General features: G+C 44.6%; 1 protein-coding gene across 1 annotated transcript; it reads right to left on the reverse strand.

Moving 5' to 3' along the window:
• Positions 1-11,691: 11,691 nt before the first annotated feature.
• LOC142074895 (NAD kinase 2, mitochondrial-like) lies at positions 11,692-52,141 on the reverse strand. Its single transcript, XM_075135857.1, is given in 13 exon segments — positions 11,692-14,505; positions 16,794-16,917; positions 17,387-17,440; positions 17,524-17,579; positions 19,792-19,887; positions 22,306-22,384; positions 23,392-23,528; positions 25,906-25,989; positions 34,707-34,788; positions 36,309-36,397; positions 36,755-36,843; positions 51,523-51,937; positions 51,939-52,141. Coding segments are annotated over 13 exon segments (1,524 nt in total). The 5' UTR covers positions 52,019-52,141; the 3' UTR covers positions 11,692-14,366.
• Positions 52,142-72,089: the final 19,948 nt, after the last annotated feature.

The following is a 72,089-nucleotide window of genomic DNA, read 5'->3' on the forward strand; positions in this document are numbered from 1 at the left end:
AGCTCTTTAGAGGATGGCAGTCTGTATAGTGCACAGCGAGTAGCAGATGGCAAACCTGATCTGGGCTAGGAATGCTAGTGGCAACCTAGGACCATTGCTTTTATGACAGTACAGTATGCATTGGCTTCACCACTGTGTGTTCTCCAGTGATATTCTGGGGGAGGGAGAAAGCTTCTAATTTCTTTTAACTGTTTGTTTTTTCATTTACATAGAGATTGCCAGCTAAAGGCTCTAGTTGTGCTGGTTTCTGTGTCTTTGTCCTCTGGTTACATCTACAACACCTGCACAAAAAACAAATACTTTGTCCCAGCCCCGAATAGTGATAAGCTATAGGTAATCAAGCATGTAAAGAGAATTAAGGTCACAAGATGGCCAATGCTTATATAAAACTATAAAGTATTTTATGCTAATTAGGATTAATTGGACATCTGACCAATACTAATAATGGATAGTCAAAGGCCTTTTTTCCTCTCAATGTGAACATCTGTTCAGTAGGAACAGATTCAGGTCACCAACCAGAAGCAAGATGAAAAGACAGTGTCTCCCATTGGCAGTCCCCCGAGAGAACCATTTTACTTCCTAAGATATTATTGAATCATTCTGGTTGGAAGTGGCCTTGAGAAGTCTTCCCTTAATGGCGTTATACTACTTGTCCTCATTACTGTGAGATACAGCTGGAGGTTCCAGTCCTGCCAATGACCAGTATCAGTGTCAATATTAGGCTTTCAATTATACAGCAAGGAAGGTATAGTCCTTTGGAAAAGTTAACAGTGTGGATAGTACTTGCTGACTAGCTAATCTGTGTATATTCCTTTGCTTTTGTGTGCACCTGTTATTGGTTGCCACTGAAACACAGCTTAGTTATTTGCTTGTGGGTTTTTTTTCTGCCTTTTATTATTATAGCAGCTATCCATCTTAATCCTCTCGGGAAGGATGTCAATCTTAAGGAAACGATCAATGCTAAGATGTGGCGATTACGGGCATGGACTCTGTCTGAGAGGGAACGAAGACGAAGACGAAGACCTTTATTATACAGCACAAGCGCCTTTTATACCTCACATTATGGCACGTATGCACTTCAAAGAAACCCCTAGTACATCCCCTAAGCAAAGGTCATCTCTAACTCGTGATCGACACTCTTCCGCTAATTTCCTTATCTTTTGTCACGCCCTCAGAACCGCGAACTGCCACGTCTTACCTCCCTTTTTCCCACGGCTTCTTTCACTTCCCATCTTCCCACGGCTTCTTGTTTACCAACGCTATGATACTGCTTGTACTCTCAGACATTGATTGTCCACACTAAGAGAAAGAGGTTGTGAGAGGAACAGGACTATCAAAACAGGAAACTGAAGAACCTTTTCTGTAGCAGCATGTGCTGTCATGATGATAGCCTTCCAATTTTGTCCAATACTTGCTTATAGATACACAGTTTACATGATGACTGGGCAAATGTGAAACAATCAAGAAGCCAAGGGCTGGCTACTTACCAAAACGTCATAACAAATTGGAGATCAGTAATACCTAGGGGCTTGTGTCCTCTGAGCCACATCCTGAAACTTCATCTGGGGCAATTCCCTCCACCTGTTCTAAATATTAAAGTCCAGGGAAGCAAAAGAGGAGGAACCAGTTTGTTTTCACTCTCTGTGTGAGAGAGAGAGAACAGCAAGAAGCAATTTATTCAACTGGTTTCCTGAATTATCAATACAGAGAACTAGTTTCAATTAAATAGGTGCTTTTTAAAAGTAGGAAGGGGAATTGTGCTGGTTTTGGCTAGGATAGAGTTAATTTTCTTCATAGTAGCTTGTATGAGGCTATGTTTTGGATTTGTGCTGAAAACAGTGTTGATAATGCAAGGATGTTTTAGTTACTGCTGAGCAGTGCTTACACAGAGTCAAGGCCTTTTCTGCTTCTCACCCCACCCCACCAGCGAGTAGGCTCGGGGTGCACAAGAAGTTGGGAGGGGACACAGCTGGGACAGCTGACCCCAACTGACCAAAGGGATATTTCATACCATATGACGTCATGCTCACCATATAAAGCTGGGGAAAGAAGAAGGAAGGGGGGACGTTTGGAGTGATGGCGTTTGTCTTCCCAAGTAACCGTTATGCATGATGGAGCCCTGCTTTCCTGGAGATGGCTGAACACCTGCCTGCCGATGGGAAGTAGTGAATGAATTCCTTGTTTTGCTTTGCTTGCGAGTGTCGTGGTTTAAACCCAGCCAGCAAAAATAAACGCCACGCAGCCGCTCGATCACCCCCCCCCGGTGGGATGGGGGAGAGAATTGGGAGGGCACAAGTAGGAAAGCTCCCGGGTTGAGATAAAAACAGTTTAATAATTGAAATAAAACTAAGTAGAACAGTAATAATAACAATGAGAACAACAACAATAACAGAATACACAAAGCAGGCAATGCACAACACAACCGCTCACCGACCGCCGACCACATGTCACGAACGGGGGGCGAGCCCCCCCCCCACACCTGGTTTTTATACTGAGCATGATGTCACATGGTATAGAATACCCCATTGGCCAGCTGGGTCCACCACCCCGGCTGTGCTCCCCCCTCCCAGTGCAAGCATCACCCAGCAACAGCCAAAGCATCAATGGGCCATCAACGCTCCTTTCACACCGAACCCAAAACACAGCACACCCCCCAAGCTACTGGAAAGAAAGTTAACCCTGTCCCAGCTGGAACCAGGACAATATCCACCCCTTATTCTATACCATCTACATCATGCCCAGGTCTCACATTTTCCCATACATTCCAATTAGTCACCGCTACTTTTCCCTGCCTTTTGATATATACACACACAGAGATATCATTCCCTTAGTCCATGGGCCATCCCTCTAAAACGTCCGTTGAGTTCATTTAGTCCATGACTTCGGGTTCCACCTGTCATAACAGTCTTGCAGGGCAGGAGAGATGGTGTGTGGTGTTGGACTGTTGCATGCGGAGACCAGTTCTGGGCGCTCGTCCGGTTCTATCATCATTGCACCTTGCTCAGTTTCATCGGCGTTCATCCTACATTAATCTGGGTGATTCTTACTGTAATACTGTTACTATGGCATATGGTAACTATAAAAGTGATGACATACAGTACTATGTAATAACTAACATCATACAATTCAGTTCATTGGCTATTTTCACCCAAAATTAAATCCCCCTGAGGTACACACCGGACTTCCCCATCCTTTCTCATCACCCACCAAGTGCACCCAGGTCCCTGAGCAAAAGCAATCCCACGGATGGGTTTTCCCTTGCCAGAAGCAGGAGCAACCCAGACCGTCTTCCCCAGCATATTTCTCATATGCACGACAGGGACTTTATCCCCCTCTACAGTACGTAAGGGTTTGGATTGGGCAGGGCCAGCTCGAGTGACAGATCCCCTAGTGTTGACTAACCAGGTGGCCTTTGCTAAATGTGTGTCCCAATGCTTGAATGTCCCACCACCCATTGCCCTCAGTGTTGTCTTTAACAGCCCGTTGTATCGTTCAATTTTTCCGGAGGCTGGTGCATGGTAGGGGATGTGATAGACCCACTCAATGCCGTGCTCTTTGGCCCAGGTGTCTATGAGGGCGTTTCGGAAGTGAGTCCCGTTGTCTGACTCAATTCTTTCTGGGGTGCCATGTCGCCATAGGACTTGCTTTTCAAGGCCCAGGATGGTGTTCCGGGAGGTGGCATGGGGCACAGGATATGTTTCTAGCTATCCTGTGGTTACTTCCACCATGGTGAGCACATAGCGCTTGCCCTGTCGGGTTTGTGGGAGCGTGATATAATCAATCTGCCAAGCCTCCCCATATTTATACTTCAACCATCGTGCTCCATACCAAAGAGGCCTTACTCGCTTGGCTTGTTTGATTGCAGCGCATGTTTCACATTCGTGGATAACCTGTGCAATAGTGTCCATGGTTAAGTCCACCCCTCGATCACGAGCCCATCTATATGTTGCATCTCTCCCTTGGTGGCCTGAAGTGTCATGGGCCCACCGAGCTATAAATAATTCACCTTTATGTTGCCAGTCCAGATCTACCTGAGCTACTTCGATCTTAGCAGCCTGATCCACCTGCTGGTTGTTTTGGTGCTCTTCACTGGCCCGACTCTTGGGTACGTGAGCATCTACGTGACGTACTTTTACAGTCAGGTTCTCTACCCGGGCAGCAATATCTTGCCACAACGCGGCAGCCCAGATGGGTTTACCTCTGCGCTGCCAGTTGTTCTGCTTCCACTGCTGCAACCATCCCCACAGGGCATTTGCCACCATCCATGAGTCAGTATAGAGATAAAGTACTGGCCATTTTTCTCGTTCAGCAATGTCCAAGGCCAGCTGGATGGCTTTCACCTCTGCAAACTGACTCGATTCACCTTCTCCTTCAGCAGTTTCTGCAACTTGGCGTATAGGACTCCATACCGCAGCCTTCCATCTCCGATGTTTTCCCACAAGGCGACAGGACCCATCAGTGAACAGGGCATATTGCTTCTCGTTTTCTGGTAGTTTATTATACAGTGGGGCCTCTTCAGCACGCATCACCTCCTCCTCTGGGGATATTCCAAAATCTTTGCCTTCTGGCCAGTTCGTGATCACCTCCAAGATTCCTGGGCGACTGGGGTTTCCTATTCGGGCCCGTTGTGTGATCAGTGTGACCCACTTACTCCACGTAGCATCGGTTGCATGATGTGTAGAGGGGACCCTCCCTTTGAACATCCAGCCCAGCACCGGCAGTCGGGGTGCCAGGAGGAGCTGCGCTTCAGTGCCAACCACTTCCGAAGCAGCTCGAATCCCTTCATATGCTGCCAATATCTCCTTCTCAGTTGGAGTGTAGCGGGCCTCGGATCCTCTGTATCCCCGACTCCAGAACCCTAAGGGTCGACCTCGAGTCTCCCCTGGTGCTTTCTGCCAGAGGCTCCAGGTAGGGCCATTCTCCCCGGATGCGGTGTAGAGCACATTCTTCACATCTTGTCCTGCCCGGACTGGCCCAAGGGCTACTGCCTGAACTATCTCCTGTTTAATTTGCTCAAATGCTTGTTGTTGCTCAGGGCCCCATCTGAAATCGTTCTTCTTCCTGGTCACGTGATAGAGAGGGCTTACGATCTGACTGTAATTTGGAATATGCATTCTCCAAAAGCCCACAACGCCTAAGAAAGCTTGCGTTTCCTTTTTGTTAGTTGGTGGAGACATGGCTGTTATTTTGTTGATCACATCTGTTGGGATCTGATGACGTCCATCTTGCCATTTTATTCCTAAAAACTGGATCTCCTGTGCAGGTCCCTTGACCTTACTTCGTTTTATTGCAAAGCCGGCCTTCAGAAGGATTTGGACTATTCTCTCCCCTTTCTTGAAAACTTCCTCTGCTGTGTTGCCCCACACGATGATGTCATCAATGTATTGCAGGTGGTCTGGAGCCTCACCCTGTTCCAGTGCGGTGTGGATCAGTCCATGGCAAATGGTAGGGCTGTGTTTCCACCCCTGGGGCAGTCGGTTCCAGGTGTACTGGACGCCCCTCCAAGTGAAAGCAAACTGTGGCCTGCACTCTGCTGCCAAAGGGATGGAGAAGAATGCATTAGCGATATCAATGGTGGCGTACCACTTGGCTGCCTTTGACTCCAGTTCGTATTGAAGTTCCAGCATGTCCAGCACAGCAGCACTCAGTGGTGGCGTCACTTCGTTCAGGCCACGGTAGTCTACTGTTAGTCTCCACTCTCCATTGGACTTTCGCACTGGCCATATGGGACTGTTAAAGGGTGAGCGAGTCTTACTGATCACTCCTTGGCTCTCCAGTCGACGAATCAGCTCATGGATGGGGATCAGGGAGTCTCGGTTGGTGCGGTATTGCCGCCGGTGCACTGTTGTGGTAGCGATCGGCACCTGTTGTTCTTGGACCTTTAACAACCCCACAACAGAAGGATCCTCTGAGAGACCTGGCAAGGTGGACAGCTGTTTAATTTCCTCCGTCTCCAGGGCAGCTATACCAAAAGCCCACCGGTACCCTTTTGGGTCCTTGAAATACCCTCTCCTGAGGTAGTCTATGCCAAGGATGCACGGAGCTTCTGGGCCAGTCACAATGGGGTGCTTCTGCCACTCATTCCCGGTTAGACTTACTTCCGCCTCCAACACAGTTAACTCTTGGGATCCCCCTGTCACTCCAGAAATACAAATGGGTTCTGCCCCTTTATAGCCTGATGGCATCAGGGTACACTGTGCACCGGTGTCAACGAGAGCCTTATATTCTTGTGGATCTGATGTGCCAGGCCATCGAATCCACACAGTCCAGTAAACCCGGTTGTCCCTTTCCTCCACCTGGCTGGAGGCAGGGCCCCTCTAGTCCTGGTCATCATATTCGCTATCTACTTCTTGTAAGTATGAGTCAGAAGTCCCTTTGTTAAGGTCGGAAGTGGAATCAGCCCTTCTACTCTGTCTGGGGAACTCACTGGAGACTGGAGCAGCAGTTTTCCTGGAAGAACCCCCTTTTGTGGTTGTTTTCCCTTGCAACTCATGTACCCGTGCCTGTAGGACTGAGGTAGGTTTTCCATCCCACTTCCTCATGTCCTCTCCGTGGTCACGCAGGTAAAACCACAGGGTGCCCCGGGGTGTGTACCCACGATGTCTCCTCTCTTGAGCAGAGGGACGTTTGCTCCTAATGGCTGAGACGCTGGCCCGTGCAGGTGGGGAGCAGGACATATCCTCTTTGAGTTGCTGGACCTCCTGAGACAGTTTCTCCACAGCAGAGACACAGGCTCGTAGGGAGGAAGAGAGACTTTCTTCATATTGCCAGAGTTGGCCAGCCAGTTCATCCACTGTTTGTTCCTCTCCATCTCTCCAGGTCATTATTGCCAATGAGTTTGCATGTGACGCTGGTGCGCTCCGTACAAACTTCCGCCACATGGGTCGGGTGCATTTGACCTCATCTGGGTCTTTGGATAACTGCTCGTTGTTCAGGTCATCATAAATCACTTCCAGCACAGCTAATTCCCTCATGAACTAGATACCTCTCTCCATGGTGGTCCACTTGCCTGGGTGGCATATAACATCTTCCTTGAAGGGATACCTTTCCTTCACACCTGACAGGAGTCGCCTCCAGAGGCTGAGGACTTGTGCCCCTTGTCCAATTGCTTTGTCAATGCCCCCTTCCCTAGAAAGGGATCCCAGCTGCTTGGCTTCCCTACCCTCTAATTCCAGGCTACTGGCCCCGTTATCCCAGCATCGGAGCAGCCAGGTGACAATGTGCTCGCCTGGAAAACGGGCTGAAGTCTTTTCGCATATCTCGCAGCTCACCCAGAGATAGGGATCAGGTGGTCACCATCTCATTTACGGGTTCTGCCTCCTCCTCCTCCTGTTCTCGTGATGGCCCTGGTTCATCTTCATCCCTTACTAGACGAGCTGATTTTCTTGCGCATTTTCTTTTTTGTATAGGGGCGACTGATACCGGCATGGGTTGGTTCTCTGTCGCAGAGGGCGGAGTAGCTGCCGTGCCTGCCCTGGGGGGTGAGGGAGCCGCTGTGCTTGCCGTGGGGGGTGGGGTATCCACAGGGCCTGTTGCTTTGTCATCAGCTGCAGAGACGTTTCCTTCCCCCTGGGGGTTCTGAGTGGTGTTAAACAGGGCTCGGTAGGCGTGGGCCAGGCCCCAGCACATTGTAGTAATTTGCGTCTCCCTGGAATGGCCAGGGTGACAGCATACTTCTTCCAAATATTCTACTAATTTTTCAGGGTTCTTCACTTGTTCAGGGGTAAAGTTCCAGAACACTGGGGGTGCCCATCGCCCTAGGCATTTGCCCATGCTATCCCACTCGCCCTGCCACTCATAACTATCCAGCCTTGGGGCAGATCTCTGGATGACATTCTTAAATTGCTTACTAACCTTGGAGAAAACCGCAACAATATTCCCAAGGAGTACCAAGAGATGTATCTTATCTACCCAGGGATGTTCAAGGTACTGGCAAGTTATTTTAACAAAGGAGATGAAGGTAGTGAGGGTGCCATTCTCTATTTCCTCCATAAAAAATCTCTCAGAGGAAAAGGTATAATTGCTAATGGTCTCCATGAGGTGGTACCCGAAATGCAGAAACGGCTTCATTACGAATCCCAAATACCAAATAACCCCCAATGCCAGTGTTTTAGTAACAAATCTCCCAGGCAAAACATCATTAATCACGGCAGAGCACAACAGACTACAAAACCCAACTCCAATCTTTAACAGGTACAGTAAAAACAAGAGCATGGTGCAGAACAAACGAATATGTTACCAGATATAAATTCCTTAATATGCTCTAAATAATCTGTCGTTATCTCAACCCTTCGTGCCCCACGTTGGGCGCCAAAAAGGACTGTCGTGGTTTAACCCCAGCCAGCAAAAATAAACGCCACGCAGCCGCTCGATCACCCCCCCCGGTGGGATGGGGGAGAGAATTGGGAGGGCACAAGTAGGAAAGCTCCCGGGTTGAGATAAAAATAGTTTAATAATTGAAATAAAACTAAGTAGAACAGTAATAATAACAATGAGAACAACAACAATAACAGAATACACAAAGCAGGCAATGCACAACACAACCGCTCACCGACCGCCGACTGCATGTCACGAACGGGGGGCGAGCCCCCCCCCCCCACACCTGGTTTTTATACTGAGCATGATGTCACATGGTATAGAATACCCCATTGGCCAGCTGGGTCCACCACCCCGGCTGTGCTCCCCCCTCCCAGTGCAAGCATCACCCAGCAACAGCCAAAGCATCAATGGGCCATCAACGCTCCTTTCACACCGAACCCAAAACACAGCACACCCCCCAAGCTACTGGGAAGAAAGTTAACCCTGTCCCAGCTGGAACCAGGACAGCGAGCATGGCTTTTACTTTCCCTTTTAAACTGTCTTTATCTCAACCCAAGAGTTTTCTCACTTTTACCCTTCTGATTCTCTCCCCCATCCCACCAGGGGGGAGTGAGCGAGCAGCTGTGTGCTGCTTAGTTGCTGGCTAGGGTTAAACAACGACAGGAATTTAGCATAAGTAGTTACTCACCTTACTTCTAAAAATTTAGTAGAAATGCAGTTATCTAGTTAGGGTACAGACCAGAAAAAAAAAATGTTTTCAGGTTAATGATTAATTTCTTATTGCTGTCTTTCTGGAGAACTTGGTGAAATTCCAATATTAAAGACTCTTCAAGTATTTGATATAGTGACTGATAGCTCCCTACAGCTCCTCAAGGTGACACTTCCTGACACAAAGACCAATTGTTCACATTTTACAACTATCGCAAGGCCAACTGTTGGCAGTAAAAAGAACCATGAGATTCGGGGCATCAAATGCAAATTAACACTGAGAAATCCTAGTGGCTTATGATCATATATAATGCACTGGATGCAATAGATACACTATATGTAGTGAAGCTCCTTAAGAAGTAGAGTACTGAAGCACCTTTAATTGTAGTATTCTTTTTATAAAAAGCATTCTAACTTGGTTTTATGCCTTAATGTAGTTTCATAAATGTTTTTACAGTTTTTTTTTTACTTAAAGCCTTTAGAAATCTGATGATCTGTGAGCTATTGTAGAAATTTCTTTTAAGTGTGTGTCGTGGTTTAACCCCAGCCAGCAAATAAACCCCACGCAGCCGCTCGCTCACCCCCCTCCTCCAGTGGGATGGGGAAGAGAATCGGGAGGGCACAAGTAGGAAAGCTCCCGGGTTGAGATAAAAACAGTTTAATAATTGAAATAAAACGAAGTAGAAAAGTAGAACAGTAATAATACAATGAGAACAAAAACAATAACAGAATATACAAAGCAGGCGATGCACAATGCAACTGCTCACCGACCGCTGACCGCGTGTCACAAACGGGGGCAAGCCCCCACACACACCTGGTTTTTATACTGAGCATGATGTCACATGGTATAGAATACCCCATTGGCCAGCTGGGTCCACCACCCCGGCTGTGCTCCCCCGCCCCCCCCAAACCCCACCCCCTCCCCGGCCCACCCCCCCACCCCCCAGCCCCCTCCACGGTGCAAGCACCACCCAGCAACAACCAAAGCATCAATGGGCCATCAACACTCCTCTCATACCAAACCCAAAACACAGCACACCCCACCAGCCACTGGGAAGAAAGTTAACTCTGTCCCAGCTGGAACCAGGACAATATCCATGCCCTATTCTATACCATCTACATCATGCCCAGGTCTCACATTTTCCAATACATTCCAACTAGTCATCACCACTTTTCCTGCCTGTTGATATATACACACACAGAGATATCATTCCCTAAGTCCATGGGCCATCCCTCTAAAATGTCCATTGAGTTCATTTAGTCCATGACTTTGGGCTCCATCTGTCATAACAGTCTTTCAGGGCAGGAGAGATGGTGTGTGGTGTTGGACTGTTGCATGCTGAGGCCAGTTCTGGGCGCTCGTCCGGTTCTATCATCGTTGCACTTTGCTCGGTTTCATCGGAGTTCATTCTACATTACTCTGGGTGATTCTTACTATACAATACTGTTAATATGGCATATAGTAACCATAGAAGTGAAGACATACAGTATTATGTAGTAATTAACATCATACAATCCAGTTCATTGGCTATTTTCACCCAAAATTAAATCCTCTTGAGGCACACACCGGACTTCCCCATCCTTTCGCATTCCAGAGATGGAAAGCTGCTGTATGGAGTCCTATACGCCAAGTTGCATAAACTGCTGAAGGAGAAGGTGAATCGAGCCAGTTTGCAGAGGTGAAAGCCATCCAGCTGGCCTTGGATATTGCTGAATGAGAAAAATGGCCAGTACTTTATCTCTATACTGACTCATGGATGGTGGCAAATGTATTGGAAAATGTGAGACCTGGGCATTATGTAGATGGTATAGAATAGGGCGTGGATATTGTCCTGGATCCAGCTGGGACAGAGTTAACTTTCTTCCCAGTAGCTTGGGGGGGGTGCTGTGTTTTGGGTTTGGTATGAGAGGAGCGTTGATGGCCCATTGATGCTTTGGTTGTTGCTGGGTGGTGCTTGCACTGGGGAGGGGGGAGCATGAACCAGGGCCATTGTCGTGGTTTAACCCCAGCCAGCAAAAATAAATGCCACGCAGCCGCTCGATCACCCCCCACCTCCGGTGGGATGGGGGAGAGAATCGGGAGGCCAGAAGTAGGAAAGCTCCCGGGTTGAGATAAAAATAGTTTAATAATTGAAATAAAACAAAGTAGAACAGTAATAATAACAATGAGAACAACAACAATAACAGAATATACAAAGCAGGCGATGCACAATGCAACTGCTCACTGACCGCCGACCGCATGTCACGAACGGGGGGCGAGCCCCCCCCCCCCCCCGGTTTTTATACTGAGCATGATGTCACATGGTATAGAATACCCCATTGGCCAGCTGGGTCCACCACCCTGGCTGTGCTCCCCGCGGTGCAAGCACCACCCAGCAACAACCAAAGGTGCAGCACTGACCTTTTCCTAACTGAAAAACTTAGTTGGTAGCTCCAAGCAATCCATACCAAAAACTGCCACATAGATAAGTTTCTGTATTTTACCTATGGAAAGAAAGCATGAAGGCTTAGAAACCATTATTTAAAACAAACTGCATAGTAAGCAAGAGGAAGCTGAGCACATGAAACATTTTTGAAAGTTGAAATAAGGCACAAGACAGCTTCATGTATCGATTAAGTTTTTAATTTTTATTACATAATGTATAAACACCACTTTTTTAAAAAAAAAAAAAGCAAAGAATGACAGGTCTAGTTTAGCAGAACACAGAATTGTAGACTGGCACTAAATGAAGAGACCATGGATTTGATTCAGCAGGTAGAAGAGATAGAGAGTTCAGTGCCAGTCCAGGCAGATTAAAATCAGTGTTAAACCAGTGCTCAGTCCTGTCACAGAACACTGTCTATCAGGTAAGCTGTCTGTACTGCAATCCTTTGTAATAAAAGGATCCTTACAAAGGATTCTACAGTTCTTTAATTAAAAAAAGGTAGCTGCTTACTGTTTATCATCCTAGTTATTTAAATCAAGCATTCACCAGTAAATACTTCAACAGAAGTGCAGTTAAATACAGACACAAAACCAGTAGAGGCCACTCATGAGTAGGTCAGGTTTCCATTTTCCTAAGTAACAGGAATTTAACTGTGAAATCTCTTACTAAGCCCTAAACCAGATCATACTTTGGGTCTCTAGGGCTTGATAATATTGCCTTTTAGTCTCAGCATTCAGAATAAGGAATGACAGGCATCTTTAAGAGGTATGCACCCTGATCAGACTAATCAGTCTCCATTAAAACATTACAGCACACAAATGCATCAAAATAAGTAGGGGACAGAGTTTCTGCCATAAATTTGTCTATGCAGGTATTCAAGGACACTTTCAATACCTAAACCTCTGATCCAACACAGTGGTAAAGTCCTAGGAAGTCATAAATTAGTGTTACTGGCATTGGTGGGGTGGTTTGGTTTTTTTTTAAATCTTAACAATATATTGACTAGTGTACTAGACAGAGGCACATAAGCCATCCTTAACTGGTTATAGATGGATTAGGAATAACTGAAACACCCTAGTCTCTGTGCAGCCAACTTTCTAAAGAAAGATTAGTCTTTTGCATCTTTACCTTTAGACCAGTTTTGCAGATTATTTTAGACATTAAGAGCTTTATTCTGATAGTTCCTAAACTTACCAAGTTTTGAAAGAATATTTGGCTACTTTGATTTTCCCCTTCTGGTCTGCAATCCAGATGACTCGAGCAGATACTGTAAATAACTCAATCTGCAGCACACTTAAAAGGTGAAATGTACACAAACAGTGATAGCTTATTCAAAAAGCTCCATCAGTATCACATTTTCCTAGAATTGAATGGTCTGGTCAAATCCATTTCCTCCAAATTCTGTTTCAGAGTGAATACAAAAACTAAAGTAGTAAGTAGTAGTAGAAGCAAAAAAACCCTTTATATGCTTCTTCTACCTATAAAGATCAGTTTACATTTTGTAATTGGCAATAAATACAGATTGGCCACACTGGAAAACATTCCCATTAGACCTGAGAACATTTATTACAGAAGTCTCTTCACTCAAAAGTAGTTTGAAAACTCACTTTTGGAAATAGATCTGTAGTAGACAAGACAAAACCCATTTGTTTCAAGTCATGTAGCAGAAGAGTTCCTGCTGTAGTATTCATTTTGTCAAATTCTGCCTTCTCATCTATGCATTAATCAGCACAAACTTTCAAAGGCAGTCAAAGTTCACATTTTCTCTAAAACGTTATCTAAAAAGTCACTTCCTCTTCTATAATCAGAGCTTTTTTCTATTATCAACTTGCAACACATAATCAGAGGCATATAAAATTAATTTTAATTTGTTGCCAATTAAATATCAGTAGAATTCAGCATAGGATTTGAAAATTAAACTTTCTGGAGAAGTTAAACTCATACTTGGAAAACTGGGAGACATATAGGTATTAACTTGAGCTCCAACTACTAACTAGCACCCAGCACATCCCATTCTTCTTCAGTTATAAAAGGAACTCGGAACCTAAAATTCCAAACCATTCAACTTAAGGCCAAATATCTTTCTTAATGATAGCCACCTGCATACACTACTGTGACTGAACATCTGCTAGCCAGCTAATCCATTCAGTGAAGGAGTATAATCTTACTTCAACATGTTTTCTATAGTTTGTATATTCCTATTAAAGGGCTCAAGAAAACCCTTGGGTTTCAAGTCCCTCTCTATCCAAAAAGAAAAGGTAAGAGCTACCTCATTCAAGATGTGGAAAAGAGCTTCTAGAAATTAAACTAGACTTTACTTTTGATGTAAATCTACAAAGTAGAAAAAAACACTGGAAGAGCAAACAAACAAACAAACAAACAAACCCCACGTCACAAGTATGAAACTACAGAGTTGAAAAGCATACAAAAGGTTTGCATTTCCATTTCTATTATGTCAACATCAGGATTTACCAAAATCTATATATTCTTGCATCAAATCATTAGATTGACAGTCAACTTTTCTACAAAAGTATATGTATGAAGGTGTTTAGTTTCATCTGTCCCAGACTGTTACTAAAAAACTGTATATCTAAATATTTAATGCTACTGACTTAATACTTGAACCCATCTACCTGTGTTTAAAAAGATCTTCTTTCATGTTTGCGTTACAGGTTAAAAATGTCGAGGTAATACTTCAGATATATTTCCTTTACACCAGATGCAAAAAGAGCTTAAATATCAGGCTAAGATTTCCCCAACCGAAGGAATGAAAAGCATCTCAAGCTTCCTCCAAATGCTCTTGCATCCAAAAAAGCCAACTTCCAACTTAATGCAGCATTGTGATGTGCTGTCTATCTCCAGGAGTTCCCTCTCTGGATCCAGAATTATTTCAGCAGAAGACACTAGGGTCCTTCATTCTTCCAGCAGAACAGTGCACAGTGCATCCTTTGTATCAATCATTATTGAAGCTATCGCCCCATCATTGAACTCGAAAGATGTTCCTCCATCTACAACCATACATGCATCCCAACAACGGGAACGGATACAGACTCTGCAAAAATCCAAAAAATAAATTTTCACAAAATAGCTTAAAAAAAAAATTAGGTATTTCACACAAGCACTTAATCTGAACAATGAGACTGGTTCTTGGACATTCCTTTGTGTGGGTCAGTAAATGCTTAATCACACAGGAGCATGCTTAGAGAAGAATTTAGCATAGTACTAAGCACTAGAATCCCCCAACCTATCAGTACTTTGTATAGACATAGCAAAGAGTCCAGAGAGAACCAAAGGACCTGTTCAAATGGAGACTATTACTCCAAGAGTCTGAGAACAGCCTGTAACATAACACTGGATATTGAAAGCTGCAGTTTCGGCATATATTTTTTTTTTAAAAAGCAAGCTACTGATTATCCCATTTAATAGTGATTTGCTTAGTCTTTCACAGAAAAGTTTTATATTAATTTACAATTCTAGTGTATGGTCTTCATGTTAAGTGGAACATGCAGTTTCAACTAGCAGTGCTTGAGATTCAAATAATTTGGATATTAATATAGTCTATTTTGTTACATTAATCATTCACAGAGAGAAGGGAAAGTCACTTCAAACACAAAGTTGAAGGTCAGAATGCTTGCCAGGCAACATCATGAATAGGTATGGCAGCATATTACTGTCAATATTAGAGTTTGACTACTATATTTTTAAGCTAATAAATTTAAGCTTATAAAATTTAAGGCAGATCTTCTACAGCTGGACAAGACAGAATAAAGCTACTAACCATATTCTTCACTTACCTTTAAAAGGAAAATTAACTCAACCATTGGGATTTATCCTTTCAAATATGTAGAAAGTGAAAACACTATTTAATAAAGAGTTCTCCAAACTTTTTTCATATTGCTAGATGGGAACTAGTAGTGATGCCAGAGCAGCTGCAAGACTGCAGTCTCACATGGATGTGCTTGATTGTTCCTGACTTAGGCCTTGGTCTAGACAATCTTCTGATCTCCAAAATTTAATCAAAAATTATCCAGTGACTTAAATTTTCATGAAGACACATCTTTCATAAATATGGAAAGCTAGGAAGCATGGCCACAGTGTCAAAGCTTAATTGGTCTGTGCATCACTAAAACACAGCCAAGCCTGGACACTGCAGAACAACATGGAAGCATACTCCACTCCATTTCACTCTGGGCAGCTACTATGTCAAAAAAGATAAAGAACAGAGGGGAGATCTCTAGTATCAAGAGCTAAAGACTGTGACAGGCAGCAAATTCTACTTCAAAAAGAAAAAAATGGGGCAGATATCCCTCATAGGTATGCAGACATTTGTTGCTCCAGTATAGTTTTTTTACAGTATATTCCATGCTGAGGACTCCAAATAAAGACAAGACTTAGTCCTGTAGAACCCATGGATGAAAATGCAATTATTTGCTCCTATTTTAGCCTCTCCTCTTACAACCTCTTAAGATTTTCTCACCCTTGAGACCTCCCAGATCAAAATGACTAAAAAGCAGTAAACATCTAAAGACATGACTCATACACAGTAGGCCTCTAATATCATAATATTTAGCACCAGTAGACATAGATGTCCTTTATTACCAGGTCATAAAATGTTTTCGTAACACTGATGTGGCTCAAAAGGAATGGAATTTGAGTCTCCTTCCACTCAAAGCAGGCCTTACTTGAAAGGCAGATTAGGTTGCTTAGGGCCTTGCCCAGTCAAATTTTGAATACCTACAGGGACAGTGATAGCACAGTCTCTGGGTAACCTATTCTACTTCCTGACCATCCTTACTGTGAAAAATTTTTCCTTTTATTTTTATCAGAATCTTACATCCTATAAGATCATGGCTGTTGCTTCATATTCTGCTCTGAAGAGAGTTTAACTCAACCTCCTCTGTAACCATCCATTAGGTAGCTGGAGACAGCAACTGGATTCCCCCTGCTTAGTCTTGTCTCCTCCAGGCTAAACAAAAGCACCCTTTGAGTCTCTCCCTTATACACCATGTGTTTTGGCCCCCTAATCATCTCAGTGGCCCTTTCCTGAATTCACTCCAGTTTGTCAATGCCTGTCTCATACTTGGGGAAATGGCACACACCCAAAACTGGGAACAGTGAGATTATTTTATTCTGTAAGATTGTGCATGAATCAAACATTAAAAAGGCATAACCCAACTTGGAAACATTTTCTTCCTGTTCTTATGAGAACAATACTCAAAAGCCCCTCAAAACACAGACTGGATGTTGAAACACTTCAAGTGAAACTCCTGGATTACTCATACTTTGACAAATACACAGAATGAAATAACTCTTCAGTGACTGCTTGCAGCCAACACTTACTTTGAAGAGAAGCCATGCTGCCGACTACTTGAGAAAACTCTGTTTACAATAGGTTCTCGAATACTGAAAAACATCTTTGGTTCTTCTGGACTGTAGAGCAGGGAGTCATTGAAATAATTTGTTACTGTAAATAGAGAAATCAGCCATTAGTTTTTCCAGAGAAAATTAGTTATTCTCAGAAACACACATTCCTCCAGAAAAGAGCAGCTTCCCTACCGAGAGGGAATATTGAGTCTTGCCAGATGTTTGATAGCCTTCACCTTCAAAATAATTTAATTTTACAGAAGATTCCTTTCAGTTCTATTGCATGACTAACACTCACCAGCTCTCTTTATGTGATTAAGTACTAAGTGTTTCAAATCTTAGGAGAACTGAAATTCTCCTGAAGATCTATACATATGAAAATCTAAATAAGTGCTTTCATATTGAGTCAGACATTTTTCACCAAATGTGCCTACTAAATAATGTTTGTAAGAAAGACTAATATTGCAAGAGCACTAGAATACTGAAAGCAGTACTGAGTATTAGAGTACTATCAAAATGAACTGGTCAAAGTTATGATACCTTAAAGAAATCTTGCCTTTTTCACTAACCTTTTTGTACTAGTTCCGTGTTCAATGGCATATTCAAGCTTCCATGCTTTTTAGCTGTTGAGCCAAGAGAAAGAGCCCCAATTAGATAAGAGTATCTTTATATAAACTTAGCTAGTAGTGCCACACTGTTCACTCACCAATCTTAAGGATCTCTTCAACAGCTTGATTTGCTACCTTGTTAATATTATAGGACCTAGACAGAGAAGTAGAAGTCTTGTTTGCTAAGCAATACAATTTGTGAGGGGAAAAAAAAAAAAAAAAACCAAAAAACAAAAATCTTGCATACAGATGAAGAACTAGGTTCCACAACAGGAAGAGAAAAAAAAAAAGCAAGCTATTAACTGTGAGCTGACATCAGTCTCTTCAAAAAAGATGCCTTAAAGTAACTCTTGATTTGACATCTACCTGTGGTTTTGTTAACCTTAATAATCCATTAAGTAGTCTTCAGGAAAGAAAAGCATGATACACAGGGTGTAGTCTCCTTATCAATAATCCTCCTGCCTTAAAACCCCAATAATTGGTGATTTAAGTCTGCATTAAAAAAACCTGAAACATGACAGTTCCACAGATTGTGTGTGTTCTTATCCCTTCTATCCACCTCTTGCTAATTAATTCCTTCTGTTAGTTCTAATTTATGGAACCCAACACTTCTTTACAAATATTATGCCTCTCTGTCCATACCATAAGGTGTGGGCTTGAATCTCACAATAATCGGTGTATATAGAAAAGGAACAGTTAGATCAGACACTTTTGCATTTGCCACGTTTGGATGCATGACAAGTCAGCATAAAGCCTCAGTCTGAACCAAGTCTAAACTTCAATAAAAGTCTCCCTCCTGTACCCAAGATCAAAAGGGATTAGGTACTAATCACAGTCTCCATGCAGCAGTACTGTGAACATCTTAGTTGCCCAGGTCTCAGTAGAGCTTACAATCCTCAGCCCAGCACTTCTGTTGTGGCAGTAAAATACATCAGACTGCAACAGACATCCACTATACATCTAACATACTACAGAGCTGCTGAGAGTGGTTGTTCAAAGCTCTTCCTCTTACACTCATTGCCTACCTGCAAGCCTGAGCAGATGCTCGGGAGAAATGGAGATGCACAATCTGAAATCATTCTCTCTCAACTACATATCCTTTTACACAAGTTTTGACAGCTGAAGGAAGCACTTGGACATTTAAATGCATCTCAGGCTGAGGTGGTCTGAAATCCCAGGAGAGCCCCTAAACCACAGGCTAAGGAAGATCACCCCACCGAGGCTTAGCCTCAGTTTAGAAAAGTCCAGCAGTACACACTGATTACAGCAATGAAGATGGGCAATCCTGGAATTTGGTCCCTGGTTCTGGTATTGCTCAGTACAGAATAATCAAATGAAATGCATAAGAACAGCTTTGAATTAAGACTGTACATTCCCAAGGTACTGAACACTAGGAAAGTTCCCCTAACAGTCTGCCAATTTCGTCCTTGGCAGCCTCCAGGACTAAGTTACACTGACTGAATACAAAATTCTGAATTACAAAGAGCAAAACCCAGTAACCATGGTTACAGCATGAATATTCATTTTTTAATTTCATTAAAAGCTTCGGTTTTAGTTCATCTTAGCTTGCCACATAAATCCAGGGCCTATTATACAACTTTAAACTATAAGCACAGCCAGATTTCCAAATGAAAGAGGCTCTCACTGTACACGTCTCTCACATCTCAAAACTAAATTGATTAGACTTAACTTCATTTTAAACAAACTGCAGTACTGCATGTAAGAAAAATTTACCCCTTTGATTAAGCTAGCACAGCTCCACTTAGATATGCCCGTCTTTGCTTAAGGGGAATATTTTGGCAAAGAGACTGTGCCCTTTCAATTAAGTTTGAAAGAGGCTTGGAAGAAGAATGGACAGTAGACATGCCAGAGAACACTTAATACTGTTTTCAAGTACATGTTTTCCCAATTCTTCTTAGAGCTTAGATTTTTATAAGAGTTTTCCAAGCTACTTCATCTAAACATTTTAATTTTAGCCAACAAGAGTAGTTCAGACACCACCACCCCCCCACCCCAATATGCTCTGCAAGTAAGACAGAGCAGAGTCTCTTTCCCTCACCACCTCCAACCATTCATCTCCACATGGGGCATGCAACTCTCACCAAAATTACACCTAAGGTAAATTTCTGTCTCAATGCCTCAGCTCCTCATCCTTTCAACTCTTCTTTCTATACCTACAAGTGAGGGGTGCTCTACTCTTCTCATACACCTGAGACAGCTTTGAACCACACCGACAGTGAGAATATTTGGACATAACTGACCCATAGCCCAAGAGAGTCTCAGTATGGACAAAATGCTTAAGCTAGATGGACCTATTTTGCTTATCTGAAACAATATTTTATATCAAAGCAGCAACATGTACTTACCATGCTTTTGATCCTGTTCCAGTACACACATTAAGCCCTGAACTCTTCTGTTTTTCCCAAGGACCATCATCAACTGATATCTCATAATAGGAGGCCCTACGAAACGAGAATTTAAAACTGGGTTTGCGGGACCTAAAGTTCTCCCTGAATAAGACAGAACACACAGTCTTATCGGGCACAAACATTTTGAGGGGCTAGCTTCAAATCTGGATGACAATTTCAAAGGCTTTGTACAGTGTTTCCGATTTGGCAGCCACTTTTGATTCACTGTTTTATAGCAGTTTTTATAATGGACAGAAGTGATTTGCAGCCTGAACTTTTAGGCAGTCTTTCTGCAGCTACTTTTATGAATTAAATGCCACGCAAAGAACTCATATGGGAATAGCTTCGTATACAAAGCAGGGTTTGCTGGACTTATAAATGAAACTACAAATACATTACCTTCCTTGCATAATTGTTGAACTATTGCATAAACTGTATTTATGCTGTGATTGGGTCTCAAAGTTACATCAGGGAACACTAAGAGGTAAGGAATTCCAACATCAGTAAGTAATAGCATGGCTTCAAGCTGAATTCTTTATCACTTCAGTAATTAAAAATCCACTGTGATTCTTCACAAACAGTTTTACAACAGTCAGCAGGCTTAAGTTTCTCTCCAGGGAAAATTCTTCCTAAAACTCAAATGTAGTAAGTCTTGGGGCACAATCATCATTCTGCATGGTATTATTCATATACCAGGGGATTCCTAATGTTTGGCCTATGACAACCAGACAGTCTCTCTCCATAAGCTTCATAACATCCAGGTGTATATTTATGAACTAAAGTTGTTGATGTTCATAGTGCCTAATCCAAACAGTATGATATAGTCTTCAGATTAATAGATACCCTCTTAGAAAAACACCACATTCACTGTGTTCAGCATGACTGAGTTTCACCCTTTTTAGTAAAAGGAGCTTATTGAGCTGTTTTAGGTGATGAACGTTTCAGTCTGGATCAACTAAGAATACACCTCTTGAGTATTTGGTGTCAAATGGTTTAGACTCTTAGTAACTAAGAGCATTGTGTGTACTCGCTCTTGAGAAGATGGGAAGATTAAAGAACTGGAAGCAAGTTAAGAACACAGATGCACAGCTTGATTCAGTTTAAGAATTTTTGCAAGCTAGGTATGAAAGTTTTTTTTCCTTCAATTTCCTTGTTTTCTTAACTGACATGCAGAATAAGCCCTTGGAAGAAGGACCTAGAGTCATTTTGTTTTAATATACAGCAGACTTGTGTATTTGAACCTTAAAGAAGATTCACCTGTGTGACATCATTATTTAAGTCTTCAAGAGTAAGGTTCTATTAACACAAAATTTATTACTAGAGATTTGTTCCTACAGGCACTGTGTTCCCCAATGCTTCTCAAATATACTGGAACCAAAGACCACAATGTATTTGTGACATTCAGAAGTAGAGGGCTATTGTAAAGTGTTGGAAAGCAGCTTTGTGTTCCTCTATCACTGTATGTTAAAGAAACTTTTTAGAATCTTGATAAAATTAGGTTTGATTTAGTAGAGAGCAAAATTTGTATCTCAGACTAATTCCTTCTGCCAGTCTGAGGTTGCAGTCCAGATGGAAGATAAAGCACTCATGGAACATTTATACTGTTTCCAGCAGCAATCAGTGTCCCAGGCACTGTAGAAACACAAGACTACGTTACACTCTAAAGTTTTTTTTTTTTTAAAAAAAAAAAGAAAGAAAGAAAGAAAGAAAGAAAGATACAGAGTAAAGGGAAAAGGGATATAAAATACAAGTAAAAGTTTGGCCAAGTCCTGACTAAGGATCATGTTTTAACTCCTTTCCCACAGCCCCAATCACATTCCCCACATCCTTCTTGTTATAGTTTGGCTAGCAGAAATGCATTGATCTTCAGGACAGAAAGAACAGTCAAAGGTATCCCAGATAATGCAGTACCAGGATTTGATACAAACTGGTTTCTTAAAAAGAAGAAATAAGTGTTGAACATTTTCCCACAATAACAAAGCTTCGGCCAAAGGCAGGCTGATACCTTTGCCTCTAATGACAGAGAGGCAGGGAAAGAAGTTACTAGGATTTCAGTTTGGTCATGCTAAAAGCTTATGAAAAGATATTTAAGAAGAGATGCAGGAGAGGAGACAGTTTAAGGACGGATATTTAAATCTTCAATCTGCTGTAAAGATAGTAATTGAAGGTATTTGATTATGTAAGAACTAGCCAGGAAAGGAATAAAACAGTGAAGAAGAAAGCAAGCAGCCAGAAATAATGAAAGATGGAAAGGCCAGACAGGAAGGTGGAAAACCAGAAATTAACATCACTGCACTTAAATCTCTGAATATACACTTTGTAATCAGCAACAATACAATCAGTGTTATATATTCATGGACTAGAACAGAAATTTGACAGCAAAGACATCCCATCACTGATTGCCCATTGCAGTGTCATAAAAAGAAATTAAGTCAATTGTGCCTTGCTGCAACAACAAACAATTAAACATACCTGGATGAAAGAGATTCCCCAATGAAGACTTCATTGAGTGCTCTCACCGGTAAAAGATGCGGACCAGAAATGTCAGATCCTGCAGATATTGAATATAACAGTTATAAATCATGGCAAATTTTCAAAAACAATTCACAAGTCATTGGAGGACACACTACTGCCTGGGTTTGCATTCTAGACCTAGCGCTCCATCTTCTTCAAGGACTCACTTTTTCCTTTACTGGAGACTACAAGTATTTGAACCAAGGTCAATAAGGCAATGGACACTTATTTTCAGACATTGCTTTCCCCAAAAACTCGTGGGCAACCAGACAGATTGAAGTCATCTCTTCTGTCACTCTAACCTAGTTAAATTCACTGACAGTGACTTAACAGACATTTCTGATAAAGTTCAAAGAATTAAACTTTATACCACAGGGTAATTAAGGGGGATTAACAAATTGTTCATGTTGACTAAGGACTTCTCACTGAGGAAATGCAGGGCTAGACACAGGTTTAGGATAGAACTGTGCATCTTCAATCCATCATAAAGAAAACAGTTGAAGGTATCTGATGACCAAGGAATTGCCCAGGAAGAGATTCTAATTTCTCATTTGCTTGCAGGCAGTCTGTGACAGCTTTTTCAATTGTGAGGTAACCTACCTCAAATTTAGCACAAGAACACGCACACACACTTTTAGTGTGGAGCAGCTAAACGCATGGTAAATTGTTCACGTGGTGACCCGAAGTGTCTATAGTAACCCTAAGATATACCATTTTAAAAGAGTTCAGGTATTTTGCCAGCAGATAATACTATTTAAAAACATCTCTATAAATTAACTGTTAATACTGAAAACTAGTTCTAAGTGTACAGTCCAGAATAAACATATAGAAATTAAAAATACTCCCTTCTAAAAAAACAACAACAAAAAAAAAAACAAACAAAAAAAACCACCTTAGTCTGGGTCTTCAGCTAACGAGAACCATCTCTCCCTGCCTCTCAAATATAGCAACCAGACTTCAAATACTTCAACTCTTACAAATCTTTACCTCCTATTCCAAGTTATCAGAGCAAAGCGATTATTCTTGTCACAGATTTTAACCTACTTTGATCCTGGAATCTTTCATTTACGTGAGCCCTGCTGTGTTGCTCTTGGCTTAGCTGCTGTTCATGTAAGTCTACAGGGGTAGGGTTAATACCAGTTCCTTCAAGATACAGTCGGATTCTTTGCCGCCACTGCCACCTTAGAGAGGAGAAAGGAGTTGGTATCAGTAGCCAAAATATTCGTTACAGAATTAGATAGGATCAGAGAGTCTTCACTCTCAAAGCAGAGCATCTTAAGATTAAAAGTTAAATATATTTGAAGTCACATTTCAAGTTTTATAGCTTCCGCTATCACTTCTAAATTTAGAAAGTTAATCATACTAAAATGTAAAATACTTTACGCTTACCAATTTGCTACCTAATGCTTTTTTATATGCATAAAGTAAGAGGACACTGGCCAAAAGTAGTCTACAAACATTACATTATACATAACAACCCATCTTTTTAGGTATGTGATCCTAACTTATGAATTCATGACTGATGCAATGAGTTTGAGAACAACAAGCTCTCAGGAATTTATACAGCAATACATGCTGTATTTTTACCATCTTTTGTTTGTATTTGCAAACGTCCAGAAAAGCAGCTCTATCCACCTCTTTATACATAAGGGCCACAAGTACCCTCTCAAGAATCTCTCCTGGCCTAGGAGCTTTAGGATGCTTAAGAGAAGTTCAAATTAAGAAAGAGAAGGATATAAAAGGCATTCTTCCTTAAGCTGTTACATCATTCAGATTTTTTAATTTTTTTCCTAGAGAAGATATTAATTCCTTTTTCTTCTTACAATTTAGATATTATATAAAAAATAGTAATAATAGTTTTGAATAAGAAAGCAAATCACAAGGAAGTGTTTTGAGCACATCTTTTCCCAGTTCACACTGTTGATATCCAGGTGACAGTAACCAGCTTACATGTTTCCCGAAATTGCAGCAAGGACGACTTCCACTTTATATGAATACATTACTAGTTTTCCCTCATTGTCACTAGCTTCCTTACAATACTCATGTCAAAACCCCTATAAAATTAGAAAATGGGACTGTACCCCTATTATACCCATATTCAGAGATCCTGTTATACTGTTTACCATCAAAAAAAGAAACGTGGGTAGTCTGATATAGTTTGTCCTTTATAAATCAATGATGTTGGTTGTTTCATGGGACAAGGTAAGTGCTTACACAGATTGTTGCACTAAAGTGGCTGACACACACTTCAAGGATAAGGAGAAAAGACAATCCCCCTTTTCCAGTCTCTGGCATCTCACCATCCTTATGGAACTCTGAGCCACCAAAAGCTCTTTCAGACAGGCTGATCCAGTTATCCATCCATTTTAAAGTTTCCTTAGGCCCAAATAAATCTGAGAACTGCCAAGTCAAACACCCATTCAGGTCCTTGCTTAGGAATATCAGTTCTTATTATTCTGAAACAATAACCAGGAAGATCCTTTCTGTTTCACTCTGGTGAGGCTTCAGCTCCATAATGAGCAACAACAGGAGTGTCAGCAACAACAATATAACATAACATCCAACAAAACATTAGAAGTGGCTAGAGTATCAAGGGAGGTTACCTGCATCAGCACTACCAGCTTTACCTAAACAACTTAGCATGATGGAGAGTTAAAATCTTCTGTTTTCTAAGTTTCAGAATATTTGATTTGAAAGTACCTTTTCATTTAGTAATACCTATTGAAACCCCTTCAGTTATTTATAATCAATCCTGATGACTGCATCCACCTCATTGTAGAACTTTTCTATGGCACAAATACAGTTACACTTCAAGCTACAAATTAAATATCCTAGAAGTATAAACAAAAAAACAATTGCAATATATTTTCATGTGAATGACTTATTTCTGTTTGATGGTTTGCCACCATAAAAGTATCCTGGAATGTTAATACACCACAGAACAATATCTCTTTTTAAGAATTATTGAAAAAACTCTTTCCTAGTCTGTCCTTTAAAATTCAGATTGCTTCCTTCTCAATTCAAGGAAAATTCTTCTATTTTAAGAATATCTATTATTGAAAACATCAAGCTATCTTCAGCATAAAGAAAAGCTTTGCCTAACATAAATCTGGTAACAAAATTTAAGCCACTCTACCACAATCACCAAAACCCCAGATGCATCACACTGACCATTTCCTAACTGTATAGGCTTCATTAGCACCTATTAGTATGGCCCATCACAAGTGCTTTTGAGTGTTAAGATACATAAACCAATACATCCCTTACAAGAATACCATTCCTCATTTATGTATTTGCTAAGTCAGAAAAGAAAATCAATTATTGAAGGTCATACCAAAAGTCTTTTTGCTGGAATTGGTAGTCAATTTTATCCTTTGTATTCCAATCCCACTCTTGACCACAAACCCATTTTTCAACACTGTAAACATCTACACAGAATTCACGATTTGAGGCATTAAGATTTTACTAAGCATCATCTGCTCCTTAGGAACTGCACATCATTAAGTACTTTCCAATCATAATATGTTTTTTTTAAAACCAAAGATCAGTGAATCCTACCTGAACTCACCACGATAAAGCTTCTGTAGTGCTTCAGGAAACGATTGCGTATATCTCACAGGCAAGCATAAGTGACCCTCCGATCTGGAAACAAAAAAGGACAATGAAAATGACAGTATAACTATTAAGATTTGGTCCCTTAAAAACAAAACAAAACAAAAAAACCAACCAACCAACCAAACAGCTCTGTTACATAAAGCAAAGCTAGACTTTGACCTTTATGAACCTATACTATTCTTACATACATAGCACATCAGCAACAATACACCTCTCAGCTCCTGGGGTGTACGTGCATGAGACATCAGAACCTTTCTTCCACATTTCCCCTAAGAACTGGCTGTTCAGCTAGTAATCCTGCAGGAATACATAGGTACTAATATAGTTCATGTCACTATAGTTCTAGGCAAGGAAAAGCTTAATAAACCTTGCAAGTTAAAAAGAATATTTCCTCAATTTACACACAAGTTAGTGATACAAGACAGGTAAGTAGCATGCCTAAGATCAAAAGAAACTCATGTCAAAGCCAGAAGACTAAACATTGTTCCCCTTTCACAAGTGACGTTTGATAACTTGAAGGCACTTTGTTATTTGAACCCTGCTATTCAGGCTTTATACTTGCCATGGCTTAACCCCAGCTGGCAACTAAGCACCACACAGCTGCTCACACAGCCGCTCACTCACTCGCCCCCAGTGGGATGGGGGGAGAATCAGAAGGGTAAAAGTGAGAAAAACTTGTGGGTTGAGATAAAAACAGTTTAATAATTGAAATAAAATAATAATTTAAAAAAATTGTAAAGGAAAAAAAAAAACAAAGAGAGAGAAAAAGAAAACCCAAGAAAAACAAGCGATGCAAATGAAAACAATTGCTCACCACCAACTGACTAATGCCCAGCCAGTCCCCGAGCAGCAGCCCTCCCCCCACCAACCTCCACCCCAGTTTTATTGCTAAGCACAACATCATATGGTATGGGATATTCCTTTGGTCAGCTGGGGTCAGCTGTCCCAGCTGTGTCCTCTCCCAGCTTCTTGTGCACCTCCAGCCTACTCACTGACAGGGCAGTGTGAGGAGCAGAAAAGGCCTTGACTCTGTGTAAGCACTGCTCAGCAGTACCTAAAACATCCCTGTGTTATTGTCGCGGTTTAATCTGGCAGGCAGCCAAATACCACGCAGCCGCTCACTCACTCCCCCCGCCCCCCCAGTGGGACGGGGAGAGAATCGGAAGGGTAAGCGTGAGAAAAACTCGTGGGTTGAGATAAAGACAGTTTAATAGAACAGAAGAGGGAAAATAACAATAATAATAATAATGATAGAATATACAAAATGAGTGATGCACAATGCAATTGCTCACCACCCGCGCTGACCGATAACCAAGTAGCGAACGGTACTTCCTGGATCACGCCTACCGTTCATATACTGAGCATGACGTCCCATGGTATGGAATACCCCATTAGCCAGCTGGGCTGGCTGTCCTGATTATGTTCCCTCCCATCTTGTGTACCTAGCTCAGTCAGTAGGCATGGGAGCTGTCCTTGGACTAGGAGGGCACTTAGCAACAACTGAAAACATCAGTGTGTTATCAACATTCTCCTCATACTAAATCCAAAACACAGCACTAGGAAGAAATTTAACCCTGTCCCAGCCGAAACCAGGACAGTATCCACCCCTTATTCCATACCATTTACATTATGCTTAGGTCTCACATTTTTCTATACATTTCAATTAATCACCACTATCTTTTATATATATATACACATATATAATACATATACATACATATAATACATATATATACATATATATACATAAATATATACAAATGTCCATTGAGATCTTTTAGTCCACAACTTTGGGCTCCATCTGTCATAACAGTCTTTCAGGACCAGAAGGATGGTGTGTGGTGTTGGGCGGTTGCATCCTGAAGCCAGTTCTCATTTCGGTACTGCTGCACTCGTTCAGTTCTATCATCGTTGCACTTTGCTCGGTTTCATCGGAGTTAGTTCATTCTTCATTAATCTGGGTGATTTTCACTGCTATACCATGGATTGCAACCATAGAAATAGTGATATACAATATCATATAACAATTGACATCATAAAATTCAGTTCATTGGCTATTTTCACCCAAAATCAAATCCCCTTGAGGTACACACCGGACTTGCCCATCTTTTCGCGTCACCCACCAAGTGCACCCAGGTCCTTGAGCAAAAGCAATCCCACGGATGGGTTTTCCCTTGCCAGAGGCAGGAGTAACCCAGACTGTCTTCCCCAGCATATTTCTCATATGCACGACAGGGACTTTATCCCCATCTACAGTACGTAAAAGTCTTGATTGGGCAGGGCCAGCTCGATTAACAGACCCCCTAGTGTTGACTAACCAGGTGGCTTTTGCTAAATGTCTATCCCAATGCTTGAATGTCCCACCACCCATTGCCCTCAGTGTTGTCTTTAGCCGCCCGTTGTATCGTTCGATTTTCCCGGAGGCTGGTGCATGGTAGGGGATGTGATAGACCCACTCAATGCCATGCTCTTTGGCCCAGGTGTCTATGAGGGCGTTTCGGAAATGAGTCCCGTTGTCTGACTCAATTCTTTCTGGGGTGCCATGTCGCCATAGGACTTGCTTTTCAAGGCCCAGGATGGTGTTCCTGGCGGTGGCATGGGGCACAGGGTATGTTTCCAGCCATCCTGTGGTTGCTTCCACCATGGTGAGCACATAGCGCTTGCCGTGTCGGGTTTGTGGGAGTGTGATATAATCAATCTGCCAGGCCTCCCCATATTTGTATTTCAACCATCGTCCTCCATACCAAAGAGGCCTTACTCGCTTGGCTTGTTTGATTGCAGCGCATGTTTCACATTCGTGGATAACCTGTGCAATAGCATCCATGGTTAAGTCCACCCCTCGATCATGAGCCCATCTATATGTTGCATCTCTTCCTTGATGGCCTGAGGTGTCATGGGCCCACCAGGCTATAAATAATTCACCCTTATGTTGCCAGTCCAGATCCACCTGAGCCACTTCAATCTTAGCAGCCTGGTCCACCTGCTGGTTGTTTTGGTGTTCTTCAGTGGCCTGACTCTTGGGTACGTGAGCATCTACGTGACGTACTTTTACAGTCAGGTTCTCTACCCGGGCAGCAATATCTTGCCACAACGCGGCAGCCCAGATGGGTTTACCTCTGCGCTGCCAGTTGTTCTGCTTCCACTGCTGCAACCACCCCCACAGGGCATTTGCCACCATCCATGAGTCAGTATAGAGATAAAGTACTGGCCATTTTTCTCGTTCAGCAATGTCCAAGGCCAGCTGGATGGCTTTCACCTCTGCAAACTGGCTCGATTCACCTTCTCCTTCAGCAGTTTCTGCAACTTGGCGTATAGGACTCCATACAGCACCTCCGATGCTTTCCCACAAGGCGACAGGACCCATCAGTGAACAGGGCATATTGCTTCTCGTTTTCTGGTAGTTTATTATACAGTGGGGCCTCTTCAGCACGCGTCACCTCCTCCTCTGGGGATATTCCAAAATCTTTGCCTTCTGGCCAGTTCGTGATCACCTCCAAGATTCCTGGGCGACTGGGGTTTCCTATTCGGGCCCGTTGTGTAATCAGTGCGACCCACTTACTCCACGTAGCATCGGTTGCATGATGTGTAGAGGGGATGCTCCCTTTGAACATCCAGCCCAGCACCGGCAGTCGGGGTGCCAGGAGGAGCTGTGCTTCAGTACCAACCACTTCCGAAGCAGCTCGAATCCCTTCATATGCTGCCAATATCTCCTTCTCAGTTGGAGTGTAGCGGGCCTCGGATCCTCTGTATCCCCGACTCCAGAACCCTAAGGGTCGACCTCGAGTCTCCCCTGGTGCTTTCTGCCAGAGGCTCCAGGTAGGACCATTCTCCCCGGCTGTGGTGTAGAGCACATTCTTCACATCTTGTCCTGCCCGGACTGGCCCAAGGGCTACTGCATGAACTATCTCCTGTTTAATTTGGTCAAAGGCTTGTTGTTGCTCAGGGCCCCATTTGAAATCGTTCTTCTTCCGAGTCACTTGATAGAGAGGGCTTACAATCAGGCTGTAATCTGGAATATGCATTCTCCAAAAGCCCACAACGCCTAAGAAAGCTTGTGTCTCCCTTTTGCTAGTTGGTGGGGACATGGCTGTTATTTTGTTGATCACATCCATTGGGATCTGACGACGTCCATCTTGCCATTTTATTCCTAAAAACTGGATCTCCTGTGCAGGTCCCTTGACCTTACTTTGTTTTATGGCAAAACCAGCCTTCAGAAGGGTTTGGACTATTCTCTCCCATTTCTCAAAAACTTCTTCTGCTGTGTTGCCCCATACAATGATGTCGTCAATGTATTGCAGGTGTTCTGGAGCCTCACCCTGTTCCAGTGCGGTGTGGATCAGTCCATGGCCAATGGTGGGGCTGTGTTTCCACCCCTGGGGCAGTCGGTTCCAGGTGTACTGGACACCCCTCCAAGTGAAAGCAAACTGTGGCCTGCACTCTGCTGCCAAAGGGATTGAGAAGAACGCATTAGCAATGTCAATTGTGGCATACCACTTGGCTGCCTTTGACTCCAGTTCGTATTGAAGCTCTAGCATGTCCGGCACGGCAGCACTCAGTGGCGGCGTGACTTCGTTCAGGCCACGGTAGTCTACTGTTAGTCTCCACTCTCCATTAGACTTTTGCACTGGCCATATGGGACTGTTAAAGGGTGAGCGAGTCTTGCTGATCACTCCCTGGCTCTCCAGTCGACGAATCAGCTCATGGATGGGGATCGGGGAGTCTTGGTTGGTGCGGTATTGTCGCCGGTGCACTGTTGTGGTAGCGATTGGTACCTGCTGTTCTTCAACCCTCAGCAACCCCACAACAGAAGGGTCCTCCGAGAGACCGGGCAAGGTGGACAGCTGTTTAATTTCCTCCGTCTCCAGGGCAGCTATACCAAAAGCCCACCGGTACCCTTTTGGGTCCTTGAAATACCCTCTCCTGAGGTAGTCTATGCCGAGGATGCATGGAGCCTCTGGGCCAGTCACAATGGGGTGCTTCTGCCACTCATTCCTGGTTAGGCTCACTTCAGCCTCCAATACAGTTAACTCTTGGGATCCCCCTGTCACTCCAGCAATACAAACGGGTTCTGCCCCTTTATAGTTTGATGGCATCAGGGTACACTGTGCACCAGTGTCTACGAGAGCCTTATACTCCTGTGGCTCTGATGTGCCAGGCCATCGAATCCACACAGTCCAGTAAACCCGGTTGTCCCTTTCCTCCACCTGGCCGGAGGCAGGGCCCCTCTAGTCCTGGTCATAATATCTGTTTCTCACTTCTTGCAAACATGAGTCAACAATTCCTTCGTTACAATCCAAAGAAAGATCAGCCCTTCTACTCTGTCTGGGGAACTGTTCACTGGAAACTGGACCGTCGTGAGACAGGGTTTTCCTGAAAACTGGAGCAGCATTTTTCCTGGGAGAACCCCCTTGTGTGATTTTTTTTCCTTGCAACTCACGTACACGTGCCTCTAGGGTCAAGGTAGGTTTTCCATCCCACTGCCTCATGTCCTCTCCGTGGTCACGCAGGTAAAACCACAGGGTGCCCCGGGGTGTGTACTTTCTATATCCTCTCTCTTGAGCAGAAGAACGCTGACCCTTAATGGCTGAGATACTGGTCCATACAGGTGGAGAATAGGACCTATCGTCTTTTAGTTGCTGGACCTCCCGGGACAGTTTCTCCACAGCCGAGACAAGGGAGGAGGAGACAGTTTCTTCATATTCCCGGAGATTGCTAACCAACTCATCTACCTTTGGTGCTTCTTCCTCTTTCCAGCACAGTACTGCCAACGCATTGGCATATGACGCTGGTGCGCTCCATAGTAATTTCTGCCACATGGGTCGTGTGCACTGGAGTTCATCTGGATCTTTGGGTGTTTGGTCATCGTCCAGGTCACTATAAACTACCTCCAGCACACCTAGTTCTCTCAGGTACTGGATACCTCTCTCCATAGTGGTCCATTTGCTTGGGCGATATATAACATCTTCCTTGAAGGGATACCTTTCCTTCACGCCTGACAGCAGTTGCCTCCAGAGGCTGAGGACCTGTGTCCCTCTTCCAATTGCTTTGTCAATGCCCCCTTCCCTAGCAAGGGATCCCAGCTGTTTGGCTTCTTTCCCCTCTAATTCCAGGCTACTGGCCCCATTATCCCAGCATCGGAGCAGCCAGGTAACAATGTGCTCGCCTGGACGACGGCTGAAATCTTTCCGCATATCTCGCAGCTCACTCAGGGATAGGGATCGGGTGGTTTCCCTCTCGTTTATGAGTTCTTCCTCTTCCTCCTCCTCTCCTCGTCATGGCCCTGCTCTTCCATCATCCCTTTCTAAACGACCTGACCTCCGCTTCCAAGATTTCCTCTTCTGTACAGGGGCAACGGATACCAGCAAGGGCTGGTCCTCTGGTTCAGCTGTAGTGCCTGTTGCTGGGGTTTGGGTAGCTGCAGTGCTTGTCATGGGGCTTGGAGTAACTGTAGTGACTGTTGCTGGAGCTTGAGTGGCTGCAGTGCCTGTCGCAGGGGTTGGAGAAGCTACGGTGACTGTTGCCGGGGTTTGAGTAGCCACAGGGTTTGTCGTGGGGGTTGGAGTAGCCACAGTGCCTGTCATGGGATTTTGAGTAGCCACCATGTCTGTAGCCGCCCCCGAGACTCGCCGCTCCACCCGCCCCGACGAGGCAACGCCGTTTGCCCTCCCTCTTTTCTTGTTCCTGAGGGTTGATCTCTGGACAGTATTCCTGAATAGTTGTTTAACCCTAAACAAGGCCTGAACCACATTCAGGAGACATAGTAGCAATATGAACATGCTTGTTTGAACATCCCAAGGATATTCAAAATTCTCAGGGAATAGTGTGGACATCTTCGTGAAGAGGATAGAAGAAAAAGGAGTTTCTGGCGATATGGAAGGGAAGATGAACAAGTGGGAGAGAGTGTCCCATCCCGTCTCCCCCTTAAATTCATTCTCCTAGGAGAAAAAAGTGCAATTACCGATAATTTCTAAGAGGTGGTTCCCGAGGTACAGAAATGACGGCAGTGCCGAGTACAGATACCAGATTAGACTTATGACCAATGATTTTATCACCTCATAAAACAGCAGCGAAATGATAATCTTGGCCCAGTTCCGAATAATGATAAACAGCACAAAAGGGAACACATACTGCAAGCAAGGTATTACATGACCCAACATTGAGAGCCAGCCCCACAACTTTGACAGCCAATACATCAACATTGTGACCAATCAATATAATGGATGCTTATAACAATTTTGCCTTAACACACTTTGGTCAGATTTATCGTTATCTCAACCCTTCGTGCCCCACGTTGGGCGCCAAAAAGGACTGTCGTGGTTTAATCTGGCAGGCAGCCAAATACCACACAGCCGCTCGCTCACTACCCCCTGCCCCCCAGTGGGATGGGGAGAGAATCGGAAGGGTAGGAGTGAGAAAAACTCGTGGGTTGAGATAAAGACAGTTTAATAGAACAGAAAAGGGAAAATAATAATAATAATAATAATAATGATAGAATATACAAAATGAGTGATGCACAATGCAATTGCTCACCACCCACGCTGACCGATAACCAAGTAGCGATCGGTACTTCCTGGATCACGCCTACCGTTCATATACTGAGCATGACGTCCCATGGTATGGAATACCCCATTAGCCAGCTGGGCTGGCTGTCCTGATTATGTTCCCTCCCATCTTGTGTACCTAGCTCAGTCAGTAGGCACGGGAGCAGTCCTTGGACTAGGAGGGCACTTAGCAACAACTGGAAACATCAGTGTGTTATCAACATTCTCCTCATGCTAAATCCAAAACACAGCACTAGGAAGAAATTTAACCCTATCCCAGCCGAAACCGAAAACACTGTTTCCAGCACAAATCTAAAACATAGCCTCATACTAGCTACTATGAAGAAATTTAACTCTATCCCAGCCAAAACCAGTACAGTACTGTAGAATATCGATTCTCAGCATTTGAAAAGTTTTGGAAGTGGAATAATGTATGGAAAGAATTAAAACTTTTTGTCCCCCATTTTCTTATCTACTAAGATTAAATTAACTGGTAATATCAGAAGCAGAAATCTAAATCTGGAAGTCTCAGCAGACAGAGCCTTGGTGAATTCTGAGTTTTTACTTGCCATCCATTTGAAGGTTATACCAACCAGGCAGTACTAATACACTGCATCCACCTGCCCAAATCAATCTTATGGCTAGGTGGATGCAACTTGTGTGTTTATAAGAGGACAACTAAATGCCATTTATCAGCTGAGGCGGCAGCATCCTCTGAGATATGGCATGGTTTACATGAAGAAACCAGAACAAACTTCATTTGAGGCCCTATCAGATTTCTAATAGGATTCACCTTCTTCATAAAGAAACAAAGTTTCTGAATGTTCAAGCACCACACTGTTAGTTGCTTTGTTAAGTCCCTTTTCCTGTCACTGTTCTATACTGCTATCTCCAGCATCAAGCTTCTGGTTAGTAATACAAGTTAACTAGCTCCAAGTGCTGTTACATTGGTGTGTGAAAACAGCTGTGGCAGTTTAACACAGTCATGCTTATCCAATATTACTTAATGTCCTCTCAGATGAGACAGGATAACTCATTGTGAAAACTTTTCTAATAAAACAACAGGTTCACTTGATATCTACAATCCACTAAAACAGACATTTATGCTGCCAAATGCTACAGGCATGCCACGTAAATCATGAAAACAGATGCGCATTGTGCCTGATATTAAATAAAGCATTGCTTTCCCAAATGTATTTTTACCTTTCAGGATCAGTATTTACTCCAATAACTGGTTTAAATTTATCAAAGACCTTACTGGCTGCCAGCAACATTGTACCATCACCTACAGAAAAAGCAAAACAAAAGTTAGAAGTTAGTTTCACTTCACATTCTAGTATCCCTAACAAAATAGTCTCACTTGTACTGCAGCATTACCATTACATGCTTTTGTATCAACAACCGATCAGGTAAGCTGCACAAAAATAAAATGGGACCAGAAAACTACTGACACCTTTTAAAGCAGAGTAGTGACAACTGAATTCAAGTTAAATAAATGCGATTGGAAAAAGTACTATTTATCTGACAGCTATACATGCCCAGGCAACTGAATTTGGCAAAAGCAAGTTTGAAGAGAGATTTATGGAAGTTTCTGTATGTTTATGAGCTGGTAAGAAATTCTTTAAGAAAATAAATTTAGAAAGTATCACTAATCAAAGCCACAGGAGACAGGAAACAATACCAAATTTTACTGTGAATCACATGAAAACGACGACTTTAGTTCCATCTCAGTTGTTCTCCTAGAAGGCACAATTTAAAGGTCTTACTTGGTCTCAAATAGGCATGGAAAAGAAGTCTCAGATAAAACTGTTGAAGTAGAAATCTTTAAGTGCCACTGGTTTCTTCAGATATTGATATTCTTTCCTGTCTGTTAAACAGAAGGACAACTAACTATAATCTGAATCAGTCTTTGCACCAAGATATAAGCTCTGAAAACCGTTGATGATGTACTACTTCCCAGTTGCTTGCCTCATAACCACGACAGATGTTGCCACAGCCAAACCGGCAGAGGAAACATTCCCACCTCACTTGAATCTCCAACTTAGAGTTCTTTGAAGTCTACAGGAGTATATTAGGATGCTTCAGGAATGAACACATATCCCCTTCTACCCATTCTGAGTGGTAACCAGTAGCTAAGGGCCAAGTGGACCAGTGGTCAAGTCTAACTGCCACAGATGATTAAACATTAAGTTAGTCTAGCAACACACTGCAGTATTTGCAGCAAATCACAAAAGTAAAACCGAATGAACTGCTGCAATCCAATGTTAAAAAGAATCAGTCCGGTTAGTTGCTCTGTTGGTTCATTTAAAAAGCTCTAAGCAGTGGCACAGGCTGCTCAGAAGTTGCATACTTTTACCTGTACCATCCAACTAGATACTCCAGTCACTGGAATTAAGTGTGAAAGCAAGACAGTCAGTTTGGGCAAGGGGAGGAAAAGGTAGCATGTTAGTCTCCACTCTCATAACTAAAACCAGAGAGTAGGGTTTAGGGCTACGTATAACCACACGACAATGAGCATTTTATCCTACTATAGTAGATAACACAGTTTATACTGTTTTACACAAGGTAATACTAAACTCCAAAGTGGCCATGCACTGGCATGCACTTCTTAGTGCTACAACTTTAGATACTAGAGGAAGAGAGGATGGTCACAACCATTGCATTTTGTCATATTTTCTGACAATTAGATCAGCAATTTGTTTTCAAAATGTGCATACCTCCAGATGCTTCACACACTGCAATTTTTTTTTAAATGTATCTATGAAAACATACTGAAATAAATACTTCCCTTCCATAAAGTCATACCTCCTGCTGATATAACAGCATCTGCCCACCGAACTGTCTCTTCATTATATTCTCGACGTTTAACAAGACGAACTTCTGTCCTCTTGTTCCTATAAAGTGCAGGAAAAAACCTGAATGTGTCCTATATTGTTCCTTGTCACATCCTTCTGAAAAACTGACATGGAATTAAGGACTAATTACAGTGGTATTTGGTTTACAAGCATTTGACCCTCACAAATCCTTTACATCTTTTTCATTTGTTTTCAAGATGATAATGCACTGTGTTAGTTAACTGAACTGAGCTAACTCATATTACAATTGTTTCAGGAATGACTGTTCATCTGCATCACCCTGTTTTCAGTATTCCTATTTTATTAGGGCTGGTAACAAAGTTTTCTTTCATTGTTTTACACAATCCATGGATATTTGCACTGTTTCTTAAATTCTCAACACCCATACATTCTTACCGTAAACTGTCTACAACATGCTCCACATTTTTTGTATGAATGCGATGCCGCTCCAGTAGACCAGCATAGTTAGATCCCTTCAAGGCAAGCTGTAAGACACAAATTGATTTTATAGTAGTTAATCACTACAATAAGTGCTCGAGTAATAAAAATAGAAGCTATAAAAAAAAGCACGTATTTTATCTCAGTAGACACACATGCTTTTATAAGCATTCCGTTAGTTACATCTCTATATACATACCAGTCAGCTTACATTCACTAGTTCATTAGTTACATGGCCACAGCAGCCAAGAGTCACAGACCTTTTGAGGGCTCTACGCAAATATGCAAACAAGTATACTACACTGACTTCTATGCCACTTCAGACATTTTGCTTTCCCTGAATTTGCTAAGTAATTTAAACTCTAGGTAAATCTACATAAAATAGCTATACTAACTATACTCCTCTGTCATGTGCTAAAAGCACCCAGACAGTTACCTAATTACCTGAAGAGTTATAAACATCGTGCTATAGAGAAAGAGGACAACAGAAAAAGCGACAGGAACAATAATTAAGAAAACAGGCATCTTTGAAATACCTAGAGCATTAACCTTCAGATTGTAATTGAGCTAAAATGGAAGACTGCCAAGTGGTGACAAAGATGACATTTCCCCTGCATCAAAAAAAGCTTAAGGACAACCCACCTACTGCCTTTGATATTGGCCCCTGGATTATAGACCAGATTTTTCAAACAAATTCGTATCAATAACAAGACAAACAGTATTTAGCAGTTGCATTCTAGCATCATTCTTCCTGGAAGGCAAAGAATTTAAATACTTAATCTTGACACACTCTTTAGACCATGGAAACACTTTGCAGTTCATACAGATAGACTCAAATGAGCAGGCAGGTAAGACTTAGAATCATAGAATAGAATCATAGAATATCTCAAGTTGGAAGGGACCCATAAGGATCATCAAGTCCAACTCCCTGCTCCTCGCAGGACTACCTAAAACTAAACCATATGACTAAGAGCGTCGTCCAGACACTCCTTGAACTCTGACAGGTTTGGTGCCATGACCATTTCCCTGGGGAGCCTGTTCCAGTGACTGACCACCCTCTCAGTGAAGAACCTGTTCCTAATGTCCAATCTGAACTTCCCCCGATGCAGCTTCATTCCATTTCCTCCTGACACGAGAGAGGGGAGATCAGCACCTCCCCCTCCACTGCCCCCCTTGAGGAAGAGGGGGGGGGGGGGAGGAAGGGGGGGGGGAGGAAGGGGAGGAAGGGGGGGGGGGGAGGGAGAAAAAAAAAGGACGGAGAAAGGTCATGGGAACTTGATCATCAATGATGAAAATGACTCTCTAATGAAAGGCCTCTCATCTCCAAGTACTACAGAGACTATCTGGTGATCTAAAGTAGATTTTTTTTGTTTCACCTGTTGCTACCATCTTATCAAGAGTTGGTCTACACAGGGATATCGGTCACTTCAAACACTCACATCCAAATGTTCAGTCCACTGTTAAACACCCTACTGGTCCCACGCACCAGACAAAAGCCTTCAGCTATTCTAGCCCAATCCTAGGGTTACCTGTACCTCTAGCAGGATAATTATATAATGACAAGTATCACGTCAAAAATCATGTGCAAGAACAATGTAAAATAAGCTGGATTTAAAATAACACCATATACTATATCCACATCAAAATAAAGACATACAATCACTATAATATCCACTATTCAAATTGACTTAGGTCATTGAAGAATTTCTAACATGCTCTTCTGCAGAATCCATGAAACCTTACCTTACACTTTCTGTAATACAGCAGCATAACACTGGCAAGCTCGGGCCATTTTCACTGGTACTACTGTAGAGAAAAAACATCTAAGACTTAACCAAGTTACTACTATTTCTATTTTTATACTGTACAAGAATTACCCATGGTGGGCTCTGGAGAACCAAACAAACTCAAACTCCAGCTGATGTTTCACTTGCCAACAAACCCATAGCAGTTCATTCGAAGTTTTGTTTTCAGTCAGTCTATTCAGTAGACCAACTCACAGCTGACCTCTAAAACATCTGTATATATGTAGATACTTAACCCATTATGTAACATTGTGTAGACAGCACTCATGAATATATAGCATACTTCAAATTTAATCTCCACTGTACACTGAAAATGTCTCATTTTGTTCAGGTTCCTCTTTCAGATATTAAGGGTAAGCTCTTCTCTAACTTGAATTCCATTCAGTGGACAGCCTGATCTCCAACTCCAAATTATGCATACATGCAGTAACAGCTTCTGGGTGAAACTTCAGGAATACTTTGGCAATGCCTCCAACACTGTCAGGTAATCCTCTTCAAAAAGCTTAATGACCCAAGATGATTTATGATTCACAAATAACAGCACTAGTAAATACCAGAAAATAAGTAGCACTTTTATGAAGAGGCCCAGGCTTGAGTAGCAGTATTTCTCAGAAATATTTATGGGTCTTGCAGACTTGTTCACTGGCCTGTCAAGGGTCAGAAAGTTGTCTGGGTTTTAGAAGGTAGCAGGCAAAGATGCTTGATCAATATAAGATGTGGTGGACAGGGAGAGACACTTGACCATTAAACTGCAGGTAGTTCTTTCCAGCTTTTAGCAAAAAAATTCTTATGCTTGAATTCTGCGAACAAGGAATAAGGCTCATACAATGACAGCATCCTTAAACCTCTCTCTCCTTTCCATCTTTTTGGAAATTACCATTACAAAATTAAACGTACGATCAAATTTACTAAGAACAAGCATCTTCAAATTCCATAACTTCTGATATGGTTTGGTTTTGTTGCTTTTCTTCCCCTCGATTATAAAGGGATAATTTTGAACACAACATATGCAATCTGAAAGTTGTAATATTAAAATATGAAAAAAAACCTTCTCTGATTCTTACCATTCAGGAAAGAAAAAATAGTAGAGAAAAATATTGCACATGAAAATGTCATGGTGTTAAAAATTTCAAAGTGCATTCAGTAACAGCAAAATACTGGAAACAATTCTTAAAGCAAGGTTCTCCCGAGTCGATAAGGGGAAGCCTTAGAAGAAATGACATCACCATCTCAATCAGGATAGTAAAAGAGGAAAAAAAAAAAAAAAAAAGAAAATTTAAACATAACAATGACAGGAAAAGCCAGGGAAATATGCCAAAGAATTCATATAATACATTCATAAAGGAAAATTTAATGTATCAAGGTTTGGGGTTGGTTGTCTGTTTACATTTGTACTTTTTTTTTCTTAAAAGAATTTTCCTCATATTCTTTGTCTAAAATTGTCAAAGCCGTAAACCACACTAGTGTCAGAGGTAAGAATAACCTATTCCAAGTAAATAATTTATTCCTAGGTTTGCCACTCCACCTAAATAGCCAAATGATCCCACTTTTAACAAATGACAGAGCAATCTGAATTGAGTGATTGTACCCTAACTTGAAAGATAGCAGCCTGTCCACACCACTAAACTAAAAATTACCATATAATTAAACATCACTCAAAATAGGCTCACGTTCTGAACAGCAAAAGCACTTCAGCACAAGACTGACAAGCACAGAAAGAGCTACAACAACCAATTTATAGAATGCATAATTCTCATCTTCTTACATTCATTTAACATAGGTCATGTAAGAAAAAAAGACTGTACCGAATAGTTAAAAATATAACTTATGAACATAACAGATCAAAACTTGATTACTTAAAGGACCTGCCTGTTAAGCAACTTATTAAAAGAAAGAATAATACCTGCAGTTGCTTATATTTTCTGCATTGCTGTTTGCAGCATGTATATTCGGTTTGCATGGCAGGGTTTTGGTAGCAGGGGGGCTGCAGGTGTGGCTTCTGAGAGAAGATGCCAGAAGCTTCCCCCATGTCTGATAAAGCCAATGCCAGCCGGCTCCAAGATGGACCCGCCACTGGCCAAAGCTGAGCCACTCAGTGACGGTGGTAGCGCCTCTGTGATAACATACTGTCCTGGTTTCGACTGGGATAGGGTTAAATTTCTTCCTAGTGCTGTGTTTTGGATTTAGTATGAGGAGAATGTTGATAACACACTGATGTTTTCAGTTGTTGCTAAGTGCCCTCCTAGTCCAAGGACAGCTCCCATGCCTACTGACTGAGCTAGGTACACAAGATGGGAGGGAACATAATCAGGACAGCCAGCCCAGCTGGCCAATGGGGTATTCCATACCATGTGACGTCATGCTCAGTATATGAACAGTAGGCGTGATCCAGGAAGTGCCGATCGCTACTTGGTTATCGGTCAGCGCGGGTGGTGAGCAATTGCATTGTGCATCACTCATTTTGTATATTCTATCGTTATCATTATTATTTTCCCTTTTCTGTTCTATTAAACTGTCTTTATCTCAACCCACGAGTTTTTCTCACTTTTACCCTTCTGATTCTTTCCCCGTCCCACTGGGGGGGTGGGGGAGTGAGTGAGCAGCTGCGTGGTATTGGCTGCCTGTCAGGTTAAACCACAACAGTCCTTTTTGGCGCCCAACGTGGGGCACGAAGGGTTGAGATAACGACACATCTGACCCAAGCAGGTTAAAACAAATTTGTTATAAGCATTCATTATATCGGTTTAGTACTCGCTGGTCACAATGTTGGTTTATTTGCTCTCAGAGTTGTTGGATCTGTTCTTGGAGTTTTGGTATGTAGCACCTTACTGGCTGTATATACTGCTGATTATCAGTTTTTATGTGGGGTTTATCATCTCTGGGAAATGGATTAAGGTCATCGCTTTGCTATACTGTGTGACACTGGTTTATGTTATGATAAAATTATTGATCAGGAGACTGTACTCAGCACTGCCATCATTCCTGTTCTTCGGGAGCTATGTTTTGGAAACTATTAAGAATTACACTTTTTACCCCTTCTCCTCAGAGCGCCAATTTAGGGGGAGACAGCTTCCTTTACCTTCCCCTTCTCCTCCAGGCTGATTACAACAGCTCTTGAAAATTTTGAATATCCTTGGGATGTTCAAAACAGCATGTTCCTATTGCTATGTCTCCTCAATGTGTTTCAGGCCTTGTTTAAGGTTAAACAACTATTTAAGAATACCACCCAGAGATCTGCCCCGAGGCAGGATAGTTATGAGTGGCAGGGTGTGTGGGATAGTATGGGCAAGTGCAAAGGACAGTGGTCACCTCCAGTGTTTTGGAATTTCACCCCTGAACAAGTGCAGAATCCTGAAAAAATAGTAAAATATTTGGAGAAAGCATGCTGTCATCCTGGCAATTCCAGAGAGACCCAGATCACTGCAATGTGCTGGGGCCTGGCCCATGCCTACTGAGCCCTGTTCAACACTATTCAGAACCCTCAAGGGGGAGAGAAGGTCTCCGGATCTGATGACAAAACGACGGGCACTGCGGCTACTCCAACCCCTGCGACGGGCACTGCAGCTACTCTAACCCCTGCGAGGGGCACTGCGGCTGAACCAGAGGACCAACCCTTGCTGGTATCCATCGCCCCTGTACAGAAGAAGAAATCTTTGAAGCGGAAGTCAGGTCATTTAGAAAGGGATGGTGGAAAAGCAGGGCCATCACAAGAAGAGGAGGAGGAAGAGGAAGAACTCATAAACGAGGCAGAAACCACCCAATCCCTATCCCTGAGTGAGCTGCGAGATATGCGGAAAGATTTCAGCCATCGTCCAGGCGAGCATATTGTTACCTGGCTGCTCCGATACTGGGATAATGGTAGCCTGGAATTAGAGGGGAAGGAAGCCAAACAGCTGGGATCCCTTTCTAGGGAAGGGGACATTGAAAAAGTGATTGGACAAGGGGCACAGGTCCTCAGCCTCTAGAGGCGACTCCTGTCAGGCGTGAAGGAAAGGTATCCCTTCAAGGAAGATGTTATATATCGCCCAGGCAAATGGACCACTATGGAGAGAGGTATCCAGTACCTGAGAGAACTAGGCATGCTGGAGGTGGTTTATAGTGACCTGCACGTCGAGCAAGTACCCAGATGAAGTCCAGTGCACGCGACCCATGTGGCGGAAGTTGGTACGGAGCGCACCAGCGTTGCATGCCAGTTCGTTGGCAGTACTGTGCTGGACAGAGGAAGAAGCACCAACGGTGGATGTCATGATTAGCAGACTCCAGGATTTCGAAGAAACTGTCTCCTCCTCCCTTGTCTCGGCTGTGGAGAAACTGTCACAGAAGGTCCAGCAACTCGAAGAGGATATGTCCTATTCCCCACCTGCACGGACCAGTATCTCAGCCATTAGGAGTCAGCGTTCTTCTGCTCAAGAGAGGGGATATAGAAAGTACACGCCCCGGGGCACCCTGTGGTTTTACCTGCGTGACCACGGAGAGGACATGAGGCAGTGGGATGGAAAACCTACCTTCATCCTAGAGGCACAGGTATCAGAGTTGCAAGGAAAAACAATCACACAAGGGGGTTCTCCCAGGAAAAATGCTGCTCCAGTTGTCAGGAAAAACCTGTCTCACGACGGTCCAGTTTCCAGTGAACAGTTCCCCAGACAGAGGAGAAGGGCTGATCTTACTTTGGATTGTAACGGAGAAATTCTTGACTCGCGTTTGCAAGAAGTGAGAAACGGATACTATGACCAGAACTAGAGGGGCCCTGCCTCCGGCCAGGTGGAGGAAAGGGACAACCAGGTTTACTGGACTGTGTGGATTCAACGGCCTGGCACATCAGACCCACAGGAGTATAAGGATCTAGTAGACACTGGTGCACAGTGTACCCTGATGCCATCAAACTATAGAGGGACAGAACCCATCTGTATTTCTGGAGTGACAGGGGGATCCCAAGAGTTAACTGTATTGGAGGCCGAAGTGAGCCTAACCAGGAATGAGTGGCAGAAGCACCCCATTGTGACTGGCCCAGAGGCTCCATGCATCCTTGGCATAGACTACCTCAGGAGAGGGTATTTCAAGGACCCAAAAGGGTACCGGTGGGCTTTTGGTATAGCTGCCCTGGAGACGGAGGAAATTAAACAGCTGCCCACCTTGCCCGGTCTCTCGGAGGACCCTTCTGTTGTGGGGTTGCTGAGGGTTGAAGAACAGCAGGTACCAATCGCTACCACAACAGTGCACCGGCGACAATACCGCACCAACCAAGACTCCCTGATCCCCATCCATGAGCTGATTCGTCGACTGGAGAGCCAGGGAGTGATCAGCAAGACTCGCTCACCCTTGAACAGTCCCATATGGCCAGTGCAAAAGTCCAATGGAGAATGGAGACTAACAGTAGACTACCGTGGTCTCAACAAAGTCACGCCACCACTGAGTGCTGCCGTGCCGGACATGCTAGAAATTCAATATGAACTGGAGTCAAAGGCAGCCAAGTGGTATGCCACAACGGATATCGCTAATGCATTCTTCTCCATCCCTTTGGCAGCAGAGTGCAGGCCACAGTTTGCTTTCACTTGGAGGGGCGTCCAGTACACCTGGAACCAACTGCCCCAGGGGTGGAAACACAGCCCTACCATTTGCCATGGACTGATCCACACCGCACTGGAACAGGGTGAGGCTCCTGAACACCTGCAGTACATTGATGACATCATTGTGTGGGGAAACACAGCAGAAGAAGTTTTTGAGAAAGGGGAGAGAATAGTCCAAATCCTTCTGAAGGCTGGTTTTGCCATAAAACAAAGTAAGGTCAAGGGACCTGCACAGGAGATCCAGTTTTTAGGAATAAAATGGCAAGATGGACGTCGTCAGATCCCAATGGATGTGGTCAACAAAATAACAGCCATGTCCCCACCAACTAGCAAAAGGGAGACACAAGCTTTCTTAGGCATTGTGGGCTTTTGGAGAATGCATATTCCAGATTACAGCCTGATTGTAAGCCCCCTCTATCAAGTGACTCGGAAGAAGAACGATTTCAAATGGGGTCCGGAGCAACAACAAGCCTTTGAACAAATTAAACGGGAGATAGTTCAGGCAGTAGCCCTTGGGCCAGTCCGGGCAGGACAAGATGTAAAGAATGTGCTCTACACCACAGCCGGGGAGAATGGCCCTACCTGGAGCCTCTGGCAGAAAGCACCAGGGGAGACTCGAGGTCGACCCTTAGGGTTTTGGAGTCAGGGATACAGAGGATCCGAGGCCCACTACACTCCAACTGAGAAAGAGATATTGGCAGCATATGAAGGTATTCGAGCTGCTTCGGAAGGGGTTGGTACTGAAGCACAGCTCCTCCTGGCACCCCGACTGCCGGTGCTGGGCTGGATGTTCAAAGGGAGGGTCCCCTCTACACATCATGCAACCGATGCTGCGTGGAGTAAGTGGGTCACACTGATCACACAACGGGCCCGAATAGGAAACCCCAGTCGCCCAGGAATCTTGGAAGTGATCACGAACTGGCCAGAAGGCAAAGATTTTGGAATATCCCCAGAGGAGGAGGTGACGCGTGCTGAAGAGGCCCCACTGTATAATAAACTACCAGAAAAAGAGAAGCAATATGCCCTGTTCACTGATGGGTCCTGTCGCCTTGTGGGAAAGCATCGGAGGTGGAAAGCTGCTGTATGGAGTCCTATACGCCAAGTCACAGAAACTGCTGAAGGAGAAGGTGAATCGAGCCAGTTTGCAGAGGTGAAAGCCATCCAGCTGGCCTTGGACATTGCTGAACGAGAAAAATGGCCAGTACTTTATCTCTATACTGACTCATGGATGGTGGCAAATGCCCTGTGGGGGTGGTTGCAGCAGTGGAAGCAGAACAACTGGCAGCGCAGAGGTAAACCCATCTGGGCTGCCGCGTTGTGGCAAGATATTGCTGCCCGGGTAGAGAACCTGGCTGTAAAAGTACGTCACGTAGATGCTCACGTACCCAAGAGTCAGGCCACTGAAGAACACCAAAACAACCAGCAGGTGGACCAGGCTGCTAAGATTGAAGTGGCTCAGGTGGATCTGGACTGGCAACATAAGGGTGAACTGTTTATAGCTCAGGGGGCCCATCATGCCTCAGGCCATCAAGGAAGAGATGCAACATATAGATGGGCTCGGGATCGAGGGGTGGACTTAACCATGGACACTATTGCACAGGTTATCCATGAATGTGAGACATGCACTACAATCAAGCAAGCCAAGCAAGTAAGGCCTCTTTGGTATGGAGGACGATGGCTGAAATAGAAATATGGGGAGGCCTGGCAGATTGATTATATCACACTCCCACAAACCCAAGAAGGCAAGCGCTATGTGCTCACCATGGTGGAAGCAACCACAGGATGGCTGGAAACATACCCTGTGACCCATGCCACTGCCCGGAACACCATCCTGGGCCTTGAAAAGCAAGTCCTGTGGCGACATGGCACCCCAGAAAGAATTGAGTCAGACAACGGGACTCATTTCCGAAACACCCTCATAGACACCTGGGCCAAAGAGCATGGCATTGAGTGGGTATATCACATCCCCTACCATGCACCAGCCTCTGGGAAAATGGAACGATACAATGGACTGCTAAAGACAACACTGAGGGCAATGGGTGGTGGGACATTAAAGCATTGGGACACACATTTAGCAAAGGCCACCTGGTTAGTCAATACCAGGGGATCTGCCAATCTAGCTGGCCCTGCCCAATCAAGACTCTTACGTACTGTAGATGGAGATAAAGTCCCTGTCATGCACATAAGAAATATGCTGGGGAAGACAGTCTGGGTTACTTCTGCCTCCGTGGGATTGCTTTTGCTCAAGGACCTGGGTACACTTGGTGGGTAATGCGAAAGGATGGGGAGGTCCGGTGTGTACCTCAAGGGGATTTGATTTTGGGTGAAAATAGCCAATGAACTGAATTTTATGATGTCAATTGTTATATGATATTGTATATCACTATTTCTATGGTTGCAATCCATGGTATAGCAGTGAAAATCACCCAGATTAATGAAGAATGAACTAACTCCGATGAAACCGAGCAAAGTGCAACGATGATAGAACTGGACGAGCGCAGCAGTACCGAAATGAGAACTGGCTTCAGGATGCAACAGCCCAACACCACACACCATCTCTCCTGCCCTGAAAGACTGTTATAACAGATGGAGCCCAAAGTCATGGACTAAATGAACTCAATGGACATTTTAGAGAGATAGTCCATAGACCAAGGGAATGATATCTGTGTGTGCATATAGATATACGTGTATATATAAGAAGAAAGATAGTGGTGGTTAATTGAAATGTATTAAAAAAAATGTGAGATCTAGGCATGACATAAATGGTATGGAATAAGGGGTGGATACTGTCCTGGTTTCGGCTAGGATAGGGTTAAATTTCTTCCTAGTGCTGTGTTTTGGATTTAGTATGAGGAGAATGTTGATAACACACTGATGTTTTCAGTTGTTGCTAAGTGCCCTCCTAGTCCAAGGACAGCTCCCATGCCTACTGACTGAGCTAGGTACACAAGATGGGAGGGAACATAATCAGGACAGCCAGCCCAGCTGGCTAATGGGGTATTCCATACCATGGGACGTCATGCTCAGTATGTGAACGGTAGGCGTGATCCAGGAAGTACCGATCACTACTTGGTTATCGGTCAGCGCGGGTGGTGAGTAATTGCGTTGTGCATCACTCATTTTTGTATATTCTATCATCATCATCATTATCATTATTTTCCCTTTTTCTGTTCTATTAAACTGTCTTTATCTCAACCCACGATTTTTTTCACTCTTACCCTTCCGATTCTCTCCCCATCCCACTGCGGGGGAGTGAGTGAGCGGCTGCGTGGTATTGGCTGCCTGTCAGGTTAAACCACAACACACATTTAAGAAGGGGGGGGTGAGGGGGAAACTGCGCGGGAACTAGCAGCAGCCAGGAGGGAGGAGTGAGAATATGTGAGAGAAACAACTATGCAGACACCAAGGACAGTGAAGAAGGAGGGGGAGGGGGTGCTCCAGGCGCTGGAGCAGAGATTCCCTTGCAGCTCGTGGTAAAGACCATGGTGAGGCAGGCTGTCCCCCTGCAGCCCATGGAGGTTAACGGTGGAGCAGATATCCACCTGCAGCCTGTGGTGGACCCCACACCAGAGCAGGTGAATGCCCCCGAAGGGGGCTGTGACCCCATGGAGAGCCCGTGCTGGGGCAGGCTCCTGGCAGGACCTGTGACCCCATGGAAAGAGGAGCCCACGCTGGAGCAGGTTTGCTGGCAAGACTTGTGACCCCGTGGGGGATGCACGCTGGAGCAGTCTGTTCCTGAAGGACTGCACCCTGTGGAAGACCCACGCTGGAGCAGTTTGTGAAGAACTGCAGCCTATGGGAAGGACCCATGTTGGAGAAGTTCATGGAGAACAGTCTCCCGTGGGAGGGACCCCATGCTGGAGCAGGGGAAGAGTGTGAGGAGTCCTCCCCCTGAGGAGGAAGGAGCAGCAGAGACAACATGTGATGAACTGACCACAACCCCCATTCCCCATCCCCCTGTGCTGCTGCAGGGGTAGGAGGTAGAGAATTCAGGCGTGAAGTTAAGCCCGGGAAGAAGGGAGAGGTGGGGGGAAGGTGTTTTAATATTTGGTTTTTATTTCTCATTACCCTACTCTGACTTGATTGGTAATAAATTAAATTAATTTCCCCAAGTTGAGTCTGTTTTGCCCGTGATGGTAGTAATTGGTGAGTGATCTCCCTGTCCTTATCTCAACCCACGAGCCTTTCTTTATATTTTCTCTCCCCTGTCCAGCTGAGGAGGGGAGTGACAGAGCAGCTTCGTTGGTGTCGTGGTTTAACCCCAGCCAGCAAAAATAAACGCCACGCAGCCGCTCGATCACCCCCCTCCTCCGGTGGGATGGGGGAGAGGATCGGGAGGGCACAAGTAGGAAAACTCCCGGGTTGAGATAAAAACAGTTTAATAATTGAAATAAAACTAAGTAGAACAGTAATAATAACAATGAGAACAACAACAATAACAGAATACACAAAGCAGGCAATGCACAACGCAACCGCTCACCAACCGCGTGTCACGAACGGGGGGCAAGCCCCCCCACACACCTGGTTTTTATACTGAGCATGATGTCACATGGTATAGAATACCCCATTGGCCAGCTGGGTCCACCACCCCAGCTGTGCTCCCCCTCCGCGGTGCAAGCATCACCCAGCAACAGCCAAAGCATCAATGGGCCATCAATGGCTCCTTTCACACTAAACCCAAAACACAGCACACCCCCAAGCTACTGGGAAGAAAGTTAACTCTGTCCCAGCCGGAACCAGGACAAGCTCCCACACCAGATTCATGACTGCTTCAAATCATGACCTTCAGGATAAATTGAGCATCACCCTGGGTAGCAGCAGTAGGGACTCGCTGCACATCCACGGGCAGTGTCTGGCCTGTTCCTCAGAGACCAGTAGTCTTGGGAGCAGCTTCTCAAGTCTCCCCAGAAGTAGCAGGGACACAGGGAACAGAGTGCAGCTAACATCAGGAAGCAAAAAGCATCATGTTCCCAAGTTGCCCACAAAGGATGCAGCACAGAGAGGGAAGGACACTTTGCAGCAATCACTCTGCTAAGAAGTGATCTCTGTCCACAGTAGAGAGGGTAAGAGTCTCCTGAACCTTCATCAACATATTTACTGAGAATGCCGTTAGCTCCGAGGGTTTGAAGAGGGAAAAAAAAAAATTGAGACCAGAGTCATCAAAAAATGTAAATACAAAATTTTTTACAGGTCAGCTAAAAAGTGTGAGAAATGGGAATTCTCCTTACTGCCTTCGCTCTCTTATTTCCTATTTCAAATATATAATTTTGGAAGAGCTTTTCAGTGTGTTCTTGCACAAATCTTTGTATTCCCACCCACATAGCAAGAACCTAACTTAATATTGCTAAACACATAGTTAAGCAAGTTAGTGTTGCCAGGTAGACAAAGACTATGAGTTTTATTGCTGCAACTCCTCACATGGAGGTATTTTCAGGGGAAAGCTAGATTATAAAAAAGCACCAGTTTTCTAGAATAAAAACAACAAATATGGAGAATTAACTTATTATACCTGCAAAAGTTTCTCCAAAAGGGCAAGCTCTAAGGTGTTTCTGCAACTACTACAATCAGACACTGTGCATTTACAGGCGTTTTGTTTTTTTAACTCATCTTCAGACTGATACAAGTTACCAATCCTGCAAAGCATTCATTCTTGTGAGAAAAGAAACTGCAGCTATCACTACATACAATGGAAAGCACCTTTAGGATGTTCAACACTCACTAATGACACTGCTCACTGACTGATTCGCTGTCCCAGTCTTGCCTGTACACAAGCAGTTAGGGAAAGGTGAACTAACAGGCCATTTTATTTTTCTTGTTTTTAGCTGTGCACCGAGGACAATCTGATTCTCTATACTTAACAGCAAGAAATGCTTCCTCAAGAGAAGCTGAAACAGAGACAGAAAAGCAGTCTTACAGATGAGCTGTAAGAGACATTGCTTTTCCATAGCCACCATACGAAAGGAAGTACAGGGACATCTCAGCAACAGGAACCTACATTGTAGGTAAGAATAAGAACACAGGGTGAAGTTTCCACATTAAACTTGGTATCATAAAATTTTAATAGAGAGCTTTACAAAACATGTAAAAGTGTTTGGACAGGAATTCCATAGGGGATGGATGACCAACTGAAGTACACAGGAAAAAGTTATAAAAGCGTAAGAACTATCTTACTTTAGATAGTGTACTTTTTATCCTAGTTCTTTACAAAGCAAGGGTATACAACCGTATCATTTGTCCCTGCTACATAAGTTAAGTGCATTTGAAAGTTTAATCCAAATGTAGCAAGTGAATAGAGATCTAAAATATTTCCAGTTGTAGGAGACCAAAGGCTAGACAGACCCAAATTAATGGTCTTATTCAGAATAAGGACAATAGTATGAGCTCATGACCTGGTCTGCACAGACTGCTGACAACCAAAGTAACTCCAGCAGGTACCATCCTTTAGCCCACTGGTGGCAGATGGCACTGAAAGGAGACAGTCACAGGGTACATGTAAGAGAGGACAGGGTCACTGAGCTTGGTGGAGATGAAGACACAAGACACTGGGTGCACATATCAACTCTTAGAGATACCCGCTTTCCCTAGTATACCTTCATTAATGGAATAGCCACTGGTTTTGTACTGAATGTTTCTTAAAGACCAAATAAAAAGGCAAGACAGATAGATGTGAATGAGAGGTTTAGCTGGAGGAGTTGTTGGAAAAAAAACTGAAGGATGAAGTGAGGAAGTGAGGCAAGGATACAGAGCAAAGGAGTGAGCAGGAGGAAATGAGAATGAGTCCTCTCTAAGTCTCAGAGAGGATTTTCACAACATAGTGCTTTCCTCAGCATGCACTTCCCTAAATATAGTCTTTATATTACACATTGCGAGAAAAAAAAATTGTAGATTGCTGAACACTGCTGGAATTACTCCAGGAATAAGACCCAAACACGCTTACTACACAAATGCCTCAGTAATTTGCAATAGATGAATGAAGGGAGGTTAAGCTCGTACCCCCTCTCCTAGCCTACCGCAGCGAGCGGCGCCGCTCACCAGCTCACAGAGACGGGCTCAAGGGCCTCGGGAGGCGGCGGGATGGGCACAACCGCCCGGCAATGGCCGAGCGCGGGGAGAGCGGCCACACCCCCGGCCCACGGCGCCGCCCCGCGTACCAAGACAAGGGGAAGCCTCGGGCCCACTCCGGACACCCCTTCCCCACGCACATGGCCCAGCGGGCCCCTCCAGAGCCTGGGCATCGCCTTCGTAACTCCTCAAGCCTCCCCGCGCCCAAACACGTCCCCACAGCCCGGCCCCACCGCAACCCCGGCGGTAGCGCTCGGGGAGGCCAGGACAACCGCCCCCTCCCACCACTCACCAGCTGCTTGAGGTCCTCCTCGGAGAGCCCGGCGTAGCGGTATCGTTGCTGCTCGAACTCGTACCGCGTCGTCTTCACCACCACCGCCACCCGCGCCGGCCAGAATCCGCCGCCCGCCGCCCCGAGCCTACCGCAGCTCCGCCGCCGCGGTGCACACGGCCCGGCCCCCGCTGCTCCCCGCCCTGCCGCCGCGCAGCGGGCGGAGGGGCTCAGGCCGCGGGAGGCGAGGAGGCGCCGGCGGGCGCCACCAAGCAGCGGTAGCCCCAGCAGGGCGGAGGAAGCCCCCACCGCCCGCTGGCAGAGCAGCGGGGAACAGCGGGCGGCTGTCCGGCTGACAAGGCAGAAGTAGCCGTAGAGGAAGCCCCAGAAGGAGGACATCGCTCGAGCTCGCTCTCCCTCCAGGGCGGGAGCCTGCAGCCAGCACGCGTGAGGGTGGCGACAACAACTGCCCCCGCTCTGAGGCGGCCTCCACGCCCGAGCGGCACTCGGCACACATAGCGCGGTCGCACCGCACCGCCCCGCCCCGCCCCACACGCAGGCGCCGCCTCCACCAATGCCGAAGAGCGCCGCAACACACCCACCCTTCGCGGGGGCGGGGCAGGAGCGGTGGGAAGCGCTCCCAAACCGGGCCCGGCGCAGCGTGCGCATGCGCCCTTCCCGAACAACCGAGCCGGCCCGAGGAAGGAAAGGCGGGGAGAACGTATGGCGAGTGCTTGCCTTCTAGTGCTTTGGGAGCACGGACTGCGCATGCGACTGGCGCACAGCATCTTCCTCCCGCCATCTTTCTACGCCCTCGGCTCTACCTCCTCGCGGGCTCGACGGTGCGCGGGTTGCGCGTACCTGGCGCCAACGGCTGTTGTGAGGGGCTGGGTCCTCTCAGCCGGACTGCTTCGGCTCCCCCGCCTCAAAGGGACACCTCCTGTATCTCTTCCTCATGGTCTTCTGCGCAGTCCTTTTCTGTGCTAACAGTTTGTAAAATAAAGCTAGTTGCATCCTCTGTTTTAACTCATGGAGACAGGACTTGGTACTAAGCAGACTCTGGAAATCCTGAGGTGGACCTCAGTGAGGTGCCTTGCTGGGAAGCTGGCTTGCTTCCATGTTAAATGTCTGTCTGAGGAGAAGTATTTGGAAAGTTAGAAAAACACAACAGGTCCTTTATTTAAAAAGGTTTAAATACTGCATCTTGTGAGGATCTGATGAGAAACGTGTAGTTTGAAAAGTCCACCTCTTATTCGTGACTATTCTGGTCTTTATTACATTTATCACAATGTCTGAGGAAGCAAAGAAAAAGGCAACACGATTAAAGCAGCAGGCTTGGGAAAAGACCTGTGCAGCAGTGCTGTGAATGCATGTGAGTGGGACAAGTCTGCATTTTGCAAGTCCAGGGGAAAAAATGAAATAATCGATCCTGAGCTACTTTTTAATATTGTAAGCAAGCTATCTGGAAATACTGGGGTTTTTTTTATATCAGTATTAATAACTGCCTTTTCAGGTGTTATCTTTCACACACAGTACTTATACACTGAATGCTTCATTTATGCACGTTTTTCTAATTACTCACCCTGTGCCTGTTCTTTCCCTGGGGGAAGTTACGGCTTCTCGCTGTGGGGAAAGATTGAAGCAGCAGCTTTTTACCTGTCAGTGCAGAACTCTTCTACAGTGCTTTGCTAAATACGAGAGTCTTGGGAAATCAGACTAGCTAAAGCCATTCAGCCCTTCCCTACTCTTGTATAATAATACAAAAGCTCCATCCAGTCTTTACTGACGGGTAGGAGGATTTTTTATCTACTGATTAACTTAGCCTTGAAGGAAACTACCACAAACCAGATTACCAGGAGAGTAATTAAACATAACTAATTCCCTTGCTAACCAGAAAATGCCTCATTCTGTATAACCATTAACTTTCGGATTGTACAAAGCAGTAGATAATACAAGATCCTGGAGACCAAAAGGGATTTTGAAAATTTACAGCTCTGTTCTGAATGGTATCTCTTTTATAACTTATTTGACCGTTGAGCTGCTCCTCTAGGATTCTGTGCTTCACACGTTACCTATTTATACTGAACTGTTTTGATCTTTGTTTGAAAAACAAATAATATTCAACCTCTAAGGCAAGCTTGAATATGGAGCAGTATTTTACCCTGAGGCCATGCGATTATCACGTTATGGTCTTTTGAATTAATGCCCACAGCAAGCATTATAAGCATAAAATATGAAAATATATATTTTAAAATGTAAATTCAAAACAGTATATGAGATCTTAATGTTCTGGAAGCAGAGCTGAGGCACAGAACATGAAATGATTCATCCAGGATTCCCAAAAGGAAGTCTGACAGACTAGCTGAAGGGTACACAGATCATCTGACATGCCGTTCTGTATGTGGAAAAAGGTTTAAACTTTCCATAACACATAAAATAGAGTTTGTAGAATGTTACTTACAGTTTGCATCTTACTCTGTAGATGGACCTACTTACAAAATGTTCAATAGACACTACTTAACCTCTCCCTTACTACAACTTTTGATTTGAACATACACCTGATACATAGGAACAAGACACAAGTATCTGTCAAATGACACTTTACTAATTTTGAAATATATTCACAATTTGTGACATATGACATGTGTTCATGCCCCATCTTCAATGACTTCAGAGCAATACACACGGTACATTAATGGACAGATTAGTTCATACAGAATTAAATTAATAAGCATAGGCATTTTAGCCTGGTATTCTTATAGGATACGAGTATGGAGCAGGGGTGAATTTCCACTTTAATAACTTTTTAAACCCTTGGCTGACCACAACAAAATTTGTTTTGGGCACAGAGTACTTAAAAATTCCATATGGAAACGGACACCTCAGTACTGCCTGCAGCAAGGAAAATGCTTCAGAGTAATACCCATTTTAGACACCAATGAGTTACAATACATGACATAAGTTTCAAGACACAAATCCATAGAAAACCAGGCATCCTTAGCTTTACATTCTTCAAGTTATATAATGGAATTAAAAAAAACCCTATATAATAAACTTAAAATTATCTATTCTGTGTTACAAAACAATGTAACTGGAAAAATTTCTATGTAAAAACTAAATTATTCCTAAGTTGTTACACTAGCTGCAAAACTGGTAACGCATGACTGTACCAGCAGTTTTACATAAGAAGTTCTCCAAATGTAGCTTTTTTTCATCCAAAAGAATTTATATATTGCTTCTAGTGCAGTTACAATTTAGGACAACTGTTCATTTCTACTCCTTATTAAAGTCTGTAATGACTTCTTGTGATTATTTAATTAATAACTAGTTATATAATTAACTAATCCAATCATTTACATTCTCTAGATTTTCTTTATATGCCCCTAAGTACTACTGATACCTGAAAATGATAATGCTATCTTTGTGTTGAAAATGATAATGCTATATCAGTGTTAGTTGCATTCACAGAGGAGGAGGTAAACAGACCATCATGGTAACGTTTCACAAAACTGAGTCCTCAAATTTTGAGCCCAGATGACCATAGCTGTTAATTCTGATTATTCAGAAGGAAAACTCCAGACTAACACTTAGAGAACACGTCACTTGTTCAAGACATCAAAATCTTGCAAGGCAGGTAGATTAGCAGGTATATTCTGATTGAATTTCTGATCCCAGATTCTATCCATGTGTGCTTGCATTTTGCTTGCAATGTATGTACCCTCATTAGTGATTACATAGTTGGGTCATATAATTTGCTTCATAAATTCCAAAATAGAGGAGGATTCTTCAGAAAAAACAAAATAAATGCAGTTATTATGAATACAAATTATTGAATTTTTTCACACAAAACCAATGAGAAGGGGCAAGCTTTCATGTCTACACTTTCATTAGAATATATTTTAATTAACAGAAATTTACTTTTCTATTTTTCTTCCCAGTCTTTGTTTATGCAAAGCAAACTACACCATCTAACACAACTGACTTAAACATTTCAGAAGCAATTTGAATATGCTCAAACAGCTGCACACATTGTTTTGTAAGAATTAATTTAGTGTTTGTGAAAGATGACTCTGGAATCTGAATTCCACTTTTTAGACAGACAACTGCTGTAGAACAGGCAATGTAGGTTTTTTCTAGATTTTCCTGCCAGCATGCTCCAGTGTTATGTCCTCTAAAAGCCATTTAGGGAAAAGAGGATGCTCTTTCCCTCCCTGTCCATTTTGTACAGGCCATCAGTAGCATTGAAAGCTACTGCAAATGTGCTAAAAGTTTTCCCTGTATTCATTCATTCAATAGAGACATTACCAAACTCTTAACTTCATACAGTATGCCAAAACTAATTCAGAGGTCACTAAAGAACATGACATAAAAAACTGAGTGACAAGATTTAGGAAGAGATACAAAGATTTTTGATGTGAACACCTCCAGAACATAAAATAAGCCATTTAGCTATCCCATCCAAGTAAATTTTGCCAGAAAATCATAATCTTAGTGGCAGATATCTGCATATGTATCCTTAATTAGGAATTGTTAGTTTTCCCTCCTTTTGAAAATTATTCCTGTACTAATACCTAAGAGCTTCCAGCTCTGTATCCCTTATGTATATAAATTAATCACTGGGATTTAATAGATATTTTGTATGCAGAAGGCATGTTCTGTAAATAAATAAAAAACATTGTCGTGGTTTAACCTGGCAGGCAGCCAAATACCATGCAGCCGCTCACTCACTCCCCCCCCACCCCCAGTGGGACAGGGAGAGAATCGGAAGGGTGAGAGTGAGAAAAACTCGTGGGTTGAGATAAAGACAGTTTAATAGAACAGAAAAGGGAAAATAATAATGATAACGATAGAATATACAAAATGAGTGATGCACAATGCAATTGCTCACCACCCGCGCTGACCGATAACCAAGTAGCAATTGCTACTTCCTGGATCATGCCTACCATTCATATACTGAGCATGACGTCACATGGTATGGAATACCCCGTTGGCCAGCTGGGCTGGCTGTCCTGATTATGTTCCCTCCCATCTTGTGTACCTAGCTCAGTCAGTAAGCATGGGAGCTGTCCTTGGACTAGGAGGGTACTTAGCAGCAACGGAAAACATCAGTGTGTTATCAACATTCTCCTCATACTAAATCCAAAACACAGCACTAGGAAGAAATTTAACTCTATCCCAGCTGAAACCAGGACAAACATTCATCTGAAAAAACACAGAAGAACCGATTGCTCCACAAACAGCAAAATTAGTGATGTATAGTTTCATATGGATTTGGGTCACGTCCCTACACCACTCTTCAGGCCACAATAATCCCAGGTATCCATCCTTCCATGGTTTTCCTCTATCCTCCCTCCCAGCAAATGCTGCAGCTTGTTCAGAACCAGGAAAGTGCCACTCAGCCCCACAAGCCTCACAGAAAATACCAAGCTTACCCTGAAGCTTTTTCCTCAAAGGATACCTTCCTCTGAGTTCTGTCACTCAATAACTGCTAATTTTCATGAAGAACTTAAATTGTCTTTAAGCTTTCTACCTTCCATAAATTTTTTCTGAAAATGAACATTGGGCTCAAAGTGGGTCTGACAGATAGATGGATGGAGTACTCAATAGTTTAAACCTTGTTTCCTTAGGAAAACAGGCTCGAAATACTGCGGCATGGAAGGAACTATCTGTAGGAAGCTCTAACTAGAACACAAGATAAGACAACTAGTTAAACGGAAATTAAAGCTGTAAGAAAATTGTTTATTGTTTGGGCATAGAAATTGTTGCTCCAGCTGTCATAAAATGACAAACTTCACACTTTCAAAACCAAGCTAATATATTACATATTAGCATACCTTTAGTCTTGAGAAACAATCAATTTTATTGTAAAAAATATAAATAGAATAAATAAAGTATTAGGATCTCAAGAGTAAAAATTCATAGCATAAATGTCTGCACATATATGTATTTATATGTCCTCTATTACCACAGTATCCAAACTCTTCAAAACAGTGAAACATCTCTTTTCCTCCTCAGCTTCTAGGAGATGTAGCTTCATGTTTAAATGAGTGTGTGTGTTTGTGCATATACTTGTGATATATGTAAAGATCTTGAGAAAAGGCAGATCAAAAGAGAGTTTGTTTATTTGTGACTGACAATAAGCCTTGTTCCTTATGCTGTGGGAGCAAATTACAAAGTTTAAGTCCTGTGTTGCACCTGCTCTGGAACGCTCCTTGGATTTTACAGCTGTAGTAGAATTTAGAGGTAGTAGGATTTAGACGGACATCATGACACTCAGGTGCTTAAATCCTATTTCATAGAAGGCTTTGATTATCAGGACAGACTTTGAAATCAAACTCTGCATTCAGTGCATAACCAGCTGAATTCCAGGGCAAAGTTACCACCATGACCTGTTACTAAATACATAGGGCTGTTGTGTTTTAAAACTGCTGAAGTTTTTATAACATGGAGCTTTGTTCCTGAGTATGAGTTGCAGCAATGAAATATGAAGGTCAATGGTGCAAATATTGTTGTGGTCGGGAGTGAGGCTGATAGAAAAGGACACAATGTACAGCTAGTCATGGAAAGAGCATTTTTGTTATCAGCACACTAAAAAGTCAAAGAGAATCCCAGTGCTTCACTATTTGAGACAGATGCTCTGTTGTGAAGCACTTCCCTTTTCCTGAAGGCAAAAAAATCCAGTCCCACTTAAGCTTACTGTCATCCAGATGCTAAATCCATCAATGTCAGACAAGTGCTAATTTTGGCAGGCTATTTAAGATTCAGCGTAATCCAGATACTAGTTCAGCTTCATCTGGATGCTAATCTTAAAGGGGTACTGAAAATTCAGGAAGAAGCTGAAATTCTTCGAACTTCATACATACATTCAGATGGGAAGACCAAATTCTAATTTGACTCTTCAAGAGTGATGCAACTTTTAAGATGAGAAATCCTTACAACTATCTTAATTAAAAGGACTTCAGATAATTGTCCTGGTTTCGGCTGGGATAGAGTTAACTTCCTTTCCGGTGGCTGGGGGGGTGTCTGTGTGCTGTGTTTTGGGTTTGGTATGAGAGGAGCGTTGATGGCCCATTGATGCTTTGGTTGTTGAGGGTGGTGCTTGCACCAGGGACCTTTCAGACTCCCATGCTCTGCCAGGTGCAAGGGAAGCTGGTGGGGGGAGCACAGCCAGGGCGGTTGACCCACCTGGCCAATGGGGTATTCTATACCATGTGACGTCATGCCCAGTAAAAAAACTAGGGGGGGGTGGCTCTGGAGTTCAAGACACACGGTTGGTGAGCAGTTGCATTGTGCATCGCCTGCTTTGTGTATTCTGTTATTGTTGTTGTTATTGTTATTATTACTGTTCTACTTAGTTTTATTTCCATTATTAAACTGTTTTTATCTCAACCCTCGAGTTTTCCTACTTGTGCCCTCCCAATTCTACCGGAGGAGGGGGGTGAGCGAGCGGCTGTGTGGTGTTTAGTTGCTGGCTGGGGTTAAACCACGACAGTTCTTTTTGGCACCCAACATGGGGTACGAAGGGTTTGAGATAATAACAGATTAACTAGAGCATATTAAGGAATTTATATCTGTTAACAGTTACGAGTCACAATATTGATTCATCTGTTCTCGATATTAATTTATCTGATCTGCACCATGCTATTGTTTTTGCTGTACCTGTTAAAGATTGGTGTTGGGTTTTGCAGTCTGCTGCGCTCTGCAGTGATTAGTGATGTTTTGCCTGGGAGATTTGTTACTAAAATGCTGGCATTGGGGGTTATTTGGTATTTGGTATTTGTAATGAAGCCGTTTCTGTATTTCGGGTACCACCTCATGGAGACCATTAGCAATTATACCTTTTCCTCTGAGAGGTTTTTTATGGAGGAAATAGAGAATGGCACCTTCACTACCTTCCTCTATGATGTCATCTCCTTCGTTAAGATAACTTGCCAGTACCTTGAACATCCCTGGGTAGTTAAGATACACCTATTGGTATTCCTTGGGAATATTGTTGTGGTTTTGTCCAAGGTTAGTAAGCAATTCAAGAATGTCATCCAGAGATCTGCCCCAAGGCTGGATAGTTATGAGTGGTAGGGCGAGTGGGATAGCATGGGCAAATGCCTAGGACGGTGGGCACCCCCAGTGTTCTGGAACTTCACCCCTGAGCAAGTGCAGAACCCTGAAAAATTAGTAGAATATTTGGAAAAAGTATGCTGTCACCCTGGCCATTCTAGGGAGACACAAATCACTACAATGTGCTGGGGCCTGGCCAATGCCTACCGAGCCCTGTTCAACACTATTCAGAACCCTCAAGGGGAAGAAAAGGTCTCTGCATCTGATGACAAAACAACAGGCCCTGTAGCTACCCCAACCCCCACAGTAGGCACTGCGGCTACCCCACCCCCCAGGGCAGGCACGGCAGCTACTCCGCCCCCTGCGACAGAGAACCAACCCATGCCGGTATCAGTCGCCCCTATACAAAAAAGAACATGCACAAGAAAATCACCTCATTTAGTAAGGGATGAAGATGAACCAGGGCCATCACGAGAACAGGAGGAGGAGGAGGCAGAACCCGTAAATGAGATGGTGACCACCTGATCCCTATCTCTGGGTGAGCTGCGAGATATGCAAAAAGACTTCAGCCGTCGTCCAGGCGAGCACATTGTCACCTGGCTGCTCCGATGCTGGGATAATGGGGCCAGTAGCCTGGAATTCAAGGGTAGGGAAGCCAAGCAGCTGGGATCCCTTTCTAGGGAAGGGGGCATTGACAAAGCAATTGGACAAGGGGCACAAGTCCTCAGCCTCTGGAGGCGGCTCCTGTCAGGCGTGAAGGAAACATATCCCTTCAAGGAAGATGTTATATGCCACCCAGGCAAGTGGACCACCATGGAGAGAGGTATCCAGTACCTGAGGGAATTAGCCATGCTGGAAGTGATTTATGATGGCCTGGACAACGAGCAGTTATCCAAAGATCCAGATGAAGTCCAGTGCACGCGACCCATGTGGCGGAAGTTTGTACGGAGCGCACCAGCGTCGCATGCAAACTCATTGGCAATAATGACCTGGAAAGATGGAGAGGAACAAACAGTGGATGAATTGGCTGGCCAGCTCTGGCAATATGAAAAAAGTCTCTCTTCCTCCCTCCGGGCCTGTGTCACTGCTGTGGAGAAAGTGTCTCGGGAGGTCCAGCAACTCAAAGAGGATATGTCCTTCTCCTCACCTGCACGGCCCAATGTCTCAGCCATTAGGAGTAAGCGTCCCTCTGCTCAAGAGAGGACACATTGTGGGTACACGCCCCGGGGCACCCTGTGGTTTTACCTGCGTGACCATGGAGAGGACATGAGGAACTGGGATGGAAAATCTACCGCAGCTCTACAGGCATGGGTACGTGAGTTGCAAGGAAAAACAACCACAAAAGGGGGTTCTTCCAGGAAAACTGCTGCTCCAGTCTCCAGTGAGCAGTTTCCCAGACAGAGTAGAAGGGCTGATTCCACTTCCGACCTTAATGAAGGGACATCTGATTCATACTTAGAAGAAGTGGATAGAAACTATGATGACCAGGACTACAGGGGCCCTGCCTCCAGTCAGGTGGAGGAAAGGGACAACTGGGTTTACTGGACTGTGTGGATTCGATGGCCTGGCACATCAGAGCCACAGGAGTATAAGGCTCTCGTAGACACCGGTGCACAGCGTACCCTGATGCCATCAAGCTATAAAGGGGCAGAACCCATCTGTATTTCTGGAGTGACAGGGGGATCCCAAGAGTTAACTGTATTGGAGGCTGAAGTGAGCCTAACCAGGAATGAGTGGCAGAAGCACCCCATTGTGACTGGCCCAGAGGCTCCGTGCATCCTTGGCATAGACTACCTCAGGAGAGGGTATTTCAAGGACCCAAAAGGGTACCGGTGGGCTTTTGGTATAGCTGCCCTGGAGACGGAGGAAATTAAACAGCTGTCCACCTTGCCTGGTCTCTCGGAGGACCCTTCTGTTGTGGGGTTGCTGAGGGTTGAAGAACAGCAGGTACCAATCGCTACCACAACAGTGCACCGGCGACAATATCACACCAACCGAGACTCCCTGCTTCCCATCCATGAGCTGATTCGTTGACTGGAGAGCCAAGGAGTGATCAGCAAGACTCGCTCACCCTTGAACAGTCCCATATGGCCAGTGCGAAAGACCAATGGAGAGTGGAGACTAACAGTAGACTATCGCGGCCTGAACGAAGTCACGCCACCACTGAGTGCTGCCGTGCCGGACATGCTAGAAATTCAGTATGAACTGGAGTCAAAGGCAGCCAAGTGGTACGCCACAATGGATATCGCTAATGCATTCTTCTCAATCCCTTTGGCAGCAGAGTGCAGGCCAGTTTGCTTTCACTTGGAGGGGCGTCCAGTACACCTGGAATCGACTGCCCCAGGGGTGGAAACACAGCCCTACCATTTGCCATGGACTGATCCACACCGCACTGGAACAGGGTGAGGCTCCAGAACACCTGCAGTATGTTGATGACATCATCGTATGGGGCAGCACAGCAGAAGAAGTTTTTGAGAAAGGGGAACGAATAGTCCAAATCCTTCTGAAGGCCGGTTTTGCCATAAAACAAAGTAAGGTCAAGGGACCTGCACAGGAGATCCATTTTTTAGGAATAAATGGCAGGACGGATGCTGTCAGATCCCAATGGATGTGATCAACAAAATAACACCCAAGTCCCCACCAACTAGCAAAAAGGAAACACAAGTTTTCTTAGGCGTTGTGGGTTTTGGTAGAATGCATATTCCAAATTACAGTCAAATCGTAAGCCCTCTCTATCAAGTGACCAGGAAGAAGAATGATTTCAAATGGGGAGTCGTGGTTTAACCTGGCAGGCAGTCAAATTCCACACAGCCACTCGCTCAATCCCCCGCCGCCTCGGCGGGGCAGGGAGAGAATCGGAAGGGTGAGAGTGAGAAAAAACTCATGGGTTGAGATAAAGATAGTTTAATAGAATAGAAAATAGAAAATAATAATAATAATAATAGAATATACAAAATGAGTGATGCACAATGCAATTGCTCACCACCCGCGCTGACCGATAGCCAAGTAGCGATCGGTACTTCCTGGATCACGCCTACCATTCATATACTGAGCATGACGTCACATGGTATGGAATACCCCGTTGGCCAGTTGGGTTAGCTGTCCTGGCCATGCTCCCTCCCAGCTTCTTGTGCACCTGGCAGAGCATGGGAAGCTGAAAATTCCTTGACTAGCAGGGTACTTAGCAACAGCACCAGGAAGAAATTTAACCGTATCCCAGCCGAAACCAGGACAGTATCCATCCCTTATTCCATACAATTTACGTTATGCTTAGGTCTCACATTTTTCGATACATTTCGATTAATCATCACTATCTTTCTTTTTATATATACATATATATATATGCACACACAGATATCATTCCCTTAGTCTATGGGCCATCCCTCTAAAATGTCCACTGAGTTCATTTAATCCATGACTTTGGGCTCCATCTGTCATAACAGTCTTTCAGGGCCGAAGAGATGGTGTGCGGTGTTGGGCTGTTGCATCCTGAAGCCAGTTCTCATTTCGGTACTGCTGTGCTCGTCCAGTTCTATCATCGTTGCACTTTGCTCGGTTTCATCGGAGTTAGTTCATTCTTCATTAATCTGGGTGATTTTCACTGCTATACCATGGATTGCAACCATAGAAATAGTGATATACAATATCATATAACAATTGACATCATAAAATTCAGTTCATTGGCTATTTTCACCCAAAATCAAATCCCCTTGAGGTACACACCAGACTTCCCCATCCTTTCGCATCACCCACCAAGTGCACCCAGGTCCTTGAGCAAAAGCAATCCCACGGATGGGTTTTCCCTTGCCAGAGGCAGGAGTAACCCAGACTGTCTTCCCCAGCATATTTCTTATGTGCACGACAGGGACTTTATCCCCATCTACAGTACGTAAGAGTCTTGATTGGGCAGGGCCAGCTCGATTAACAGACCCCCTAGTGTTGACTAACCAGGTGGCTTTTGCTAAATGTGTGTCCCAATGCTTGAATGTCCCACCACCCATTGCCCTCAGTGTAGTCTTTAGCAGTCCATTGTATCATTCGATTTTCCCAGAGGCTGGTGCATGATAGGGGATGTGATATACCCACTCAATGCCATGCTCTTTGGCCCAGGTGTCTATGAGGGTGTTTCGGAAATGAGTCCCGTTGTCTGACTCAATTCTTTCTGGGGTGCCATGTCACCACAGGTCTTGCTTTTCAAGGCCCAGGATGGTGTTCCTGGCGGTGGCATGGGGCATGGGATATGTTTCCAGCCATCCTGTGGTTACTTCCACCATGGTGAGCACATAGCGCTTGCCTTGTCAGTTCTGTGGGAGTGTGATATAATCAATCTGCCAGGCCTCCCCATATTTGTATTTCATCCATTGTCCTCCATACCAAAGAGGCCTTACTCGCTTGGCTTGCTTGACTGCAGCGCATGTTTCACATTCATGGATAACCTGTGCAATAGCGTCCATCGTCAAGTCCACCCCTCGATCACGAGCCCATCTATATGATGCGTCTCTTCCTTGATGACCTGAGGCGTCATGGGCCCATCAGGCTATAAATAATTCACCCTTATGTTGCCAGTCCAGATCCACCTGAGCTACTTCGATCTTAGCAGCCTGGTCCACCTGCTGGTTGTTTTGGTGTTCTTCAGTGGCCTGACTCTTGGGTACGTGAGCATCTACATGACGTACTTTTACAGCCAGGTTCTCTACCGGGGCAGCAATATCTTGCCACAATGTGGCAGCCCAGATAGGTTTACCTCTGCGCTGCCAGTTGCTCTGCTTCCACTGCTGCAACCACCCCCACAGGGCATTTGCCACCATCCATGAGTCAGTATAGAGATAAAGTACTGGCCATTTTTCTCGTTCAGCAATGTCCAAGGCCAGCTGGATGGCTTTCACCTCTGCAAACTGGCTCGATTCACTTTCGCCTTCAGCAGTTTCTGCGACTTGGCGTATAGGACTCCATACAGCAGCCTTCCACCTCCGATGCTTTCCCACAAGACGACAGGACCCATCAGTGAACAGGGTATATTGCTTCTCTTTTTCTGGTAGTTTGTTATACAGTTTGGCCTCTTCAGCACGCGTCACCTCCTCCTCTGGGGATATTCCAAAATCTTTGCCTTCTGGCCAGTTCGTGATCACCTCCAAGATTCCTGGGCGACTGGGATTTCCTATTTGGGCCCGTTGTGTGATCAGTGTGACCCACTTACTCCACGTAGCATCGGTTGCATGATGTGTAGAGGGGACCCTCCCTTTGAACATCCAGCCCAGCACCGGCAGTTGGGGTGCCAGGAGGAGCTGTGCTTCAGTACCAACCCCTTCCGAAGCAGCTCGAATACCTTCATATGCTGCCAATATCTCTTTCTCAGTTGGAGTGTAGTGGGCCTCGGATCCTCTGTATCCCTGACTCCAAAACCCTAAGGGTCGACCTCGAGTCTCCCCTGGTGCTTTCTGCCAGAGGCTCCAGGTAGGGCCATTCTCCCCGGCTGCGGTGTAGAGCACATTCTTTACATCTTGTCCTGCCTGGACTGGCCCAAGGGCTACTGCCTGAACTATCTCCCGTTTAATTTGTTCAAAGGCTTGTTGTTGCTCCGGACCCCATTTGAAATCGTTCTTCTTCCGAGTCACTTGATAGAGGGGGCTTACAATCAGGCTGTAATCTGGAATATGCATTCTCCAAAAGCCCACAACGCCTAAGAAAGCTTGTGTTTCCTTTTTGCTAGTTGGTGGGGACATGGTTGTTATTTTGTTGATCACATCCATTGGGATCTGACGACGTCCATCTTGCCATTTTATTCCTAAAAACTGGATCTCCTGTGCAGGTCCCTTGGCCTTACTTTGTTTTATGGCAAAACCAGCCTTCAGAAGGATTTGAATTATTCTCTCCCCTTTCTCAAAAACTTCTTCTGCTGTTTTGCCCCACACAGTGATGTCATCAATTTATTGCAGGTGTTCGGGAGCCTCACCCTGTTCCAGTGCGGTGTGGATCAGTCCATGGCAAATGGTAGGGCTGTGTTTCCACCCCTGGGGCAGTTGGTTCCAGGTGTACTGGACGCCCCTCCAAGTGAAAGCAAACTGTGGCCTGCACTCTGCTGCCAAAGGGATGGAGAAGAATGCATTAGCGATATCCATTGTGGCGTACCACTTGGCTGCCTTTGACTCCAGTTCGTATTGAATTTCTAGCATATCCGGCACGGCAGCACTCAGCGGCGGCATGACTTCGTTCAGGCCACGGTAGTCTACTGTTAGTCTCCACTCTCCATTGGACTTTCGCACTGGCCATATGGGACTGTTCAAGGGTGAGCGAGTCTTGCTGATCACTCCTTGGCTCTCCAGTCGACGAATCAGCTCATGGATGGGTATCAGGGAGTCTCAGTTGGTGCGATGTTGCCGCCGGTGCACCGTTGTGGTAGCGATTGGCACCTGTTGTTCTGTTGACCCACAACAGAAGGGTCCTCTGAGAGACCGGGCAAGGTGGACAGCTGTTTAATTTCCTCCGTCTCCAGGGCAGCTATACCAAAAGCCCACCGGTACCCTTTTGGGTCCTTGAAATACCCTCTCCTGAGGTAGTCTATGCCAAGGATGCATGGAGCCTCTGGGCCAGTCACAATGGGGTGCTTCTGCCACTCATTTCTGGTTAGACTCACTTCAGCCTCCAATACAGTTAACTCTTGGGATCCCCCTGTCACTCCAGAAATACAGATGGGTTCTGCCCCTTTATAGCTTGATGGCATCAGGGTGCACTGTGCACCGGTGTCTACGAGAGCCTTATACTCCTGTGGGTCTGATGTGCCAGGCCATCGAATCCACACAGTCCAGTAAACCCGGTTGTCCCTTTCCTCCACCTGGCTGGAGGCAAGGCCCATCTAGTTCTGGTCATGGTATCCGTTTCTCACTTCTTGCAAACGCGAGTCAAGAATTCCTTCATTACAATCCAAAGTAAGATCAGCCCTTCTCCTCTGTCTGGGGAACTGTTCACTGGGAACTGGACCATCGTGAGACAGGTTTTTCCTGACAACTGGATCAGCATTTTTCCTGGGAAAACCCCCTTGTGTGATTGTTTTTCCTTGCAACTCATGTACCCGTGCCTCTAGGGTCAAGGTAGGTTTTCCATCCCACTGCCTCATGTCCTGTCCAAGGTCACACAGGTAATACCACAGGGTGCCCCGTGGAGTGTACCTTCTATATTCTCTCTCCTGAGCAGAAGAACGCTGTCTCCTAATTGCTGAGATACTGGTCCATACAGGTGGAGAGCAGGACCTATCCTCTTCAAGTTGCTGGACCATCTGTGACAGTTTCTCCACAGCTGAGACAAGGGAGGAAGAGACAATGTCTTCGCGTTCCCAGAGTTTGCCAACCGCTTCATCCACCATTGGTGCTTCTTCCTCTTTCCAGGACAGTATTGCCAACGAACTGGCATACAACGCTTGTGCGCTCCGTACCAACTTCCAACACATGGGTCGCGTGCACTGGACTTCATCTGGGTACTTGCTCGACGTGCAGGTCACTATAAACCACCTCCAGCATGCCTAGTTCTCTCAGGTACTGGATACCTCTCTCCATAGTGGTCCATTTGCCTGGGCGATATATAACATCTTCCTTGAAGGGATACCTTTCCTTCACGCCTGACAGCAGTCGCCTCTAGAGGCTGAGGACTTGTGCCCCTTGTCCAATCACTTTTTCAATGTCCCCTTCCCTGGAAAGCGATCCCAGCTGTTTGGCTTCCTTCCCCTCTAATTCCAGGCTACTGGCCCCATTATCCCAGCATCGGAGCAGCCAGGTAACAATACGCTCGCCTGGATGACAGCTGAAATCTTTTCGCATATCTCGCAACTCACTCAGGGATAGCGATCAGGTGGTTTCCGTCTCGTTTATGAGTTCTTCCTCCTGCCCTCCTCGTGATGGCCCTGCTTTTCCATCATCCCTTTCTAAACGACCTGACTTCCGCTTCCAACATTTCTTCTTCTGTACAGGGGCGATGGATACCAGCAAGGGTTGGTCCTCTGGTTCAGCTGTAGCACCTGTTGCAGGGGTTTGGGTAGCCGCAGTGACTGTTGCCGAGTTTTCAGTAGCCGCAGTGCCTGTCGCGGGGGTTGGAGTAGCCGCAGTGCCCGTTGCGGGAGTTGGAGTAGCTGCAGCGCCTGTCGTTTTGTCATCAGATGCAGAGACCTTTTCTTCCCCTTGAGGGTTCTGAATAGTGTTGAACAGGGCTCAGTAGGCATGGGCCAGGCCCCAGCACGCTGCATTGATTTGTGTCTCTCTGGAATTGCCAGGGTGACAGCATGCTTTTTCCAAATATTCTACTAATTTTTCAGGATTCTGCACTTGTTCAGGGGTGAAGCTCCAAAACACTGGCGGTGCCCACTGTCCTATGCACTTGCCCATACTATCCCACACACCCTGCCACTCATAACTATCCAGCCTCGGGGCAGATCTCTGGGTGGTATTCTTAAATAGTTGTTTAACCTTAAACAAGGCCTGAAACACATTGAGGAGACATAGCAATAGGAACATGCTGGTTTGAACATCCCAAGCATATTCAAGATCCTCAAGAGCTATTGTAATCAGCCTGGAGGAGAAGGGGAAGGTGAAGGAAGGTGTCTCCCCCATAAACTGGCTCTCCGAGGAGAAGAGGTAAAGAGTGTAATTATTAATAGTTTCCGAGAGATGGCTCCTGAAGAACAGGGATGACGGCAGTGCTGGGTACAATCTCCTGACCAATACTTTTATCATACCATAAGCCAGTGTCACACAGTGTAGCAAAGCGATAACCTTAATCCATCTCCCATAGGTGATAAACAGCACATAAATACTGATAAAGAGCAGTATATACAGCCAGTAAGGTGCTACATACCGCAAGTTCAAGAACAAATCGAACAACTCTGAGAGCAATAAACCAACATTGTGACCAGCGACTACTAAACTGATATAATGAATGCTTATAACAAATTTGTTTTAACCCGCTTGGGTCAGATGTGTCGTTATCTCAACCCTTTGTGCCCCACGTTGGGCGCCAAAAAGGAGTGTTGTGGTTTAACGCAGCAAGCAGCCAAACACCACACAGCCGCTCGCTTCATCCCCCCCACCCCCAGTGGGATGGGGGAGAGAATCAGGAAAAGAAAAAAAAGTAAATTCATGGATTGAGATAAAGACAGTTTAACAGAACAGAAAGGAAGGGAAGAAAAAAAAAATATACAAAATGAGTGATGCACAATGCAATTGATCACCACCGACCGACCAATGCCCAGCCAGACCACGAGCAGCCATTGCCCCTCCCCCACCAACCCCCAGTTTATGTACTAAGCATGACGCCTATGGTATGGAATACCCCGTTGGCCAGTTGGGTTAGCTGTCCTGGCTATTCTCCCTCTCAGCTTCTTGTGCACCTGGCAGAGCACGGAAAGCTGAAAAGTCCTTGACTTATGGAAACCACTACTTAGCGACAACTAAAACATCAGTGTGTTATCAACATTATTCTCATACTAAATCCAAAACACAGCACTATACCAACTACTAGGAAGAAAATTAACTCTATCCCAGCTGAAACCAGGACAACATTGTCGTGGTTTAACCCCAGCCAGTAAATAAACCCCACGAAGCCGCTCGCTCACCCCCCTCCTCCGGTGGGATGGGGGAGAGGATCGGGAGGGCACAAGTAGGAAAACTCCCGGGTTCAGATAAAAACAGTTTAATAACTGAGATAAAACGAAGTAGAACAGTAATAATAACGAGAACAACAACAATAACAATATACAAAGCAGGCGATGCACAATGCAACTGCTCACCGACCGCGTGTCCCGAACGGGGGCGAGCCCCCCACCACACACCTGGTTTTTATACTGAGCATGATGTCACATGGTATAGAATACCCCATTGGCCAGCTGGGTCCATCACCCCGGCTGTGCCCCACCCTCCCCGGTGCAAGCATGACCCAGCAACAGCCAAAGCATCAATGGGCCATCAACGCTCCTTTCACAACAAACCCAAAACACAGCACACCCCCGAAGCTACTGGGAAGAAAGTTAACTCTGTCCCAGCCGAAACCAGGACAATATCCACACCTTATTCTATACCATCTACATCATGCCCAGGTCTCACATTTTCCAATACGTTCCAACTAGTCATCACCACTTTTCCTGCCTTTTATATATATACACACACAGAGATATCATTCCCTTAGTCCATGGGCCATCCCTCTAAAATGTCCATTGAGTTCATTTAGTCCATGACCTCGGGCTCCATCTGTCATAACAGTCATTCAGGGCGGGAGAGATGGTGTGTGGTGTTGGACTGTTGCATGCTGAGGCCAGTTCTGGGCGCTCGTCCGGTTCTATCATCGTTGCACCTTGCTCAGTTTCATCAGAGTTCATTCTACATTAATCTGGGTGATTCTTACTGTAATACTGTTAATATGGCATATAGTAACCATAAAAGTGATGACATACAGTATTATATAGTAACTAACATCATAGAATTCAGTTCATTGGCTATTTTCACCCAAAATCAAATCCCCTCGAGGTACACACCGGACTTCCCCATCCTTTCGCATCACCCACCAAGTGCACCCAGGTCCTTGTGCAAAAGCAATCCCACGGATGGGTTTTCCCTTGCCAGAGGCAGGAGTAACCCAGACTGTCTTCCCCAGCATATTTCTTATGTGCACGACAGGGACTTTATCTCCATCTACAGTACGTAAGAGTCTTGATTGGGCAGGGCCAGCTCGAGTGACAGATCCCCTAGTGTTGACTAACCAGGTGGCTTTTGCTAAATGTGTATCCCAATGCTTGAATGTCCCACCACCCATTGCTCTCAACATAGTCTTTAGCAGTCCGTTGTATCGTTCGATTTTCCCAGAGGCTGGTGCATGATAGGGGATGTGATATACCCACTCAATACCATGCTCTTTGGCCCAGGTGTCTATGAGGGTGTTTCGGAAATGAGTCCCATTGTCTGGCTCAATTCTTTCTGGGGTGCCATGTCGCCATAGGACTTGCTTTTCAAGGCCCAGGATGGTGTTCCGGGCAGTGGCATGGGGCACAGGGTATGTTTCTAGCCATCCTGTGGTTGCTTCCACCATGGTGAGCACATAGCGCTTGCCTTGTCGGGTTTGTGGGAGCATGATATAATCAATCTGCCAGGCCTCCCCATATTTGTATTTCAACCATCGTCCTCCATACCAAAGAGGCTTTACTCGCTTGGCTTGTTTGATTGCAGCGCACGTTTCACATTCATGGATAACCTGTGCAATGGCGTCCATGGTCAAGTCCACCCCTCGATCACGAGCCCATCTATATGTTGCGTCTCTTCCTTGATGGCCTGAGGCATAATGGGCCCACTGAGCTTTAAATAATTCACCCTTATGTTGCCAGTCCAGATCCACCTGAGCCACTTCAGTCTTAGCAGCCTGGTCCACCTGCTGGTTGTTTTGATGTTCTTCAGTGGCCCGACTCTTGGGTACGTGAGCATCTACGTGACGTACTTTTACAGTCAGGTTCTCTACCCGGGCAGCAATATCTTGCCACAATGCGGCAGCCCAGATGGGTTTACCTCTGCGCTGCCAGTTGTTCTGCTTCCATTGCTGCAACCACCCCCACAGGGCATTTGCCACCATCCATGAGTCAGTATAGAGATAAAGTACTGGCCATTTTTCTCATTCAGCTAGAGCGTGTCTACTAGAGCGTTATACTCCTGTGGCTCTGATGTGCCAGGCCATCGAATCTACACAGTCCAGTAAACCCGGTTGTCCCTTGCCTCCACCTGGCCGGAGGCAGGGCCCCTCTAGTTCTGGTCATAGTATCCGTTTCTCACTTCTTGCAAACGCGAGTTAAGAATTTCTTCGTTACAATCCAAAGTAAGATCAGCCCTTCTCCTCTGTCTGGGGAACTGTTCACTGGAAACTGGACCGTCGTGAGACAGATTTTTCCTGAAAACTGGAGCAGCGTTTTTCCTGGGAGAACCCCCTTGTGTGATTGTTTTTCCTTGCAACTCACGTACATGTGCCTCTAGGATGAAGGTAGGTTTTCCATCCCACTGCCTCATGTCCTCTCCGTGGTCACGCAGGTAAAACCACAGGGTGCTGCATGGTGTGTACTTTCTATATCCTCTCTCTTGAGCAGAAGAACGCTGACTCCTAATGGCTGAGATACTGGTCCATACAGGTGGGGAATAGGACCTATCGTCTTCGAGTTACTGGACCTCGCAGGACAGTTTCTCCACAGCTGAGACAAGGGAGGAGGAGACACTTTCTTCGTATTCCCGGAGATTGCTAACCACAACATCCACCGTTGGTGCTTCTTCCTCTTTCCATCACAGTACTGCCAACGAACTCGCATATGACGTTGGTGCGCTCCGTACTAATTTCCGCCACATGGGTCGCGTGCACTGGACTTCATCTGGATCTTTGGGTGTTTGGTCATCGTCCAGGTCACTATAAACGACCTCCAGCACACCTAGTTCTCTCAGGTACTGGATACCTCTCTCCATAATGGTCTATTTGCCTGGGCGATATATAACATCTTCCTTGAAGGGATACCTTTCCTTCACGCC

Source organism: Calonectris borealis, chromosome W (genome assembly GCF_964195595.1).
Source record: "Calonectris borealis chromosome W, bCalBor7.hap1.2, whole genome shotgun sequence".
Classification (NCBI taxonomy): domain Eukaryota; kingdom Metazoa; phylum Chordata; class Aves; order Procellariiformes; family Procellariidae; genus Calonectris; species Calonectris borealis.